The sequence below is a fragment of the Sceloporus occidentalis genome, unplaced genomic scaffold (assembly GCF_023333645.1).
Source record: "Sceloporus occidentalis isolate IW3139 unplaced genomic scaffold, rSceOcc1.0.p SCAF_8, whole genome shotgun sequence".
In the NCBI taxonomy this organism is placed as follows: domain Eukaryota; kingdom Metazoa; phylum Chordata; class Lepidosauria; order Squamata; family Phrynosomatidae; genus Sceloporus; species Sceloporus occidentalis.
This window is the reverse complement of record NW_028316988.1, coordinates 3,210,763-3,282,130: the sequence shown is the minus strand read 5'-3', so window position 1 is coordinate 3,282,130 and position 71,368 is coordinate 3,210,763. Positions and strand designations below refer to the sequence as shown.

The 71,368-nt window shown below is 45.0% G+C and overlaps 2 protein-coding genes and 1 pseudogene across 3 annotated transcripts; all 3 read left to right on the top strand.

The window, feature by feature from the left end:
• The first annotated feature begins 17,032 nt into the window (after positions 1-17,032).
• Positions 17,033-18,276, top strand: LOC149307672 (protein FAM8A1 pseudogene; annotated as a pseudogene).
• Positions 18,277-21,235: 2,959 nt separating this feature from the next.
• On the top strand, positions 21,236-38,627 carry SLC25A33 (solute carrier family 25 member 33). Its single transcript, XM_089534232.1, has 7 exons — positions 21,236-21,785; positions 29,000-29,179; positions 32,157-32,234; positions 32,948-33,048; positions 35,909-35,975; positions 36,652-36,935; positions 38,076-38,627. Exons 1-7 carry the CDS (start codon positions 21,727-21,729, stop codon positions 38,276-38,278), a joined length of 972 nt encoding a protein of 323 aa, XP_089390358.1. The 5' UTR covers positions 21,236-21,726; the 3' UTR covers positions 38,279-38,627.
• Positions 38,628-40,014: 1,387 nt separating this feature from the next.
• On the top strand, positions 40,015-66,648 carry LOC149307670 (transmembrane protein 201-like). Of its 2 annotated transcripts, none has more exons than XM_089534230.1 (11): positions 40,015-40,225; positions 44,653-44,773; positions 45,477-45,671; positions 47,126-47,302; positions 48,204-48,592; positions 49,904-50,107; positions 59,006-59,232; positions 60,197-60,268; positions 62,226-62,504; positions 63,410-63,541; positions 64,318-66,648. In XM_089534230.1, exons 1-11 carry the CDS (start codon positions 40,077-40,079, stop codon positions 64,413-64,415), a joined length of 2,043 nt encoding a protein of 680 aa, XP_089390356.1. In that variant the 5' UTR covers positions 40,015-40,076; the 3' UTR covers positions 64,416-66,648. The 2 variants fall into 2 exon arrangements, with proteins under 2 accessions (XP_089390356.1, XP_089390357.1); XM_089534231.1 differs by lacking the exon at positions 40,015-40,225 and adding an exon at positions 40,331-40,375.
• The last annotated feature ends 4,720 nt before the right edge of the window (positions 66,649-71,368 follow it).

The following is a 71,368-nucleotide window of genomic DNA, read 5'->3' as shown; positions in this document are numbered from 1 at the left end:
CATAGAGTTGTACTGAAGAACCTAGATGTTCCTAGAGACAACACTTCTCTAGGCATTTGTAGGTCCTCCAGCATGACTCTGTGGTCAACATCTGGCAGGTGTTGACCATAGAGTTGCATTGGAGGACTTGGAGATTCCTAGAGAGGTGTCCTCTTTGGTCAACCAATCGACAAACATCACAATAAACCATCATATTGTAAAAGTAGGTAATGGTTAAGATTTCACTTATAAAATTATATTAAAACGAAATAAATATGAAATTTTAAGAAGCCACCTTTGCTGTTGCACAAAAAACTGGCCACCTTTGTGTTCTCTTCAGTAAAAAGAATAGTGTTTCTTTATTTGCAGTTCTTCCACATTCATGGGGTCTTTCACCCCTAACTCCACTGAACATGAAAGGACCACTGTATTTTGCTGCATGGCCAGCAAGGCGATCTTTGAATATGTATCGAGATGGCTGCCTGGCCCCATACAGACAGGCCAAAATAAAGCTGCTTCGGTTCACTTTGGAGGTATGCTGTTTAAATGATGTGTGGGTCCTAAGAGTCCGGAAGTTGCACCAAAGCTGTGCTCCGATCCTTAGGACTGGATCGTGGCTTTGGTGCGGCTTCTGGACTGTTAGGACGCATGCATCATTTAAACAGCGTACCTCCAAAGTGACCCGAAGCAGCTTTATTTTGGCCTGTCTGTATGGGGCCCAAAGTTTGGGAAACCTAACAGGAGACCCTCGCCTTTTCTTTTGTAATGTGAAAGCCACCTGCGCTTCTTCGTATCCCTCCCTCCCTTTCTCCAAACCTTGAGAAAACGGATCGGGAAGTCATTTCTGCAGAAGACCACAGTGCAATATTTATATAACAAGGGTTTTTTGGTGTGTGTGTGTCTGGGTTTCTGTTCTCACCAGCTTCCACGCCTTTGTTTCCAGCAGGCCTCCTGTTGACTATTAGCACTGAACTCTGACATCTGATGTCCTGAGAACAGGGTGTTGTTGTGCGCTTTTGTGAGTCCTCTTTTTTGCCTCCTTTTTCCAGGAAGTGCCTTGGCCCCGATCCGAATGCTGCGGCTGCCTCCGAGAAACCTTACCCAACCGTCTCCCCCGAGAGAGAGAGAAAGAGAGAGATTGGACCGAAGCCTTTGAACAAAACACGCACATGGTAAAAGTTTTGCGCATATTTGGGAGGCATTCCAAAGCAAAGGGGGGAGTTTGCCTTTAAAAATAGAACGCTATTCGAAAGTGGAAGGCCCTTCCTTCTAAGATAAAGACATTTGCTAGAAATTATCCCGTTCTGTCCTGATATCTCCAACTATCTCAGTTTTGCAATTCAGATTAATCCTCTGTCATTCCACTTTCTGATCTGCTTTTGAAATGTCCCAGTTTCTCTCTCTTCCCACTTTACCAGCTTGACCTTTTTTTCCCTTTTGGACCACAGTTCCCAGAATCCCGTGACCAAGCTGACTGGGAGAAACTGGGAGTTACGGTCCAAACCAGAACATTTCCCAAACTCTGCCTCAGGTCAAACTCAGAACCAGATCCCAAAATGCAAACCTGATTCTTCAAGGAGAGTATTGCCCCGTCCGCGAAAAGCTGAACTCCTGCTCCAGAGTCTCTATGGTCCAAAACACACTGCAGAAACAATCCAGTTTGAGACCGCTTTAACTGCCCTGGCTCAGTGCTAGGGAATCCTGGGAATTGTAGTTTATTGTGGCACCAGAGCTCACAAAACTACAGTTTCCGGAATTTCCTAGCATTGAACTATGGCTGTTAAGGAGTTCTCAAACTGGATTGTTTCTGCAATGTGTTTTGGACCATAGAGAGTCAGCAGTTTTTGGGGATGAGGAAATACTCTCCTTGAAGAATCAGGTTTGCATTTTGGGATCTGGTTCTGATTTCGACATGTTATTGCATTGCAGAAATGGTTTTTATAGGCTGCTAACCATCCTAAGTAATGCGCAAGCATCCAAAAGGCAGGATATCAATCTTAATATACACCAAGAATATGGCTTCACCAAACCAAAGCGCTCTCTTGTCCAGCATTCATTTTGCACAGTGTCCAACCAAATATGTAGCCACACAACACAACTATTGCACTGAGAGGCTACTTTGCATTGTCCTGGTTCCATCCTATGGAAACCTGGGATTTGGAGTTTTCTGAGACACTTAGGCTCCTGCCGTACTGCAGAATTAATGCAGTTTGACGCTGCTTTAACTGCCCTGGCTCCATCCTATGGCATCCGGGGATTTGGAGTTGGTTGTGGCACCAGAGCTCTGTAACAGGGAAGGCTAAACATCTCACAAAACTACGCTTCCCAGAACTCCATAGCATTGAACTATGGCTATAAGTTGGAAACTACTTGGGGAGACACAACACAGAGACAGACACAGAGGGTTGCTTGATATGGATGAAGTCAGCTGCCTGTATTGTTGCTTTAACGTTCCTCGGATTGTCAAGACACAGAGGGGTGTGTGCCTGCTCTGCAAAAATGTTGCCGTTCCTCGACTGCGACGATGCGGTCATTTTGGGGTGGGAAGAAGTGGACCCCAGCCAGAAGCAAAGACATGGTGGGCGACCTTTGCAAGATTTCGTAAGTTTCATAATGGAACCAAACAAGAAAAGGCGAAGTGCTTCTTCCTGCAAGCAAGGCTGGAGATCTGGAGAAGGAAATCTTCCCCGTTTCTGGAACAAGGAAGGTTGAAGTTCAGACAGGGAGTCACTTTGCTACCGTTCCAGGCTATTGTTCTGAGCATGGCTCTTCCGCTGCCAGGTGCTACCTGGAGAATTCATAGACTTTCTTGCAACTGCTCGGCTCCCTTCTTCTCTTCTCCCTTGCTAGCACCTGCCAAAGCGATTCTTCTCCGCGCTTCTCCAGCTGCCAACGAAGGAGGGAAATTCTCGAGACGGCTGGGACCCATCCAGCTTCCTGGCTAGTCTTGGCCTCACCCTGCACCAGGCGATTCGACAAAACTCCCCCCAAAAAGAAGAACAATTGGGAACACTCCCATCTCCAGTCACCCTTCCTTTTTGCAAAGCAGCCAGGAAACTGGTGGAAGAAACACAGCCTGGGAAAAGAAGGAAAGACAGATGAGCAGAGGAGGAGAAGCAGCGCATTGTCATACAGAAGAAGGGTGGTCTTATAATCTGGACGCAAAACCGCCAACAACCCCCCAAGCAGCAGAACGGGGTTTATTAGATGTATTTGGATCTTCAACGGAAAGAGGCTGGGTATAGAATTAGACATAGTTGGCTCCATGTTGACCACTGTGCTGCACTGGCACCATCTACACTGTGGTGGGCAAGGTATGGCCTTTGGGCTGCATGCCAGGATCCCACTGTTACGGGATCAGCTTTAACCAAAAGTCACACTGAAGGACATAGAGATTCCTAGAGAGAACACTCCTCTAGACATTTGTAGATCCTCCAGCACAACTCTATGGTCAGCATCTGGCAGATGTTGACCACAGAGTTGCACTGGAGGACCTAGAGATTCCTAGAGAGGTGTTCTCTCAGGTTTTGTTATTTCCAGTTTTTCCACATTCACGGCGGTCCTAACCCCAGCAAATGTGGAGGGTTGAGTGTTTATATATTGGAGGGAAATGTCCCCCCAGAACCATAGAAAAGTTTGGCATATATTTTTTTAGCATTGCTAATGGATAACTACATGTTACTAATTGAATTATTCTTTATTTATTTGCTACATCTTTAAGCTGCCTCTCCCCCAAGTACTTCAGGACAGAGTACATGTCACACATATACATGCATGCGCACTGTTTTATCCGTATAACACAACCTGTCAGATAGCTTAGGCTGGCCCAGTCTCAGCGAAGTCAGCTTCTTGGGCAGATGGAGATTTCATCCCTTGTGAACCCAAACCTAGTCCAACACTCTTAACCCCCTACACCATTCTGCCTTATTATTATTACTATTGCGGTGGGTCCTTGTTATCCGCTGGGGTTTGGTTCCAGGATCCCCCATGGATAACAAAATCAGTGGATGCTCAAGTCCCATTAAATATAATGATATAGTGGGTCCTTGTTATCTGCTGGGATTAGGTTCCAGGATCCCCCATGGATAACAAAATCTGCTCAAGCCCCTTTAAATATAATGGCAGAGCAAAATGGTGCCTCTTATATAAAATGGAAAATCAAAGTTTGCTATTTAGAATTTATACTTTTTATCAATATTTTCAAGCCGGTAATGCTTGAATCCATGGGTAAAAAAATCCGTGGATAAGGTGGGCCAGCTGTATTAGCAACACAGCTGAGACATAGAGGTATAGAGTTGGAAGGGGTCCCAAGGACCATCAACTCCAACCCCCTGCCATGCAAAAGCTCTGCTGAGAGATGTCCATCCAAGCTTTGTTTAAAGGAGCTGTCAGACAACTCATATAGTCATAAAGTTCTTAATGTTTAGGTAGAAACTCTTTTCTTGGACTTGAACTCCACTCATTCATCCACTACTCTCTGGAAACGTACAACGATAAGTCGCAGCATAGTCTAACCTCCTACCAGGATTCCAGTTTGTGGGAGAGGGATTTTTCCTCTTTCAACCGGTCTTAACTTTAGGTGATGTTTTGGCCTGATGCGTCAAACAGGAACATGTTTGGCAGCAGCGGTTCCGCTGGGACCCAAGAGGGAAGCCTAGAAAGCCAGCTTCGGTCTAGGAATCAGTTTGGGGTGAAAAAGAGACACAGCGCAGACCAAATCCCTGATGCAGAGGATGCAGCTGTATCCTTTGGAGTGTCCAGCCTGTTGCGGAAAAGATCATTCCCATTCGCACACCGCTGGCTGGCTGCTTTCTCCAAAGATCTCAGCCAGGAGAATGAATATATGCTAGAAGCAATGGACAGAGAGTAATTTTGTTCCCCCAAAGGTCCCAGTGCCATGTTTAAATATTGGAAGAGATGTCATATTGAAGGTGGCGGGAAGGGTTTGCCTAGCAGCCGTAAGAAAAAGCTAAATTCGCAAAGAGGAGATGCTTGGGTCCAAGCCTGCAGGGAAGATCCTTGTCTGTTTCCTCTTTAAAACAAAAAACAAGAAGTCCTTGCTCAGCAGACAATGCTCGCTTTCAGTTTGGAACCGAATACAGTACTTTCAGTTTTTGGCAGAAGCTACTCAGAGCATTAAAGGCCTGGGTCACCTCCACAGAGTCTGTGACTAACTAAAGACTAACTATATGGCTGTACTACTAACAGTGGGGGAAAAGTGTCCGGTTAAATAGTTGTTTCTTTACATGTTGCTCCTTCATGTTATTTCCATTGTCTTGTTTGTGTCCAGACCTCATGTGCTGTCGTCTTCTGTGTATGCAGAGACAGTTGACATCTTGCAGCAGAGCACATCAGCTGGAGCGTGTCCAAAGGACGGTGACTAAAATGGTGATGGGTCTAGAAACCACGAACCCCTATGAGGAACGGAGCTGGGTATGTTTACCCTGGAGAAGAGACATTAAGGGGTGATATGATAGCTCTGTTTAAGTATTTGAAGGGGTGTCACATTGAGGATGGAGCAAGCTTGTTTTCTGCTGCTCCAGAGAATAGAACATGGAGCAATGGATGCAAACTAGAGGAAAAGAGATTCAATTTCAACATTGGGAGGAACTTCTTGACAGTAAAAGCTGTTCAAGAGTGGAATATACTCCCTCGGAGGGTGGTGGAGTCTCCTTCTTTGGAGGTTTTTAAACAGAGGCTGGATGGCCATCTGTCGGGGATGCTTTGATTGAGAGTTCCTGCATGGCAGAATGGGGTTGGACTGGATGTCCTGGTGGTTTGTTCCAACTCTTTATGATTCTATGTTTCTGATATTTCTCCAGCAATAGAATGATGCTTTCTTCACTACTTTTGCCCGGCTGAGTTTGTGGCAAAGCTGGGAAGCTGTGGCCCTTCTGGAATGAGAGCTGGCTGTCGGCGGCATGTGCTGGTGGGCAGGTGCCAAGGAAAAGCGGTCTTCCTAGTAGAGAAAGAGAGAGAGAGATTGAAGGAGTGCCTGCATCCGCTTGTTCAGATCAAAGGGTGACAACATTTGGAGCTAGCTATCGGATGGTGGTGAGTAATCCCTTCCCATTCCTGTTCAAATGAGGAAAACTCTCGGCTCTCATCTGTGCCGCCTGGCTGGTTCATCATCATTTGTTACGCAGTTGTTCTGGCTCAGCTGAAAAAGAGGCAAGGGATAAATAGTAAGTCCCACGGAGCCGACCCTACTTTTAGGCAAACCTGGGTGCATCTGCACTGCAGAAATAAAGCTGTTTGGCACCACTGTAACTCCAATGACATCTGAGGAAACAGCCTTCGAAAACTCATGCTGCCAACCTCTTTCTTTTTGTTAGTCTCGAAAGTGCTACAAGATCTTTCCCATGACTCTGTCCTCCAGAAATCTTGGGATTTGTAGTTTGGTGAGGTGCCAAACAGAGCGGAGTTGTGTGCCTTCAAGTTGTTTCCGATTTGCGGTGACTCTAAGGCAAGCTCATCAGAGGGTTTTCTCAGATTTGTTCAGCGATGGTTGCCATCGCCTTCCTCTGAGGCTGAGAGAGCGTGACTTGCCTGAGGTCGTTCAATGGGTTTCCATGGCCGAGAATCGAACCCTGGTCTCCAGAGCCATAACCCAATGCTCAAACCACTATGCCACAGTGACTCACATGGTATGGTATGTGCCTCGATATGCCTCTCTTGGACCACAAAGGGACGAACCGAAATAACGAAACCTTAAAAAGGACAAACCAAAACAATGAAGAGAGGTCAGGAAAACCAAAATGATCATTTCCCCCCTTCATCTCCATGTAGGAAAAAAGAGGCTGCAGCCCAAGGGTCATTCACACTACATTACAGAGCGTATCGCAAACCAGTTTCTAAGTGGACAATTCACACTGACGCCAGTTTTTGCACACCAGTTTGTGGCCGACCCATTTGGAACTGATGTTCTCCTCAGGTTCTTCTTGAGGTCGAAAGCAAGAGAGCGCCAGCTTGCTGTGGTTGTTTGAGCATTGGACTATGACTCTGGGAGACGAGGGTTCGAATCCCGGCTGGGCCACAGAAACCCACTGGGTGACCATGGGCAAGTCGGCTCCCTTAGCCTCAGAGGATGGCAATGGCAAACTCTGAAGACCCATGCCACGAAAACCCCAATATAGGGGTTTCATTAATCTCAAGTTTTCCTGCAATCTGAATTGATCTCCGGTGTTAGGGAAAAGCTATTTTATTTTTGCCAGGGAACACAACTCCATTCTAATTAGGTGATACAATTCCTTCAGTCGAAGCTGGGCTCTGAGGGGGATATTAGGTTTTACGGTGCCCTGTGTGCGAGGCGGTGTGTTTTGTGTATCTGGTCGCTTAGCGACGCCCAAAAACCCCGCATGGATGTGAGAGACTGTTTTATGAGGAGGCCGAGCTGTTCTTGGACGGCCGACAGCGAGCAGAGTTATTTCAGCCACGCCGGAGTCCCTGCCTTCGATGTGTGTTTTTGGGAAAGAGAATTTAAAAACCCACAAGTGTGTGAAAGCGATTAGGTTTGTCTTCCTCGCGGCGCATGGCCCGGCGCTGCCCCTTGGGCAGGGTCTACATTACGCCACGTCCAGGTGTGGGCCCAAGGGTGGCGTGTGAAAGTTGCGTGCATTTAACAACCTCCTTTCGCGTTTAAAAGAAACCTTGTTCTCGTCTTGCTGGGGGTGCGACAATTCGGATATTCTTGCTTTTGCAAGAAAGCCTCTTAAAAAAAGCATGCGTTCTTGTAGAATTGAAAGATATAGCCGCATTATTCTGTAGAATCAGTATGTTGAGAGATCTTGTAGCACCTTTGAGACTAAGGGGCTAAACAGACTGACCAAAAGGCCGGTGTCGGGGTGGATAGGGGCATGGCAGCCGCATTACGCATGCCCCGACTCCATCCCCAAACAGCCGTTACGCCACATGACCAACCACATGGCGAGCATGGCTACAGCACTCCTTTGGCACTTCACCCTTCTAAGGATGCTTGGGTATATCTTTAGATTTCACCATATTGATCGCACTTTTGATATCGCTGGGCCACACATGTCCCAGTTTTCAACTGTGCAGTGCAATGCAATGCAATGTAGAACTGCTCTTTTCAAAGTGCATTTCCATGGTTGAGCAGGGATTTGCATCCTGGTCTCCCAGAGTCTCAGCCCAGCACTCAAACCACTAACTTGCACTGGTTTTCTAGGATGAAGGTAGGCCAGTTTAGCAATATTTATATCGAACCCCATCAGTTAATGGGTTCTTAGCAGGAAGAGAGAAAGAGAGATTGGAGAGAGAATGGGTTTTCATTCCTGCACCTTTGCTGGAGCATCTTTGCCATAAATGATTCCCACAAGTTGTAGGGTTATCTCTCTTCCTACTTGGTGTTCACAAAGCCTTTTTTTCTTCCAGCCACCCACATGCTTCCCCCACTTTGCATGGTTCCTCTGCCTTTTGCACTTGGCCTCCAGAGACCGCAGCATCCTCCTTTTTGCAAGCGGCACAAGGCTTGGCAGCTTCCTGTCGGAAGCGCTGTCAGACGGCTTTGGTGGTTAATGCTTTGTGATGCTGGCACGCTGTCATAAAAAACCAAGGCAGACTGTGGCTTGCCGTTAGCGTTGCCCATCTGGTTTTGTGGAGAAGGGAGAACGGGCCGCAGCAAATCAGGACCACACTTCAGACAAGAGGGATGCAATGCATGGTCAGATTTGATACCAATTTCCTCTTAGGGCCTGGATAATAAGTTTGCTGTTATCACTTTCCCCAGTTTCGTGCCTCCAGAGTCAAGGGACTTCACCAGACATACCATTAATAGCGGATAAAGTTGGGCCCCCAAGTTGGTTTCTGTGACACCCCCCCAAGACCACCCAGGGAAATGCCCCTAAGATTGCATCTGCACTGCAGAATTAAAGCAGTTTGATACCACTTTAACTGCCATGGCTCAATGCTATGGAACTGCGAAGCTTGTAGATTTTGTGAGATATTTAGTGTCCTCTGTCTATGTCTATCCCACTCCCACAACTGTGATGACTGCATCTACACTGCAGGATTAATCCAGTTTGACACCACATTAACATCCGTGGCTCAGTGCTATGGATCTGTGTGCTTTGTTGATTTTGTGAGATGCTTAGCCTCCTCTGTCAGAGAGCACTGGTGCCACAGCAAACTACCAATCCCAGGATCCCATAACAGCGAGCCATGCCAGTTAAAGCAATATCAAGCTGTGTTGACCAGAATCCATCAGCTAGAGAACAGAAGCCAAAAAGTGATGGGGAAAATGGAGATTGATGCAAAATAGCGATGGGGGGAAGCCAGTTACCTCTTGCATCCCATTAGCCATAGAGAGACAAAGCCTACATCTGAAATGCTACAGGTCAGGGATTCTATGAGAACTATAAAACCGGGCAATGGATCCGCACAAAGCGTTCTGCTCAAGGGGAACCAATTAATATGCATATTTCATAGATGAGGAATATTGTTCCGGCAGATAGTCGGCTAGCACAAGGCCAACCACACATTAGATATTTTTGGCGATCATTAGAAGGCCTTGCCAATCTCCTGCACATCATCTAGAAATCTTAGCATTTGCCATCTTGTTTTAAAAAGCAACACATTTCTCTTAGCTGTGTTTTTGAAGACAGCCACTTTCAACTGCCAGAAGTTCTGGAAACAACTTGAAGGCATACAACAACAACAAGAGGTTGTTTTGACATCCTTCTGCTAAAAATGGGGTGGGATGCTCTAGTGTGCAGCAAAAATACCTTTGGGGACTGCAGTCGGTCCACCAGCCACCGTTTGCTGATCTCTGTTGTGGGTTGAAATGGCACGGGCCAGACAAAGCTTTTCCAGCTCATCCACTGTCTGTGTTCCTTAGTCTGGATTATGAGATCATTTCCACAAAGGGCTCACCGACTCCACATGCGTATGACTTACTACTGATTCGTCTCACCCATTATTGTCTGCTTTGGCCGGAAGTGGCTCTCCTATTGTCTTAGGCAAAGGAAATCTTTCCCCATTCCAACACCTGCTACCTGATCCTTTCCAGAAAACAACTGGAGATGGCTGAGTTTGAACCTGGCTGAAAATGGTGCAGCTCTGCCACGATGCTCTTATGGTCCTTCTGGCAGGCGTCCCAACCCCAGTAGAGTTAATCCACGGCAAATCCACCGCCAGTTTCCAGTAAATGCAAACCTCAGCGTCTCACACGTTGCAACCGAAACAGACAGACTGACTAACCAACCACGACCACAAGCTGCAACAGCTGTGCGGCAGCCTTGCTTGGACAGAGAAGGAACATCTGCCTTTGCTCTCCTTTGGAAGCAACATCCCTGCATGCATTCTTTGGGGCTCGGAAAAAGCTGTTGGGGACTACACATCCCAGAACTCTGTACTCTGAAAAAGCACAGCTCCTGAATCCCATGCATGATCTTGTTTTCTTTTTTGCCCCTTTGTAGAGCATCTGTACAAGGCTTTGGGAGGATGTGGCAAGCCGACAAAAACAGCAGCCACTACCACATGTTTGCAAAATGAAGCGGAGGAGGCCCGATGCCAAGGTCAGCTTGACCTACGATCTATATTTTGCGTAGTCATCTTTGAGATAATACAAATCCCAGAATCCCAACAGGTGTCCTGTCTAATCTGGCATCCTGTTTCCTGACTTGTGGGTGGGACCTGCTCCGTCATCCTTCGAGAATGAAGTAGCTGAGGTTTGCAGTGTCATGAAATAGGGGAAGATTTAAAGATACAGATGTGATAGTCTGTAGAAATAGTATGTAGAGAGATCTTGTAGCACCTTTGAGACTCACCAAAAGAAAGAAGTTGGCAGCATGAGCTTCCTTAGACTTAAGTCTGCTTCCTCAGATGCATTTCCACCAAATGCATTTGAAGAATTAGACCAAAGTCTGCAAAAGCTCATGCTGCTCACTACTTTCTTTAAGTTTGTCTGAAAGGTGCTGCAAGGTCTCTCTGCAACCAGGGAAGATTGTAGCCCTAATGTCTCTGCCTCTGGGCTTCCCATTTGGTCTCTCTGTGGGAATCAGGATGCTGGACCGGACAGGCCTTTGGTCTGATCCAGCTTCTCTTTCTCAGGATTGTCTCTTGGCCTCCCAAACCGGTCTCCTCCTGCGCTTCCTGTGGCAACCAGCCAGGGCATTGCAAGTGGAGGAAAGGTCTGCAGACCATCACCTGGACAATTGTTTTGTCCTCTTGGCATGGAGTGGAAAGGAAGAGAAGGTTCTGAGAAAGGGGAGGGAAGAGGAAGAGACAAGAGCTGGGAGGGATGCTCCCTTCCTGGACTGGAGAACTTTGGCTGACACATCGGCCGGCCATGAGTCACATACACACCCCACGGAGAGACACACAACCTCAGTGACACCAACCCTGTGGGCCTATTTATAGCTCACCTGACCACAATTCCCTTTGTCACGGAGCAAAGCAATGGCCAATGTCACCCAAGCAGACAGGAAAGGAGGAACCAAGGGACGTCTTTGTTCGTTCAAGGCAAGGCAGACTGGACAGGATGCTCAGGGGGGAAAAAGTTTAATTTAGTGATTGAAATATTTCCATCCCACACGCTTTCGAGAAATCCCAGCCTTCGATGAAATAAATCTAACAATGCAAAAGGATTCAAAGCCGTGTTAGTCTGTAGAAACAGTATTTAGAGAGATCTTGTAGCACCTTTGAGACGGATGCCTGCATGTTGTTTCTGTCCTTAGTAAAGATGTTACAGTGGGAGGACATATCTTTTGCAGGCAAAGTCCTCTTCCTTCTGGCCATGGGACCAAGAGGGAGATTTTCGAAGTCCAGGAAATTTAAAGTCCCTTTACATTTCAAGAGGGACCCCTCTTTTGCAATCCAATGTGTCTCCATTCCAGTGAGGGTCACAGGCCTCTTTGTAGGCAGAGAACAATGGTCTCATCAAGAAGTCTCCATGTTTTTGCATCAGGAACATTTTGGTGATGGAGAGGTAAAACAAGTAGAGGTAAAACATGCAGGAAATATACAGGGGTTGCTGTGTTGGCCATTGAGCAAATGAGGAGCAGCCAGCCTGCAAAATTTACCTTCTTCATACCATCCTAGGAGCTTCGAAGGCTTGCAACAAGTATATGGTGCATTTCGGTTGGCCAATAAAGGTACTGCTGTTTGATGGATTTTGGTTTGAATTTGCTAAATGGCCAACCTCTGCGCATCAGGATCAGTTGCAGGATCCATCCATCCCAGTCCAGGGCATGAAGGGATGCTTTAGTGCGTAGTGGAAGACATCGGCTAGCAAGCCAGCGAGGGAGAAATTCCAGAGATGTTTCACGTGCAAATGGATACTTCCTTTGAGAGCCTCTAGACTAAATAAGGCTTCTTGTGTCTGGAACTGGCGGCTTCTTCTCTCGCTTAATGAACCTCTACAGCTGTGCGAAGCAAGCAGCAAATCCAACAGGAGGGTGTCTGGGAATGCATCAGGGCCTGGTGCGCCATGCCTTCTCTCTGGCCTCTATCTCTCATTTTTATCATTTCGTTTCGGCATTAGGAGTGCAACATGGGCGTGCCTTGTTCTGTTTGTGAAAAGCAAGGATCAGAGGTGGGTTGGGAATGCTTGGAAAGGCTCTTTGCACATGCTTGACGGCACTCTTTGTTTCACTTTCTTGGATCAAGTGCATGTTGTCAAGGCTGTCTGCCGTCCATATCCACGGATTCTTCATCCGTGGATTCAACCATCCAGGGCTTGAACATATTAATAAAGCAGTTCAAAAAAGCAAGCCTTGGTGTTGCCATTTTATATATGGCGCAATACAGTCAGCCCTCCTTATCCACTGATTTTCTATCCACGGCTTCAAGAATCCACGGTTTGAAAACGCTTTAAAGATAGATAGATAGATAGATAGATAGATAGATAGATAGATAGATAGATTCCAGAAAGCAAACCTTGATTTTGCCATTTTATATATTTTCTATGCCATTGTATTGAATGGGACCTTGAGCATCCATGGATTTTGGTATCCGCAGAGGGTCCTGGAATCAAACCCCTGCGGATAACAAGGACCTATATTTGCCATTGCTTTCTCCTGAGGCTGAGAGAGTGTGACTTGCCCATGGCCACCATGTATATGTGGGTGTGTGGGTGTATTTATTTGTTGTTGTTGCATGCCTTCAAGTCCATTTTGACTTATGGTGACCCTAACAGAAACCTATCATGGAGTTTTCTTGGCAAGACTGGTTCAGAGGAGGTTTGCCATTGCCATTGCCTTCCCCTGAGACTGAGAGAGTGTGACTTGCCTAAGGTTACCCAGTGGGTTTCATGGCCGCGTTGGGAATTGAACCCTTGTCTCCAAAGTCCAACATTCAATGCATTACACCGCTCTGGCTCTCTCCTGAGTTTCTATGCTCTGTTCTGCAGTCATTGGGAATCTCTGATGGAAATCTGTCCTGGACCACGAAAGGCAAAGAGTGCGCCAAAGAGACTTTGCTGTGGATTCCCCTGATGCACGAGACTTGAACCCCCGTTGCTCAATGAAACGTTGGACACACAACAGGAAGGGATTTGGAGTCAGTTATTTCCTCTGGGCAGATTTCCCGGCCGTTCGCCTTGCAAGCGGCAGAGGATCTTCTAAGCAAAGGATGCCAGTGTCTCTTCTTTTGCAAGAAGGAGCCAGACAGAGCAGCAAAGCGGGGCTTCTCTCTTTCCCTGCTTTGCTTTCTCTCTCTTTGCGCACACACCTTTGAGCTTTCTGGTATCAAAGGTCCACCCTCGGCAAGTTTAGACACAGTCTAGACATATTCAGTGTATTTATAACCCTGATGTAAAAGCTGAATAGACCCCATTCAGAAGCAGTGCTTGTTTTAGACTCTGAAATGATGAACTTCAGGGGTCTTGTCTCACATTGCATGCCCTCCAGTACTTTGCAGATAAAAACTAGGAAATGTGTGGCCATGTAACATCAGAGCATGATAAAAATGGTAAAAGCAATGAATGAAGAAAGTCAGACAAGCTAAGAGAAGCTGCACCAGTTTGCTTTTGCCTCCGCTTACTGGGAAGGGCAGTATTCTTACTGGGAAGGGGATTGTTTCTCCTGTCTTCTCCCATGATAGGGTTTTTTGCCTTGTTGTTATGCGTCTTCTATGTTGTTTCTGACTTATGGCGGACCTATGACAAACCCATCGCAAGGTTTTCTGTCATATTGAGGCGGGAGAAAGCTTGTTTTCTGCTGCTCCATAGATTAGGAGACAGAGCAATGGAGGCAAGATACAGGAAAAGAGATTCCACCTAAACATTAGGAAGATCTTTTTGATGGCAGAATATGTTGCGGTGGTCTCTCCTCCTTTGGAGGTCTTTAAACCGAGGCTGGATGACCATCTGTTGGGGATGCTTTGATTGAGAGTTCCTGCATGGCAGAATGGGGTTGGAGTGGATGGCCCTTCTTGGGGTCTCTTCCAACTCCGTGATTGTATGGATTAAAGGCTCTTCCCTTCTGTTTTTGCTGTCCCCAGAAGGGTGGACCCCCCCAACCCTAGTGACCCCTTGGCACCCTCTTTCTCTCCCCTCCCTGCTTACAGATTATTTCATCCAAGTAATTCAGCGTTCCTGAATTTGTGCCATAGAGTGACTGCACACCATGCCAAATGTGCAAAGGCCAAAATGCCTCCCAACGGGGTGCGCCTGCAAGGGTGGGTCAACACTAGGCCTCCCAAAATCCTGCTGCCCCCTTGGCCTCCAAATCCCCCCTCCCCACCTTTAATACTTGTAATGCAAAAGGCATTCAAACCCTTTCCTGGCTGGAGGATGGGATTTGGAGTCAATGGTCTTCTGCTGCTCTCTTGTGGCTGCTGCAAGTAATACCGACACCAAAGCCCTCAATCCAGTTAACATCAGTAACTGAGAACCAAAACAGCAAAATGCAGATTGACATCTTCAATTTTTAACATCTTTGAAGCCGGTGGAGCTTTGAAAGCTTGCAATGTATACATGCAATAATAATAATATACTTATGTGATTCTTCTTTTCACTTTATCCTCCCAAGGTAGTTCAGGTTGAGAAAAAGAGTCTTACACTATAAGCGCCAACATGCAGAGCAGGTTTGCTCAGCTGGGCATCCTCCAGATCTGTCACACTCCAACCCCCATCATCCCCCACCAGCACAGCTGTCGGTTATAAAAGGCCAGATTCTTTTTCTCGCTTCTGTTTTCTCCATCCCTTTGCTTGCCCTCTTTTCGTTTCACTTTCTCCACGCCTCTCACATCCAAGCAAAGCCCCAGCCAATCCGATTTCCCTTCTCCCACTTGTTAAAATGTTATGTTGGGACTATACAAACCAGTTCAGTCCCAGAACTGCATAGAGGTTAGGTTATAAGTAATCCTTTGGCAACGCCTGCATCAAATGCTTAGGGCTTAGGCTTTAACGCTGATGGAAGATACCTCTGTCTTCCTCTGGTGTTTAAATCCAATGGTTATAAAAGAATCTTTGCAGAATCTGCCTTCTTTTTGAGCATTTTATTGACATGCACCAGGAAAGGCGGCATTGCAGCCTCTATTCCCACTCTTCTCTTCTTTTGCAGTAGTGAAACTTGTTGTTGTGTGCCTTCAAATCCTATTTATGGGGATCCTAAGATGAACCTCCTCCTCCTCCTCTTCTTCTTCTTATTATTATTACTGTATATACTCATATATAAGTTTAGAAATTTAGGTTAAACAATTGACCACTATGCCACACTGGTTCTACACACACACCATACTGTATTAGTCTAGATCAATGATGGCGAACTATGGCACGCATGCCAGAGGTGACACACAAAGCCTTCTCTGTAGGCACATGTGCCGTTGCCCCAGCACAGAGTCTGCCAGATTTTGTTACTAGAAAGCCATAGGGATATGGCACTTTGCAATACATAAGTGGGTTTTGGGTTGCAGTTTGGGCACTCGGCCTCTAAAAGGTTCACCATCACTGGTCTAGATAATGCATTCATTCATTCTGGAAAGTGCATACATATTAATATTATTTATTCTACTATTTTATACTATTTTTGCGTACTTAATTGTTGTGTTTTTTTGGTTTTTGCTTTGCTAGCCATCCTAGCATTCATCACCATTGGCTCAGCTGTCAAAAGCTGCTGGGACTTGCAGTCCAAAAACATCTATTCCAGCTCTGGGATAAAAGAAAGTCGCCTTGAGGATGATGGCAAAGTTGTCCATTGTGGAAGCAGAGGTTGCTACTGGGATAGAGGCGAAGGTTTTTATCATTTGAAGCGGAGGCTGTTTCTGTCCAGGTAAATATCCTGCAATATATATATATGCTCACATGATTATTAGACCTCCTGTGTGTGCAAACAAGACAAGCGATTTTTTACAAAGTAAATAAGGGTCAATGTTCTGATAGATATCCAAAGAGCACGAGGTGAACCTTGCACTTGGAATGGAGCAACCGGTCTCTGCTTTACCCTCTCGATTCGACAGCCTTCCTCATACTGTGAACTGCATTTCTCAAAAGAGAAATTTGTAAAGGGGAAGAAGAAACACCAACATCCTGTTGTTAAGCCCTAACAATTTACGGTCAACCTTTCAGATATCTGTGAGTTGTGCAAGACCAAAACCTGGCCAAAGACTGCATTGCTATGCTTTCTGTATGGCAATGAAGTGGCAAGTCCAATGTCAACTATGGTCTTTTGTGGACAAAGTAAGGGAAACTAGCCTTTCTGCATGGAAATGAAGTGGCAAGTTCTAGTTTCAACTATGGTCCTTTGTGGATAAAGTCACAGAAACTAGCCTTTCTCTATGGAAATGAAGTGGCAAGTCCAGTTCCAACTGTGGTCATTTGTGTTCAAAGTCACAGAAACTAGCCTTTGTGTACGGAAATGAAGTGGCAAGTCCAGTTTGGCAACTAGGATGCCCCCATGAAGATGGGATCAGTGTTGAAATGTGTGTAGTGTACCAGGAAGCCATCATCTTTGCTCAGTCCATTGCTGAGAGTCTGTAGCCTCCAATTCTGCTGTAAAGAGATCTTTTAGCACCTTTGAGACTCACTGGAAGACAGACGTTGGCAGCATGAGCTTTCATAGACTTCAGTCTCCTTCCTCAGATGCATTTGGTGGAGATGCATCTGAGGCAGTAGACCATGAAATGCTCATGCTGCCAACTTCTTTCTTCCAGCGAGTCTCAGAGGTGCTACAAGATCTCTCTACATACTGATTCTACAGACGAACACGGCTATGTCTTTGAGTGATCCAATCCTGCTGTTTCTCTTTCCAACCCGCCTTTGTAGTTCTTTTGTTCAAGGGCTGCTGTTCTGAGTTCTGAGATGGAATGCCCAAGGAGAGTGAAAATCTTCCGCAGGTAGCTTTTGTGTATTCTCATTCCTATGGCGACGACAGAGGCGCATATTATTACAGCAGCCCTTGCGCCTGCCTCCTCTTGGTGACCCCAACCGTCGCCTTCTTCCACGATGGACAACAGGCACCCAGACGGTTGTGAATATGTTATCCCATCCTTGGCTCGTAGATGTATAGCAGAGATGGTGGATGACTTTATCCTCCTCTTGATCAAGACGGTGATCCTTGTGAGCGTGGCGCACCTCATTGGAACCAAGTTCGGCTCCGTACCTCTACTGGAGCTCAGCGAAGCCAAGGACGTCTCCAGCTTTGCCAGGCGCTACCTTATTGAAGACCTGGAGGAACGCTTGGAGAAAACGATGGGCATGGCCATTGTCTACCAATTGCTCACCTTCTTCTATGAGATTATCTGTATCAGGGGAGCAGGTGGAGCAACCCCTGGGAAGTTTTTGCTCGGCCTTCAAGTTGTCACGTGCGACACATCTGTAATTGTGGCACCAAGCCGTGTGCGGGTGAGGCCATCTTCCAGGGTGACCATGGCGGCATCTTTCAAACGGGCTTTGTTCAAGAAGGTTTGTCTTTATTCCGTTTTTTCTTTGTTCGTCACCTGGCTGTTTCTTAAGGAGAACCGAACCGCCTACGATATTGTATCGGGGACAATTGTGGTGAAAAGACAATAGTGTCGGATGATAACCAAGAGAGGCTTGGGTCGACCGTTCTAACACACCAACAATGACTTGGATTTCTGAATTTCACTCTGAAGATGCTGAACTTATTTCCCTCCTTCCAGCCATGCTATCTTCTTCTTCGCTGCGTTACGTTTGAAATGCTCTTCGATCATATGAGTAATGTACTGCGTCCTAGTAACACGTTGTGTGTAACTTGCTCCTTTGCTTTGGAGGAAGATTTTGCAGTCCTGGGTTTGCAACCTTTGCATGAGTCGCCTCTCTGGAGATGGCACCTAGAAAGAGCCGTGGACTTTGGCTGTCGGTCAGAGTGATTAAACATTGCCTCCGTACCTATCTTTCGTCTGCGTCTTTGTAAATAAATGCAAAGATTACAATATAGATATAAAATCTTTGGGGACATCGGTGGAAAGAGGGATGGCCTACCTATCCCCAAGCCTTTGCAAACCCCTTGTTGTTGGTGGTTGGGTTATCATGATAACCATCCTTAATTTACAGTGGTCCCTCCACATTCGCCGGGGTTAGGGTTCAAGGACCCCCGTGAATGTGGGGAAACTGCAAATATATTCTTTTTATCTAAGCGAACACCTCTCTAGGGATCTCCAGGTCCTCCAGTGCAACTCTATGGTCAACATCTGCCAGATGCTGATCATAGAATCATGCTGGAGGACCTACAAATGCCTAGACAAGTGTTGTCTAGGTACGTCTAGGTTCGCCAGTACAACTCTATGGTCACTTTCAAAGCCTTAAACGTGGAGGGCCAACTGTATTTATAGCCTAGCTCTTTCCCAGTTCAGGAAAATCCAGACTAAGTGGTAAGAGTGGTCATCATGCCACCTTTCAGATGTAATTGGATTGCAGCACCCAGCATTCCTTGCCTTTGGCTCTTCTGGATAAGGCTATCAGGAGACGTAGTCCAACATACCTATACAACCGTTTAATTACACCCCTGCTTTATGGTCTTTGCCCTGGTTCCAGGTTTAGCCTTTGAGTAAACTAGTATTAGAACCAGTGTGGCATAGTGTCTTGAGCGTTGATTCAGGGTTCAAATCCCCACTCTAGCTTAAAAACCCACTGGGCGACCCTGGGCAAGTCACACTCTCTCAGCCTTAGAGGATGGCAATGGGAAACCACTTCTGAAGAAACTTGCCAAGAAAACTCCATGAGGGTCGCCAGAAGTCAAACAAATCATGCAACTCTAGGGTGCATCTACACTGTAGAAATAATGGAGTTTGACACCATTTAAAGTACTGCAGTTCAATCCTATGAAACATTGGGATGTGTAGCCTTACGTAGTCTTTAGCCTTCTCTGCTGGTGCCTCACCAAACTAGAAACCCCAGGGATTCTGGAGGATGGAGCCATGGCCGTCAAAGTGGTGTCAAGCTGCGTTATCTCTGCGGTGTAGATGCACCTGAAGTCCTCCAAGGCTGCCTCCACACTGCAGAAATAATCCAGTTTGACACCACTTTTAACTGACACGTCTCAATGCTATTCTGGGAAGTGTAGCATTGGGAGGCATTGAGCCTTCTCTGTCAGAGGGCAATGGTGCCACCACAAACAACAATTCCCATTATTCCTTAATATTGAGCCATGGCAGTGTGTTAAACTGGACTATTCCTGCAGTGCGGATGCAGCCCAACAGAAGGGAAATAGCCCAAGGGTTAATGTAGGACCGATCCTCCATAATCTTTTACTCTGATTTTTCTATCCCTGATACAAGCTTTTCTCAGCTATGACCAGGTCTCTGGATCTTGTAAACCTTCCAAGCTTGGCCTTTGCCCGGCACACTTGGCCCCTCTCCTTGCAAATGTCACCTTCCAAAATTATCCCCGGGGGACATTGCCGGTATCCCATGACTGACAGCTGACTCTTCTGACGCGGATCCCATGAAAGGAGCCCTTCAAGGGGGTGTGTTTGTTGCTCCAGGGTTGGCAAAAACAGGCTTAGCTGCAAAAGGGCACCTAAGTCACCTTTGGGTCACAGCTGCCTTGTGACCCAAGGGCTATGCATTTCCCATTGAGACAGAGGAAAGGGAAGCTGGTTCATAATGAAGGAACATTATATCTATCTATCTATATACATTTGCTGGGGTTAGGGGCACAGGACCCCCGTGAATGTGGACCAACCACAAAATAGCAAAAACACTACGTTTTCCCCTGAGAGAACACCTCTCTAGGCATCTCTAGGTCCTCCAGTGTAACTCTATGGTCAGCATTTGCCAGGCATTGACCATAGATTTGCACCGGAAGAGTTCCAAACACCTAACAGTGCTCTCTCTAGGCATCTCTAGGTCCTCCAGTGTAACTCTATGGTCAGCATTTGCCAGGCATTGACCATAGAGTTGCACCGGAAGAGTTCCAAACACCTAACAGTGCTCTCTCTAGGCATCTCTAGGTCCTCCAGTGCAACTCTATGGTCAACATCTGCCAGGCATTGACCATAGAGTTGCACCGGAAGAGTTCCAAACACCTAACAGTGCTCTCTCTAGGCATCTCTAGGTCCTCCAGTGCAACTCTATGGTCAACATCTGCCAGGCATTGACCATAGAGTTGCACCGGAAGAGTTCCAAACACCTAACAGTGCTCTCTCTAGGCATCTCTAGGTCCTCCAGTGCAACTCTATGGTCAGCATTTGCCAGGCATTGACCATAGAGTTGCACCGGAAGAGTTCCAAACACCTAACAGTGCTCTCTCTAGGCATCTCTAGGTCCTCCAGTGCAACTCTATGGTCAACCTCTGCCAGACATTGACCATAGAGTTGCAGCGGAAGAGTTACAAATGCCTAACAGTGTTCTCTCTAGGCAACTCTAGGTCCTCCAGTGCAACTCTATGGTCACCATGCCAAACATTGACCATAGATTGTGTGATAGTGGCCAATATTTCCCTAATTTGACTTAAATTGGAAGTCAGGGCTCTTTAGCTTTGCTTCCTTTCTTTATTATTTTCCCCTATTATTTATTGTTTATTCACTTGTCTCGCCTTTGTCGCCTCTTTGGCTTTACTTTCTGCCCCATTCCCATTTTGTATTCTTTGTATATACTTAATTTGTGGGCTTGAACATTGGGTTTGCTCATTTCTTTCACGTTGCTGTGGAGAACTTTAAAATCCTGAGGTAAAAGTTGCCTGAAACGCGACAAAAATGTATAAATCGGTGCGTTGTGAAAGCTACAAAGGGGGCAAAATCACCTCAGAGAGGTTTAAATAATGATAATTATTATTATTATGAATGTATATATACATATTTAATACATATTATATATATATTATATTATATCCTGCATTTCTCCCAACATAGGGATTTGGGGCAGTTAAGTGGTACCAAAGCGCTTTAATTCTGCAGTGTGGATAACACTCCATTCATAAAAAAAGACAACTGCCCTGACTGACATGCACCTCAGCCCCGCCCCTAGCAACGCCAGCAACGCCCCTTAGCAACGCCAAGTTTCTTTTTTTTTTTTTTTCCCCTTTCTGAAGTCATCGCTGAACGCGTCGCGCCAGCCACAGCCCTCGACACGCCCCCTACCCTGAGCCTCGGCGAGCCAATGAGGACGCGGGAGACACACCTCCCTCGTGGGGGGCCACGCCCCTTTCCTTTCCATCTACTTCCCTGCCGGCTTCAGTGGTTGGCCAGTCCGGCGCCGCGTGACCCGCCGGCAGTGCGCAGGCGCAGTTCAGTCGTGTCCTTCTCGGCGTGAGGAGAGGACGCTCGGAGAGGAGGCTCCGGTGGAAGGGTCTGAGGGAGCCAGGCAGGCGGCGGAGGGAGAGGCATTGGCATGGCCGGGGCTCCGCAGGAGGAGAAGAAGAGCACCCTGCTCCACCTCTTCGCCGGAGGGTGAGCCCCACTCCTTCCCCGGCCTTTCAGTTCCCCCTGAAACAGTTATTTTTCAGCCTAAAATACATACATTCGTATATGTGTGGTACATATATACATACATTTTCCCTCTAAATTTCTTTTTGCCTTCCTTTTCCTTTCCCTCCATCCTTCTCTTCCTTTTCCCTTCCTTCTCTTCCTGTTTTCCCTCCCTCTTTCATTCATTCCTATCCCAAGGCTTTCCACCTTTTCTCCCCAAGGGTTTCTTTTTAAAAGGAAAAGGGAGATCTGCGGTTTATTGTTATATATTATAATTATAACATGTTATTATATATATATATATATACACACACACACACACACAAAAACCCGTGTGTGGTTTATTTTATTATTATTATAATTTATTATATTATAATATATATTGTAATAATATTAATAATATATATGTGTGTGTGGTTTATTTTATTATTATTATTAGTAGTAGTATTTATATTATAATATATATTATAATTATAATATATTATATAATAATATTAATATGTGTGTGTGTGGTTTATTTTATTATTATTATTTATAATATTATAATATATATTATAATTATAATATATTATATGATTTTATATATATATATATATATATATATATATTTGGTATGGCTTTGAAGTGGTTTTTATATGCTATTTTTACGTGTGTTTTTAAATTATATTTTAATATTTTAATATTTTTTTTTAATTTTTTAGTAATTATCCTTTTTAAATTGTTGTAAGGCATCTTGAATCCCATTTGAGGAGAAAGGCAGGATATAAAACCAATAATACAGATGTAGATGTTGGTATTTATTGCATTTATATTATGCTAACACACACACACACACACACATATATATAACATGTATTAGTATGATATATACACACTATATATATATACACACACACACACACACACATATATATAATATATATACACACATATATAATATATATAATATATATATATATATATACACACATATATAATATACACATATATAATATATATAATACAGTATGTGTGTGTGTGTGTGTATTACATACCAAATATATGTATATTCAGTAGGTAGGTAGGTAGATAGATAGATGTATTGCCTTTATAGCCTGCTAATAGATAGATACAGATATAGATATAGCTTTTCTTGGATGCATATCCTGCTAATAGATATAATAGAGATATAGCCATTATTTGAGTCATATCCTGCTAATAGATTGTTGCAGATATTGTTGGATTCATATCCTGCTAATAGATCGATATAAAGAGCAATATTATTAAATTTATAGCCTGCTAATAGATAGATATAGATATTATTGGATTTATGTCGTGCTGATATATACACACATGCATACGCACATACGTTATTGGATTTATACGTTGACCATAGAGTTGAACCAGAGAAGCTACAAATGCCTAGCGGAGTGTTCTCTCTAGGAATCTCTGGATCCTTCAGTGTACCTTTTGGTTAAAGTTGACCATAGAGTTGCACTGGAGGACCTAGATATTCCTAGAGAGAACTTATTAATCAAATCTGTGAATAACCAAATCCGCGAAAGTCAAAGCCGCAAGCGTGGAGGGACGCGTGTACTTTCAAGCAGTTTGTGCCATCCGGTGGAGATCCGTTCTAAGGTGCAATCCTAGTTATTTTAGCCTCTTCGTTCTACTTTGGATCCTGTTCCCTGATGCAACCGATAAACAGATTTGCTTTATCATCTATAGGCGAAGATGCTTGAGATATTTGAGGACTGTTACACTCTGTCTTATCTCTCTTCCAGGCTTAAAACGCCCAACCCATCCAACTTCAGACTTGATCTTCAGTCCTTCCACTGTCTTCATCCCCTTTTTGTTAACAAACTCTCTTCCTCCATCATTTCCTCTTGTTCATTACATCCCTCTTTTCCCAAGAGCTGTCTTGAGCCTCAGTTTTGGGACAATGTGAGTGATAATAATAACAGTAACAACAACAACTACTTACCTCATTGGATTGTTGTGGTGTGTGTGTATATAAATAGGAAGGAGGAGAACCATGTGTACCATCCTGAACTCTAGAGTGGGGTATGAATGTAGTAATCCAAGAACAGAGGCAGACTGCTTTCTCTGTGTCCCGTGAATGAACACTCTTGGAAGCAACATGCTGAACGCGATGGACCTTTGAACTGACCCCATGGGCTGCCCTTGTGTCCTTTCCTCCATGCACTTGGGGCGCGCATGCAGAAGCACGCACAAGCCTTCTTGATTTAGTTATGGAGCGCCCTGCCAATAGCAACACGTTGCGTTGAATGTTGTCCTTTAGCACTCCAGATGCGTTTCACGTGGAGATCTTGCATCATGGTCAGAGCAAGGCTGGGCAGCCTGGTATGCGCCAGATGTATTAGACTGCGGAGGCCATGCTCTTTGACCATTGACTATGCTAACTCGGGTTTGTGGGCACTGTAGTCCGAAGAATTTGGATGGCATGCCACATTGGCTGCCTTCTGGGTTAGTGTGTCACTCGGACTGGTGAGACCTAATGTCAGATCAATTATATATATATATATGTATGTGTATGTGTGTGTGTGTGTGTGAGTGTGTGTGTGTGTATAGTATAATTTATTGTGGCACCATTGCTTTCTGACAGAGAAGGCTAAATGTCTCACAAAACTACAGTTCCCAGAATTCCCCAGCACTGAGCCAAGGCAGTTAAAGCGGTCTCAAGCAGGATTATTTCTGCAGTATGTTTTGGACCTTAGTCTCCTTCCTCAGATGCATGGAGTGAAATGTTGCCTAGGAAGGATTTCCTTCAGTCCTTTAGGGGAACTAGAATTCCCAGAACCCTCCGGTCAGAACGGCCAGCATCCTTTTTAGCTCGGGAATTCTGGGAACTCTAACCCCAAAAGGTAACTTTTCTGACTTCCAAAAACAGAAGGCTGGGGCTGTTTCAAATTTGGTGGAGTGGAGGGCAAACTCCCCCAAATTGAAGTATGTCCACCTCTTTCAATGAAGTTCACTTAATGGAGTATCAAGTCCTGATTCTGTATTGGGCTACAACTGCCAGCATGGATGATAGGGGTTGCAGTCCAACACATCTGGAGGCCACCAGGTTGTGGGAGTTATAGTCCATATATAATACAGTCGGCCCTTCTTATACACGGATTTTTTACACACGGATTCAAGCATACACGGTTTGAAAATGTTCCAAAAAAGTATAAATTTACCTTGATGTTCCATTTTTTATTAGGGACACCATTTTGCTACGTCATTATACTTAATGGGACTTGAGCATACACGGATTTTGTTATACACGGGGGATCTGGGAACCAAACCCCAGCGTATAACAAGGGTCCACTGTATAGAATTATATTCATATAGTTGGCGTTGTTGGATCTGTGGAGCAGGGCAAACTCAAGAGAATTTGCGCAGTCCTCGGCTGTACAACTCTCCTCTCTTTGCTGGCTGCGTAGCATATAACCTGAATAGGAAAACAGAGCTGCTTTCTGTTTAGGGAAACCTTTGTTCTGTTCACGGAGCTCATATTCCCAAGAGGAGCGGGCTGCTGCGAATCCTTCCCTCTTGCTTTTATAAATAGATAGTTTTGGGAACGCAAAGAGCCCTAAATGATGTCAGCCCTGTTCTTTCCTTTCTCAGTCCGGTGCGTTCCCTTGCTTTTTCATGATCGGCCAAAGAGCGCACGGCTCATTTTATCCTCATTTTACTCCTAGCTGGCTGCCTTTGGCTCCCTCACCTCCATCCGCTGAATAATTGTATTCTAAACTGTTGCTTCTTTGGCTTTGACTCCCCAATTTTGTCCCGCTTTGCCAGGCAAACAGGACACAAAGCATATCACTTTTGATCTTTGCATCATGCACAACTGCAGAGAGGGAGAAGATTTCTGGTTTTGAAGGCAGTGTGTTGTGTAGTTGGAGGAGGGTGGAAGTATACTCGTCCCCCCACATTCGCTGGGGTTAGATGCACAGGACCCCTGCGAATGTGGAAGAACCGCAAGCGACAAAAACAGTACGGAGTTTATCACACTGGGGCTGGTTTCAGCTAAAGCGCATTTAAAGCATCCCACAAATGAAGCGGAAATGGCAAGTAATTGTGCAAATGATTGTCACACCCAATTGCGCAAAATGAAGCAATACCAGAAATGCATTGGCACTGAAATCCTGCAAGTGAAAAGATGTGCATTAATGCTTCTTTGTGACCACTTTAAGGGCAGGTTTGGTGCGACGTCGTGTGAAACCGTTACGCGTAATTACGCGATTTGAGCAACAGAACAATACACAGATTAACATGGGCATCACTCCTCCCTACACAGGGTCACACTATTATACACACACATACATACACACCCCACTTTCTTCCATGCTGGCATTCTCTGAAGATGCCAGCCGCAGATGCTGGCGAAACGTCAGGAATAAACTCTTCTAGAACATGGCCACAGAGCCCAAAAGACCCACAAAAAACTCTAGTTCCACTTTCTCTTGTGCACCTGTCTCCACCTTTGTATCCATCTCTAGATGCTGCATCCCTCTGCCTTCCCACTTCCACCACAATGTATAATGCTTTATTTTATGGGTGATAGCTATGGCTGATTCCTCTTCCCTTCTAAAAACACTCTCTGTATCCCAGTTCTTCCCCTCTCTGTAATTTTGACACATCTCACCTGGCCATTTTTACCTGGGGAAGTGACCTGGAAGTGGATGACCAGAATCCAAGGCTTCCTGTTGGAGAATAATGCCTCTCCTGCGACCAAAGAGAACCAAAAATGTGATGGAATTGCCCTTCATGCCCCATGGAAATGATTTATTCTTTCCAAGTTGGGGGTCCCCTGGGAAGCCAGCGTGTGCCCTGTCAAACACCAGCAGTTGCCCACCCTAGTTTTTGGCCTTTCCTTGCTTCATCCGCTTGCCTCAGCTGCTGAGACGACCAGGTTGTGTCGTCGTAATGCTGCAGGAGCTTCCTTCCCAGCTTAGTGCCCGCTTTGCAGTAGCTGTTCTGGATGAATGCAAGGCAAGAGCACAATGCAACACTCCCCCCCCTTCCCTCCCAGTGCATGGGAGGTCGATGCAAAAATGAGCCAAAGGATAATTAATGATATTGCCGAACCGGTTTGCGCAGGCTGCTCCCAGGGCTCTGATGAGCGTGGGCATTAGGCTGGACACGGCTTTGTGGAAACCCACGCCAACATCTGTGAGCGGGCGAGTGCTGACAGGGCGGCTATCAAAGGCTGTCTGCATGTTCTGGAAAGCTCTCCTGGCCTCATTGCTCCCTGGGGGTCAGTAACATCAGGACGGATGCTGAGTGGGATTGACCTTCAGCTCACCAGGAGGCTGTTTGCCACATGGCCCTCAGCTGAACCACTGTTGCCTTGGCCTTACTATTGGGCACAGTGGGGTGGTTGCCTCAGGCGGAAATACGAGGTTTGAGAAAGAAGATCTGAGGATGATGCACCTTGTCCTGGATCCCCCAAACCTCTTACCTTCAGAGGTAACAGGGAGATGGTCTCCCATTTCCAACCCAGCTTGTTATCACATTGGTTTTTGCTTGGGGATGCAGTGGCCATCTCAGGCTCAGGCAGCAAAGTTTGGTGGGTGAGCCCCACTCAGCAACCTGTATTGCAGTACAGTCAGCCTTCCACATTTGTGTCTTTGCTTATTTGAGGCTTTGATGATTTGTGGTTTTGATTCAGATGTTCTCTCCAGGAATAGGTCCTCCAGCGCAACTCTGCCAGACGTTGACCATAGAGTTGTGCTGAAGACCCTAGGGAAAATACTTGTCTAGACACTTGTTGGTCCTCCAGCATAATTCTATGATTAACATCTGGTAGGTCTTGACCATAGAGTTTCATCGGAGGACCTGAAGGTTCCTAGAGAGGTGTTCCCTCAGGTAAAAAGAACAGGGTTTTTTATTTGTGTGCCATCGATGGGAACATCTCTGCAACGCAACCGGTTACTACAAAGGGTCGTCATTAGCCCACAAGCCAACCTCTTGGGGTCTTCTAGCTCTCCTCCTTCCTTCCCTTTTTGGTGCCTTATTTTCACATGACCCCGGTGGCCTTGCTTGGCAGCATGCATCGCTGCTGAGGATCTCTATAAAAAGCCAGCTGAGGAAGAGCTTAGTCACGAAAGCATCTTTGTGGCTCTTTGTTACGTAGATAATCTTGCAGCCGGGACAATGACGGGGCGGCCGGGTTGGAACCAGTTCTCAAAAGGGAGCTTATGTAACTTGCTGTTCTGAGGGTTCACTTGTGGGCTCAATGGATCAAGGGTTGGACTCTGTGTGAGTGTGTGTGTGATATATATATATATATATATATATACACACACACACACACACACACACAGATATGCCATCACACCGCCTTTTAACATGGTGACCCCCTGAATTTCATGATGCTTTCTTTAGGCAAGGAAACCTCAAAGAGGTGTGTTGCCATTGTCTTCCTCTGAAATCTAAGCATACCTCAGTGAACAAATCCTCAGAGGTGGGAATATTTTCAAGCTATGGATGGTTGATTCTGTGGATGCTGAATTGGGCCGGCTGTAAAACATCCCTTATTTTGGAGTGTCAGCCCTTCATAAAGGGAGAAGTGTCTTCGTTGTGCAATTTTATGAATGAGGACAATGTGTTAATTTTATGTAGCAACACATGGCTAAGTTAACTGGAATCTGTTCATTGTGTGGTTTATGAATGAGGGCAATGTTAATTTGACGTCGAAACACATAGCTATGTTAACTGCAGATAACTTGGTATTTACACAGACTTGTTCATAGCTAATTCCTACCTGTCAGCCTGACATGTCATGACTGTTGACTGTCCCTTTTTGCTATTTTGAAAACCTGGCACCACTACTGTGTAGTAAAAATCACATGGCCTGGGATACCAATGACACTTTTCCTTTCTTCTCCACGAAGGCCAGGTCTTTTGTAAGGCTGATGGGTTTTGCCAACTCAAGACCACCCTAAAATATGTTGGATAACAACAAGGATGGCTTAGAACAGTGTGTTGTTGTTGGGAGAATCCATTTCCCCTCCAAGTTGGTATGGAAATTGCAGTACAAATGAAAGCGAACACGGGAGTTCAGTAAGGGTGACAGATAATCTCAGAGCCCCTGCGGCTTCAACCCTGGGAGCCCTAGTTCCTTTACACCTTGACTGGAAGGTTGGTTTTAGGGCTTTTTAATTCCATGATCTCTAAGTGTTGTTTTTGTATGTTGGCCTTCCCAGGTGCGGTGGGACAGTCGGTGCCATCTTTACGTGCCCTTTGGAAGTCATCAAAACAAGGCTCCAGTCTTCGAAGTTGGCCTTCCGAGCCCTCTACTACCCACAAGTCCAACTGGGGACCATCAGCGGCGAAGGAATGGTCCGCCCCACATCCTTATCTCCAGGCCTCATTCGGGTTCTTAAGTGAGTATGACTCCCTTGAAAGGCAGAAGGTCTGAATCCTCTTGTTGGTTCCAACTGGACCAGATCCATGACTTACCTTTTTGGTTGTGAGGTGCCATGAATCTGAAGGAGCTGCGGGAGAAAGGCAGGATATGGATTAAATACAAGCAGCATCCAAAGACCCTCATAATCCCCACTCCTGTTCTAATGCAGCTGAGTGCATCCAGTGGTTCCCAAACTTTGATTCTGCAGGTGTTTTGGACTTCAGCTCCCAGAAGCCCCAGCTAGGCTGGCCAACTAGGTATTCTGAGAGCTGACGTCCAAACCATTTGGAGGACCAAAGTTTGGGGATCACTGATCTACACTGTAAAAACAAGGCAGTTTGACGCCCCTTTAACTTCCATGGCTCCATCTTACAGAATCTTGGTGTCTGTAGTTTTGTGCACTCTAGCAGAGAAGGCTTTGTAAAACTACAAATCCCAGTATTCCCTAGGCTGGAGCCACAGCGCTTAAGTGATGTTAAACTACCTTATTTCTACAGTATAGCAGCACCTCCAGTCTCTTGACTCAGCGCTTCTATCGCTTTTGGCTTCCTCCTAAGTGTATCTGTGAGAGAGCAGAACTGAGCAGAAAATGCGGTTCCTTTTACACTCAGTCGTCTGCTTCCTTTTTTCCCCCCTCGGTCTTCCCTTGTTTGCCCTAAAGGAGGTCCTATGCCAGGCAAAACAGCTTGGTTAAGGTTTTTAAAAATAAACACGACAACAGAGCCAACTGCTTTGGCAGGCAGCCTGCTGAATTGGTACAAATTATGTAAGAGTCAAGTTGGCTGCATTGCGTTGTTGCAGGGCTTGGTTGAGAGACGGCAGAGTTCAAACCTGGTTTGGCCCACTTGAAACACAGGAAAGCAATAACAGCAGAGCTCAAGAGAGACAATTCTTATTGCTGTTGTTGTGTGCCTTCAGATTGTTTCCGACTTACAGCAACGCTAAGGCAAACCTATTTCCTTGGCTGGTTTCTTCAGAGGGGGTTTGCCATTGCCATCCTCTGAGGCCAAGAGAGTGTGACTTGCCCATGGTGAAGTCGGTGGGCCGACGCGGTGAATCGAACCCTGTTCCCCAGTTGTAGTCCACATCTCAAACCACTACAAGCTATTTAAAAGTGGAATTGAGGCTTCAGGAGAAGCAGTTAACGTTCCTCTTTTTATGCCCAGTAGGCTGGCCCATGCCACCTGGAAGGTCTAAGGCAGCAATGTCCAAACTCTGGCTGTCCAGGTGTTTTGGGACTTCAGCTCCCAGAAGCCTCAGCTACCTTGGCCAATGGTCTGGGATGCAGGGAGTTGAAGTCCAAAACACCTGGAGGGCCAGAGTTTGGACATCACTGGTCTAAGGGCTTCAAAAGGCAAAAACAAGAAAATCTCAGCCTGAGTAGAGGTCTCATACAACCCCAGTCCCGAACTTTGCCCACCTCCAAAGAACATGGCTGGTTCTCAAAAAGACAATTGTGTAGCTGGCACTCCCCCTGCTTAGGATGCTGAGGAGTCCTCCTTGGCCGACATCCATGGTCATTAGCTGTTTTTAAATGACCCAGTTGCCCAGGAGACTTGGCCTGAAGCGGACCCAGAAATGGCTTAACTTTGATTTCCGGACACGCACACTTGCAGCTTAACTCGGCCTCGGCTGTGCCTTCGGACTTGTATGGATCTCCTGCTTGTCTTTAGCACCTGCACTATTAATGGCCTGAGAAGGAGGTGTGTGTGTGGGGGGGGGGGTGTCACTATTTTTATTATTACAGGTTGAGTCTCTCTTATCCGGAAATCTGAAATGTTCCAAAATTCAAAACGTTTTCACGGGTGGCTGAGATCACATTTCCATTCCGATAGTTCGGTACCCACCAACATTGTTCCATGCGCAGAATTATTTTACAATATTGTGTATAAAATTACCTTCAGACTATGTTAATAATGTGTGTATGAATTCCATGTTTAGATTTGGAATCCCATCTCCAAGGGCGCATCTACATTTACAAACAATGCTGTTGGACACCCCTTTAAGTGCTGTAGCTCCGTCTTATGGAATTCTAGGATTTGTGGTTTTACAAGGTCTTTAGCTTTCTCTGCCAAAGAGTGCAGGTTCCTCACAAAACTACACACCCCAAGATTCTGTAGAATGGAGCCATGGCACTCAAAGTGGTGCCAAGCTGCATTATTTCCACAGTGTAGATGCATCCCAAGATACCTTGTTCTGTTCTGGCAGTAAGAAGAAGTTCCTTAGCTCAAAACATGCTCAGAGGCAACCTTTTCTTTAATACTACATGTGCATCTTTAGCACCTGGCCCTGTCTAGTGGATCTTAGGGGTTTCTCTTGGTATTTCGTCCCAAAGGACTTATAGGTTTGGAGAGTCTGGAAACTGTAGTCCAAAGAAGATTCTTCCCCCACACCTCTTGATCCTTTTAATCTATATAGTTTGGGATGTAGGACTTTGGACATATCATGAGATGATGTGACTCACTAGAAAAGAGGATAATGCTTGGTAAAGTAGAAAGCAGTAGGAAAAGGGGAGACTACATTACAGGTGGATTGATGCAGTCAAGGAAGCAATATCTGCCTTACGTTTGCAAGACCTGAACAGGACAGTTGATGACCAGTGTATCCACACTGTAGAAATAGTGGTTTGACACCACTTTAACTGCCGTGACACTATTCTACAGAATCATAGGATTTGTCATTGGGTGAGGCACCAGACCTCTCTTGACAAGACCAGGCTGAAGACCTCACCAAATTACAAATCCTAGGATTACACAGGATGGAGCTAAAGTGGTATCAAACTACTTTATTTCTGTAGCGTGGACGAGCCACTGGTATCTTGGAGGGCTTCCAGTCATAAAGTCACCTTATGTTGATGCCGACCTGATGGCAAATAACAATGTGAAGAGGCCCATCAAGAGTGTTTGCTTAACATTTCTCCATCTTATGTTTTTCCCTTGATTTTTTCCTTGCAGATCCATTTTGGAAAAAGAGGGTCCAAGATCACTATTCCGGGGACTGGGGCCAAACCTGGTTGGTGTCGCTCCATCAAGGTATAAATCTTGAACAAGGTGTTCTTTTATTTAGTTACGTTTGAAAAGGCTTAATGTATTCTGAGAATGCTGGCCCAACGTTTGATCCTCCAGGTGTTTTGGACTTCAATTCCCAGAAGGTCCAGTGGGAGGTGAAGTCCAGAACATCCGAAGGACCAATGTTTGGGTGCCACTGGTTTGGAGACTATTTAAACATTAATTAAAAGACTGGGATATAATAAAACAAATACACCCTTTAAAGCCCATTGCAGTCAGTTCCTAAAAGCCTGTTAGTTAAAGAACAATTGTAAACAACTTTTTAAAGAACAGGTATTATTTAACCTAGTGGCCATAACATCCGAATTGCATGTTGCTACTTTATTTTCAGATTTGATCCTGAAACATGCAGAAATACTTGCCTACACCCCTAAAAGGCAGTCCAGAACCCTGTAGTACCCCCAAGAACCTCTATTTTCCTCTTCATCACAATGGTGACATGGCATGGGTTTGCTAATGCAGAGGGCTCTTGTAGCACCTTTGAGACTAACAGAAATAAAGACGTTGGCAGCATGAGCTTTCGGAGACTTCAGTCTGCTTCCTCAGATTACTGATCTTTTATTAGCGGACAAAATAAAGGCTCTTTCCTGGGATTCCCATCGAATTGCCGCAGACGTGCCGCTCCCCTGCCAATGTATGAGTCGAACTCAGAGCGTTTCCTCTTCTTTCTCACGCAGGGCGGTCTACTTTGCCTGTTACTCCAAAGCCAAGGAGCAGTTCAATCGCGTATTCGTGCCAAACAGTAACATCGTCCACATCTGCTCGGCGGGATCGGCAGGTTTGTAAGCAGAATCGGATGCCATGGGGGTTGGTCTGCTTCACCTTTTGTGGATGCATTGAGCTAAAAGGAACAGTTGCCTATGGTTTAGGGTTACTCAGAGTATAGACCATTGGTTCCCAACCTTCCTAAAGCCGCAACCCTTTAATACAGTTCCTCATGTTGTGGTGACCCAAACCCATGAAATTATTTTCATTGCTACTTCATAACTGTAATTAAATAGGTGTTTTCCAATGGTCTTAGGCGACCCCCATGAAAGGGTCATTCGATCCCCAAATGGGTCCCGACCCACAGGTTGGGAACCACTAGTATAGACGATTTGGCATGCTGGAGAACGGCTTGGCAACTGTACGGGGGCCGGGGGCCAATTCCTCCTCCCCATGGGCTAACCCTCCTATACATAAATTCCAGGTCCAAATACATACCTTTCTTCTCCAGCCACTCTCAGAATGAAGGTGTATCACTTCCTGCCACCATTTTGAGAGTGACTGGAGAAGAAAACAGAGGTACGGATCTCATTCTGAAATGCTCCAAAATCCACAAGGCTGAGATAGTGACACCTTTGCTTTCTGACGGTTCAATGTACACAAACCTTGTCGCATGCACAAAATTATTTATGTATAGAATTATCTTCAGGCAAGGTGTATAAGGTGTATATGAATCGTAAATGAATTTTATCTTTAGACTCGGTTCCCATCTCCAAGAGATCTCATTATATGTATATGGAAATATTTCAGAATCCAAACAACAAAGTCTACAACACTTCTGGTCCCAAGCATTTCCAGTAAGGGAGACTCAACATGTATTTGATTTTAGTACAACATTCTGGGGTGCTTATGTGGGCAGGGGGCATTTTTGCATACTTTCATACATTTGGGGATAGGTTCTGTGAGATTTTAGGTCAAAAAGAGATCTTGGGGATCTCTTTCTAACTGGGAAGAGCTCACCCATGCCAGCTTCCATATAACATTTCATCTTTTGCACTGAATCAAAAGAGGCACCTCCAGTCCTGGGGCGACTTCAGTTCTCAGCCGCTCTCCAGTTACACAAGCTGCTGCCTCTCTCAAGGCAGAGAGCAGCTTGTAATAAACAAGTGTTACGCTAGCCTTTTATGTAACTTGGCAGTAGGAGACGTATCCCTTTTCAGAAAGCTACCGGGGGAAAGTGGGTTACGTTTGGGAAGGCGATATTGAGACAAGGAGTCACCCATGGAATTTTCCGGTGGGCCATAATTGAGGAAATTTAGCTGGTAGGCAAAGACAGCTACTAAATTCTGGATTTGGGGTTTGTTTTCTTTAAAGCTGGACAAGGATAATTTAGAGCCGGCATAATGTAGTAGTTTGAGTGGTGGACTGAGATTCCAGGACTTGATTTTCACTCAGCCAAGGAAAACCCACAAATCCCACTCTCTCACCCAAAGAGGAAGGCGATGGCAAACGTCTTCTGAATAAATCTTGCCAAGAAAACCCTATAGGGCCACCATAAGCTGAAGGCATAAGTGAGCCAGCACAACATTGTAGTTTGAGCATTGGACTAGAACTCTGGGAGATCAGGGTTTGAATCCCTGCTCAGTCACAGAAACCCACTCAGTCCTTTTTTTTTACCCTTTTTTCCTTCTTTCTTTTTCTCGTGAAGAATACCTTTATCTTATCTGTCCGATCTTCCCTTTTCCTTAATATTTTCAATCCTTTGCTCGTGTTTCTCCTTCAGTGCTTGTCTATCTAACATTTGGCCCTCCCCTTGATTCATTTCCTTTTCTTCAACACGTGCTTCACATTTTGAAATGAAGGAAAATACTCATCCATCCACGCATTTCTGGCGCATTCATCAGTGCCCCCTAGAGTCTTTCATGGATGGCACATGGTTGTTTGCAAAGAGATTCCCTTTCCTTGCAGTTTTTAAGCACAGTCTAATGTTTGGTTCATTTAAAAAATGGGCAGAGCTTTAGCTTGCTGAAATTGACCGGTATTTTTTAGCATTTAAGGCTGGCAAATACACACATGTTGTTAACTGGCTGCAATATGTGGTCCAAGTGAGAGCAGCATGGTGTGAGTGTTGGACCGGAGACCAAGTAAAGGAAGCCATAATACCGCTCTATTCTCCTTTGGTCAGACCTCCCGTGGAATAGTGCATAAAGTTTTGGGCACCAGAGTTGAACACTATTGACAAGCTAGAATAGCTGGTCATCCAGGTAGAATTTAACACTATAGCCATGTTCATATAAATAATCAGTATACAGAGAGATCTTGTAGCACCTTTGAGACTAAACAAAAAAAATGGCACCATGAGCTTTTGTAGACTTCAGTCTACTTCATCAGATGCTTTTGGTGGAGTGGAAACCATTCTCACATACCTATGACATATATATGTCTGTCCCTGGCTTCCACTCCACCAAAAGCATCTGAGGAAAGAGACTGAGGTCTACGAAAGCTCTTGCTGCCAACTTCTTTCTTTCCGTTAGTCTCAAAGGTGCTGCAAGATCTCTCTGCTTTGGTCATCCAGGTGTTTTGGACTTCAGCTCCCAGAACTTCCAGCCAGTTTGGCCAATGGTCAGGAGTTCTGGGAGCTGAAGTCCAAAACGTCTGGAGAACCAAAGTTCGAGGACCACTGAACTAAAACATATCCAGAGGAAGGTGACCAAAATGGTCAAAGGCCTGGAAACTAAGCATTATGAGGAAGAGCTGGGTATGGTCAGCTTGGAGAAGAGACTAGAGAGAGGTGACATGATCAGACATCTTTAAATACTGACCTGTCATCCTTTCCTGTGGTTTCTTTTGGAAACTTTGGTATCTCTTTTCGCTTTCACAAACTGACCAATGTCCTTTTCTCCCCTTCCTCTAATGTTTTGTTGTTGTTGCAGCATTTATCACAAATTCGCTGATGAACCCCATCTGGATGGTAAAAACTAGAATGCAGTTGGAAAGGAGGTAAGGTAAAAGTCTTACACTATAAAACAGTGTTGGTTAAATACTTTGATGAGTTATTACTGTTGCAGTTCATATCATTATCTGTTGCTGCATTATTATTATTGTTGTTGTTGTTGTTGCTCTGATTGTGACTAGCTATTATCTAATCCGATTAGCACATTATATATTGTTATATATTATCACCACTGCTACTATTACAGTTGTGGTTGCTATCAGTATTTCTTTTTGTCACGTCACGCCTATTGCCATTTTGAGAGGGGCTGAAGAGGAACATTTGAGGGTTTGAGTGCAAATGCCCCAAAATCATGCTGAAAATGATGGGGGGTTTGAGGGGCATCTGGGCCACAAAAGGGAGTTTAGGGGGGCTGAACATATGGGTCTGTTACAGACTGCCAAAATAAAGCTGCTTCGGGTCTCTTTGGAGGTATGCTGTTTAAATGATGCATGCATCCAAAGAATCCGGAAGCTGCACCAAAGCTGCACTCCAGTCTTAGGAATGGAGTGTGGCTTTGGCGCGACCTCCGGACTCTTAGGACCCATGCATCATTTAAATAGCATACCTCTAAAGTGACCCGAAGCAGCTTTATTTTGGCCTGTCTGTAACAGGCCATAGACTGCACCATGCTCTTCTCCCTCAAGCCTTTCATCCTTTTTGCCCCCTTCTACTTCCTTCCAGGGTCAGAGGTTCGAAGCAGATGAACACTCTGCAGTGCGCCAAGTACGTTTACCGGACGGAAGGTGTCCGGGGCTTCTACCGTGGCCTCACCGCCTCCTACGCCGGCATCTCCGAGACCATCATCTGTTTTGCTATTTACGAGAGTCTCAAGAAGCACATCACCGACGTCCCGCTGGGGCCTTCTCCCACCAATGGGCCGGAGAGGAACTCCACCAACTTCTTTGGACTGATGATGGCTGCCGCCGTTTCTAAAGGCTGCGCATCGTGTATCGCTTACCCACATGGTATGTCGCCCCTTTGCTGGGTTCCCTGCTGGACCCTGACCCAGGTTCAGGGTTACCTTCCAGAGTGGTGTGGGTTGAACCCCTTCAAGATCATGGATGAGACCTTTTATTGGGGGGAGGTTATACATAGTATTTATCTGACACCTTTTTTTAGACCCTTCTTTTCACCCCAAAGGCTGCCAGAGTGGCTTAACAGGATGGGAAATAAAATGGCCCCTGCTAGCAGGGGAAGGGAGCAAGACATCTATATTCCTTCCCCTGTGTGTAGCTTCCATGCCAGTGGGATGACAAATACATAGTGGGTTTTAGTAAAGGAGCTTTCTATGGTACTGAATTTTATGTGGAGTGATGTGGTTCAACTTTGGGGTTAAGACATTGGGACAAGGCTGCTTTGAGACGTCTAGGGCTTTGCAAGGTCTCTGGTGCTTTGGCTACAAGGCTGCTGTCAGCAGGGACACTTTGGGGCAAGCAAGATGTTTGCAAGATCTCCAGTGCTCTGGGTGCAAGGTGCTTGCAAGACCTCTGCTGTTTTGGCCACATGGCTGCTGGCAAGAGGGGCACTTTTGGTGCAAGCTATATGTAAGACCTCAATTGTTTGCCAGACCTTTGGCGCTCTGGGTGCAAGGCACTTGCAAGACCTCTGATGAATTGGCTCCAAGGCTGCTAGCAAGATGGATATTTTGGATGGAAGGCAGTTTTAAGACCTCTGGGTGCCAGGTGCTTGCAAGACCTCTGGTGCTTGTAAGATCTCTGGCGATTTAGCTGCAAGGCTGCTGCCAAGAAGAATATTTTGGGTGCAAGGCACCTGTAAGACCTCTGGGTGCAAAGCATTTTAAGACCTCCAGCACTCTTGGTGCAAGGTGCGTGCAAGACCTCTGGCCACAAGGCTGTTGGCAAGAGTTTTAAGACCGCTGGGTACCAGGTGCTTGCTTCTGGTGATTTGGGTGTGAGGCTACTGGCAAGAGGGATATTTTGGGTGGAAGGCACTTGCAAGACCTCTGGGTCAAGGCACTTTAAGGCCTCCGTTGCTCTTGCTGCAAGGTGCTTGCAAGACTTCTGGCCACAAGGCTGTTGGCAAGAGCAACGTTTGGGTCGCAAGATTGACACTCCTCCTCTCTCTCTCTCCTCTTCCCGCCGCAGAGGTCATACGGACCCGGCTACGCGAAGAAGGCACCAAGTACAAGACGTTCGTCCAGACGACGCGCCTGGTCTTCCGGGAAGAAGGCTACCTTGCTTTTTACAGAGGACTCTTTGCCCAGCTCATGAGGCAGATCCCCAACACGGCCATCGTCTTGTCTACCTACGAGTTGATAGTGTACCTGCTAGAAGACCGGATCAAATAGCAGACCGAGACTTGGATTTAAAAAGTACGCACAGATGCACGCGGGATAAAAAGACCGAAAAACTGTTGAAACTCTGCAGGCCAGTTTCTTCTCGGAGAGCAAGGACATGGGACATGGCGCATTGCTCCCTTGCCCTGTGGGCTCTGCTCTTCTGCCCTCCGCCCCAACGTCAATCCCTCCCTTTTATTCTTATTTTAGTTCCCTTTATCCTTACGTCTCTCTCTCTCTCTGTGTCTTCTTCCTTCTAGCTTGAACGATGTTGCCGTTACTGTTAATTATTAATTATTATTAACTCTTTTTTTTTAACTTAAAGATGAGGTTCAGGAATTAAAACGACAACTAAATTAAAAAGTCACTATTTAACGTACGGGTTTCTCTCTCGGGTCATCTCTAACTACCCAACCCTGGTGCCTTTTCTGGTCCACGCTTCTGGGGACCCCAAAGACGTAGAGACGTTATGTTCATACCCTGCCTTTACTTTCTGCAAGCTTGGGGGTGGTATACATGCTTGTCCTGCTTCCCTTGTTTTTATCCTCACAACAACCCAGGGAGGTAGGCCAGCCTGCTTGGCACAACACAGTGAGTTTCACAGCTTAGAACTCGGTTGGAAAACATGTAGGGTTCCCCACATTGGCCATGCAAGGAGCCAGCATGGAGTAGTGGTTTGAGTATTGGACTATGGCTTTGGAGATCAGAGTTCGGTGCTGAAACCCACTAGGTGACCTTTGGGTAAGTCACACTCTCTCAGCCTCAGGGGAAGGCAACGACAAAACCGTCTCTGAACAAATCTTGCAGAGAAAACCCCATGATAGGGTTTCCTTAGGGTTGCCATAACTCGAAATGACTTGGAGGCACATACCACCGACACACTGATCATGCGTCAAAACACTACAAGATCCAAAATACAGTGGGCCCTTGGTAAATGCTGGGGTTTGGTTGAAGGACCCCCAGTGGATACCAAAATCCGTGGATGCTCACATATATATATGTGTGTGTATATGTATGTATGTGTGTGCGTGTATATATATAGATATAAACTACTGTATATTATATATGTGTGTATATGTATATATATAATATATGCCTATATATACACACACACACACACTGTATATTATATATGTGTGGGTATATATATGTGTGTGTATAATGTAAAAGTGTGTGTGTGTATCCTTATTGTCGTGTGCCTTCATACATAATACTACACACACGGATATATACACACACACACATAATATACAGTTACATTGTGTGTGTGTATATATATATATATATATATATATACTTGTAAAAACGGGGGGTCTTGGAGGACACTTCCCATCATCCTCACAAGGCACAGCATGTGGGGGGGATGGAGGAAGACACTTCCCATCATCCCCAGACCATGCAGAGGTTGGGGGAGGTCTCCCGGCTGCAGCCTGTCTGCGCCCGTGGCCCCCTCCAGCTCCTTTGTGGAAACTCCCCCCTCCAGGGCCATGGCCCTGTGGGTTTGTTGGGGGGATGATGGGAGTTGTAGTCCAAAGCTAAGGAGTCCCTGAAGCAACTCAAGGCGCCCCCATTCTTCTTCCCAATGGTTGCCCTGGGGCGCCCTCTAGCGGCAGCAGAAAGGGCGAGCGGCTCTTCGAGGGTTCCCCTGGCGCTCTCTCTCGGGCGCCCCCTTGTGGCTAATACAGCAGAGGACTGTATGCTAATAAGGGAAAGGAGAGAGGGAGGGAAGAGGGAGGGAGGCGGATCCCGAGCAGCAGCCGCCGCCGCCGCCGCGAGGACTAGAGAAGGCAGAGCAGCGGAGTTGGGCGGCATGGAGGCCGTGGCCGGAGCCTTGAGGGCCGGCTCCCCTTCAGACGGGTTCCCCGGAGGCCTCGGAGGAGCCTCCCTCTGCGCCGCCGCCGCCACAGCCGCAGCCGCCGCCGGAGGGATGTGGCTCTACAGAATGGCCCTCGGCAGCAGGTAACCTCCGAACAGGGGCCTCGCTCGTCCTCGGCCGCGGAGGGCTCAGAGTCAGCGGCGCCCGAGGCATCATGGGAGATGTAGTCTTGGCGGCGCGGCTCTTTCCCGCCTCTTCCCCTCAAGGCTCCAGAATAATCATCCTATATATTAGTATGATTATGTTAGATCATATTCGTTTCCCGCAGTGTACAGCATGTTTAATAATAATAATAATAATAATAATAATAATAATACATTTATTTATTTAATAATTATTATTTTTAATAATTTATTTTAATATTTAATATAATAATTATTATTTACTATTATATATCATTATTTATTATTAATAATAAATTATTGTAATAATAAATTATTAATAATAAGTAACAATATATAATAATAAGTAATTATTATATTAAATATAATGATTTAATAATAATAAAATAATTTATTTAATGATGATAATAATAATAAATTTCTTTCCTGCCTCTTATTTATTTATTTATTATTAATTTATTTATTTCAAGATAAAGAGTGCAACGTGTTTAAAACTATTATTGTGCTTATTATTAATGCTATTAATTTCTTTCCTGCCTCTCCTCAGGGCTTGAGGTGGGGCACAACATGTCAGTAATAATAATAATTAATGATGATGATGATGATGATGATGATTATATTTTATTTATTTCCTTCTCTCCTCAGGGCTCCAGGTGAAATACATGTTAAAATAATAATCAATTTTAATACATTTTATTTCTTTCCCTCCTCTCTTCAAGGCTTGAGGTGGAGTATAATATGTCAATAATAATAATATTTAATAATAATAATATTTTTATTTCTTTCCTGCCTCTCCTCAAAGTGGGATACATCATTTTTTAAATAATATTGAATTTTAATACATTTCATTTCTTTCCCGCTTCTCCTCAGGGATCCAGGCAGAATACGACAACGTTGTTATTATTATTATTATTATTATTATTATTTAAGGAGTACATCATAAATAATAAGATAATATATCTGAAGATGCCCATAGCCACAGATGCAGGCGAAACGTCATGAATAAACTCTCTTAGAACGTGGCCACAGAGCCTGCAAATCCCACCAAAAACTATGGATGCTGGCCATGAAAGCCTTCGACTTCACATAAATAATAAGAAATCTTAATGCATTTTATTTCTTTCCCACCAGAAATTCACCCAACTTTAGCCCCCGACTTTCTTCAAGGCTCCAGGTAGAGTGCAATGTTAAAATCCAAAACACAGTTTAAAAAGAACCAACAGTCAAAATACCATACCATATAAAACCATTAAAATACACTCATGCAATACATTCTTTTACACATACCAGTTTGAACCCAGGTCTCAAAAAGAGTCGTAGTCCAACAACGCTCAAACCAAGTAAATACACACACACACAAACACACACACACATATAGGATTGCATTTCCAAAATCGAAACCCATTTTGTATTCCCCGCCTGGAGCAAAAGACATTCTGGTTGGACTTGAATATAGCAATTTTGAACCTTGGATTAACTTTATCCCCAGGCGAAGGGTTTGCATTTCTCTTGTTCCGTGAGCGAGAAAGATTGGATAAAGCAGAGAGGGAGGAAGGACAAAGTTAAAATTAAAAATGAGGAGTTGTTGTCGTTGTTATTGTTATTATTATTTATCCTTGCAGGCAAAGGATTTAAGTCTGGCTAGTTCTGTCCGATGTGGAATCTCAAGAATGCACTCCAAGATTTTCTTGTTGGACAGCCTTTCCCTGTATTTCCTGACCATTTGGGTATTTCCACACTGCAGAAATAATCCGGTTTGATACCGCTTTAATTGCCGTGGCTCAGTGCTGTGGACTTATGGGAATTGTAGTTCGTTGCGGCACCGGAGTGCTCTGACAGAGAAGGCTATAAATGTCTCACAAAACTACATAGAAGTAATATTTGCCAACCTAGCTTTTCAGGATGATGGGAGACGCAGTGCATCGAGGAGCTCAGATTCTGGGCAGAAGGATGGGGTCTTTCAGATATCCCGGCTCTAAGTTATGTAGGGCTTTGCAGCTTAATGCGATGTAGTGGTTTGTGTCTTGGACTAGGACTCTGAAGGCTGGGGTTCGAATCCCTGCTCACCATTGGGTTGCCTTGGGCAAGCCACACTCTCTCAGCCTCTGAGCAAAAGGGAAAGCCCTCTGAAGAAGTCTTGCAAAGAAGATCCGCTTTAGGGTGGCCATAAGTCAGAAATGGCTTGAGGTTGCACAACAGAAACACACACAAGGCCAACAGTTGTGGTGCAAAAAGGCCCTTGGGCAGAGGTTGCGTGGAAACAGGTGGCAAAGGGTCTGAGAGTGGGCTTTACGCTTTGGACAGCTGGCTTTGACATATAAAGGATCTTTGTGTCTTCACCAGTACCTTGTACTGGGATTTGTAGTTCAGGAACTGGAGCTCTCTGGTTGAGAATTTGTTTTTGGTGCCTTCAAGGTTTTTCTAGCTTACACTTATGGCAGGTCTAAGGCTGCAACCACACTGCAGAAATAATCCACTTTGAGATCCCTTTAACTGCCCTGGCTCCATGCTGTGGAAGTCTAAGAACTGTAGTTTTGTGAGACATTTGGCTCTTGCTGTCAGAGAGAGCTCTGGGCCCACAGTAAACTACAATTCCCAGGATTCCTTAGCACTGAGACAAGGCAGTTAAAGCAGTCTCAGACTGGGTTATTTCTGCAATGTGTTTTGGACCTGTGTTTTGCTCCTCTGCGGCAACGGACTGTGTCTTAAGGTTGTTCCCTGCTCTTTTTAAACATACAAATAAATCTTGTGTGCCAAAGGATCAAGACCATGCGCCACTTGTCTGGTGCGCAAGTGTTCATTCCAGAACATGGCTATGCCCCCTCTCCGTTGAATGCTCTTTTCTTCTCAGTTGAAACCCTTCGGTCTCCCCCAAAAAGAATGCAAAAGCTGTATCACAACTTGGGATGACAACTGCTGGGAACAACTGTCCTCTTCCTTGGCACGGCGCCTGTTTTATTTTGTTGTTGTGGCACCAAAGCTCTCTCGGACAGAGAAGGCTGGATGTCTCACAGAACGACAGTTCCCAGAATTCCCTTGCATCGTGTCTTCTGTGCATTTGGATACCATTAGAGGTATCCCCGCTTTGTGGATTTGGGGTGTTACTGTTCTTTGCTATGCGTCCGACACGGCTACCCCTCGATATGCGTGAAAGAAGTGGTAGCGTAAGCTTTCCAAGACTAGGTCTCCTTCCTCAGATATGTAGCGCTTGTGGGAAAGAAGATGCTGGTCTAGGTAGGCTTTTGGTATACAGATTTTGGCATTCCAGAAAAGGGAGACTCAACCTGTAGAATGTACTTATTAATACATTTTGGATCCATTTATGTAACGCCTGACAGCCAAAAATCTGGGAGGCAGCCCTGTAATAACGTCACTTACAGTAAGTACTGTGGCTTTGTAATAATAGTTGACGGTCAAAGAGAGATGTAATTTGGTTTTAATGAAAGGAGAAACCGGGGAGAGAAGGAAAGGAAGCGAGTTCGGGAACCAAAACATCCCTGCTGTTATATAATGGAGGTACATAACCACCAGACGGTTTCTCCAACTAAAAGGGACAAGGGAAGGGAGAGAAAAGGTTGGTATTTTGCCCTGCTCAACCTGGTTTTGCTTGTGGATCCTCTTTCAGATGTTACAGATTGCCTGTTTGTCCGCCTTTCCGATGTTCTTGGTCTGCAAGTTCCATTAGCCCTAGCTGATCTAGTCACTTTGTGGGATGATGGGATTTGCAGTCCCGTAACAGCACTGGACGATAGGGAGTCTTGGAGGTCTCATCCACAGGGTCACCTTGAGTCAGAGCCGACTCAAAGGTACCTAAAAACAACAGCGTGGTGTATTGGTTTGAGTGTTGGATTACGACTCCAGAGACCAGGTTTGATTGCCATGAAACCCACTGGCAAGTCACACTCTCTCAGCCTTCGGGGAAGGTGATGGCAAAATGCTTCTGAACAAATCATGCCAAGAAAAACCCATGATATGATATGATATGATATGGCCTTATGGTCGCCATAACTTGGACTTGAAGGCACACAACAACAACATCAAACATCAGTTTTGCTTACTTTCTATTTCCCAGGGTTTTTCACACTACTACACGTTTATGGCACTGAGTTATAGAATCATAGTTTTAGGGACACCCCCAAAGGTCATCCAGTCCAACCCACTTTTGCCATGCAGGAATACACAAAGTACCCCACAAATGGCCGCCAGCCTCTGTTTAAAAACCTCCAAAGAAGGAGACCCCACCACTCTCCATGACAGCAGCATCTTCCCCTGTTGAACAGCTCTTACCATCAGGAAATCTTCCTAATGTTTAGGTGGAATCTCTTTTTGTGAATAGTTTGAACTCGTGGCTACGGAGGGCTGACTGTATCTTTCTTCTCTCCTCGCAGGAAGAAACCCACCCACATGACGGTGAATTGTTGGTTCTGCAACCAGGACACGCTGGTGCCCTATGGAAACCGCAACTGTTGGGATTGTCCAAACTGCGAGCAGTACAACGGCTTCCAAGAGGTGAGTTGCCTTTCTATCCCACTACTTTTCCACCAGGTGTAAGGTGGTACCTACACTGCCACCAAACTTGAGGTCTTCCAGCAACCTTACTCAAGTTTCCAAGAATGAGGGCTTTCCCCTTTATCCCCACCTCAGCCACCAATGTAAGGACTTCTGCCTGTCCCACCTATATGACCACCAACTTTGGGGTCATTCTAGATGCATGGGATATTATGCAGCCTTTATCCCCACTGGGGACTTTGTAAAAAGGCACTTCGCCGTCAAAGGCTTTGCTAACTGAGGTATGCCTATATTGACATTCCTGTGGAATTAGGGGTTCCCAACCTTTGGGCCTCCATTGGTTTTGGATGTCAGCTCCCAGAAACCCCAACAGTTGGACTAGGACACGGGGAGACCAGGGTTCGAATTCCAGCCCTGCCATGAAACCCACTGACTGACCTTGGGCAAGTCACGATCTCTCAACCTCAGAGAATGACCATGGCAAACCCCCTCTGAAGGAACTTGCTGAGATAGATTTGCCTTAGGGTCGCCATAACTTGAATATGAAGGCACGCAACAACAAATAGAGTTGGACAAGACCACAAGGGTCATGTAGCCTAACCCCCTGCCATGCAAGATGGTAGGTCAAGCCATACCAGGAAGGTTAGTGAAAAATGAATGGCTGTCCTCTCAATTCCTTTTGGCTTCTGTTTTGTCTTTGCAGAATGGAGATTATAACAAGCCCATCCCGGCTCAGTACATGGAGCATCTAAACCACGTTGTCTCTGGCGCTGGAGCCTTCTACGATCCCACCAGGCCACAGCAGTGGGTGAGCAGCCAGGTTCTTCTCTGTAGGAAATGCAACAACCATCAGACCCTGAAGATTAAGCAGTTGGCATCCTTCACACCCAGGGAAGAGGTACGGACTAGCATGCAGTTCTGTGGTCAGCGTCTGGCAGATGTTGACTATAATGTTGTATTGGAGGACCTAAAAATTCCTAGAGAGGTATTTTTAAGTTTAAAAAATTGTGGTTTTTTTATTTGCAATTTTTCCACTTTCATAGGGGTCTATTTCCCCTAAACTTAGTGAATGTCGAGAGCCCACTGTACTGCTTTTCTGGGTCAGTTTCAAACTTCTCCAGTCTTTCTTCTTGCAGCCCTGCGGCTAATATCCCCTTCCTCCTCCTGTCCTCCTTGCTTATGTCAATTTCTCCCCCTTTTCTTTCTTTGTCTCCTTGCTCTCAGGCCAGAAAATGCCCAGCAGGCATCTTCCTGTTTGAAAGGCCTGCTCCACATTTTGGGCACCATGGCAACCATCACGGTGGTGCAGACGAGGGCATGCTGGCCCTACCCCACGTGCGACACAAGAAGCTTTGTGTCCAGTAGGTCCCGAGGGAGGGAAGGCTCACGTGGACAAACATGTGGAACCTTTCTCCCTGGGGTCGAGTTTCCGGGGGAAGAGTAATTGAAACGGACATGAAATCTCCGCTTGGTAGTTCTTTGTTTCTCTGCGAATATAACTACAGTCAGCCTTCCACATTTGCAGCTTTATTTTTTGCAGGTTTGATTATTCATGGATTTGATTAATAGGCTCTCTCTAGGAGTCTCTAGGTCCTCCAGCACAACTCTGTGGTCAACCTGTGCCAAAAATCACACTGGAAGAGCAAGGGATTCCTAGAGAAAATACTTCTCTAGGCTCTTGTATCTCCTCCAGCGCAATTCTGTGGTCAGCATCTGGCAGATGTTGACTACAGGGTTGCACTGGAGGACCTAGAGATTCCTAGAGAGGCGTTCTCTCAGGTTAAAAATAAAGTGGGTTTTTTTATTTGCAGTTCTTCCACATTGATGGGGGTTTTGTCCTCCTAACCCCACTGAGTGTGGAGGGCCCACTGTACATTACATAGTCCGTAGTAGCCTGATGCCACTTCAGTTGGGGGTGTTGGGACTTTTAGTTCAACACAGCTGGAGAGGTCTAGGTCAAGGAATGGTCTAGCCTAAAAGAATGGGGCACAGAAATTTTTCGGTTGGCACCTATAAGGTGTCCATATTGGCATCCAAGAAACCTTGCTGTGAGTTTGTTTCTGAGACCATTCTCTCAATAACAAGGAGGGAAGAGCCTTTCCAAATATGGAGTTTGCACTCAGGGTAGTTTGGGTATGGGATGTGGGGCACCAGCATTTCTCTTTTCCTAATGTGCCAGTGACTGGCGCTGTAATTGCACCCATTTGCTTTTTTCCTGAAAACTTTGCACAGACTAGCAGCTGATGGCTTGTGGACTGTCACTGATCCGTTGATCACCCCTTTGAATCGCCGTGCCTTAAGGCCTATGTTTCCCAGCTTCATTATGACTTTTCTGTCCCTTCTTCTCGATAGGGCAAATATGATGAGGAAATTGAGGTCTACAAGCACCACCTGGAGCAGACCTACAAGCTGTGCCGCCCTTGTCAGGCAGCAGTGGAATATTACATCAAACACCAGAACCGCCAACTCCGGGCTCTCCTTCTCCGGCATCATTTTAGCCACCGGAAGACTGACAAAACCTACATGCAGGTAAGGAATGTTCCCTGTTCCAGTAGCTACCAGTTTCCTCTGGGATAGGAAGCAGGAGCTTTTAATTCTGGGCATGAACCTGGTGACAAAATGGAGAGGCAGCAGACAGTGGCCACACCTGCACTGCAGAATTAATTCATTTTGGTTACAGACTATGGAATAGTGGGATTTGTAGTTTTATGAGATATTTAGACTTCTCTTGCAGAGAACTCTGGGGCCACAGCAATTTACAAATCTCAGGACTTCATAGGTTGGAGCCATGGCAGTTAAAGCAGTGTCAAACTGCATTAGTCCCGCAGTGTAGATGTAGCCACAGTCTGCTGTCTCTCCATTTTGTAACCATGGACTTTCCAGCCCATGTTCCCTTTGATATTTTGTCAAAAGTAGAACATTGTTTTCCTTCTTTTTGCCTGGGATGAAGCTAGGGAGAAGGAAGCATCCTGCAGTTGCACACAAAGGGCTGTGTGTTCAATTCACTTCTGGGTCAGGTAGCAAATTTTCCCAGGAATATACAAGAATTGCCACAACACACTTTTCCCCTCCAGTGCAGTGTAATGGTTTGAGCATTAGACTAGGACTCTGGAGACCAACGTTTGAATCCCTGCTTGGCCATGGCAACCCACTGGGTGACCTGAGCAAGTTACATTCTCTCATCCTCTGAAGACACTTGCCAAGAAAACCCTATGATAGGTTCACCTTAGGGTTGCCACAAGTCAGAAACGACTTGAAGGCACACAACACATACAACCGTTGCTTATTGTGAAAGAGCCACTTTATTCAGATGCCCAAAGACCAGCATAAAAGACAAATGTTTCGTCTCAGATGTTCCCCAGAGAATCTGTAGTCCATCCTGCATACACAGGAGCTGTTATCCTGACCCAGTGCTCCTTCTTTTGTGCAGAGTTTTTATGCTGCAGCTTCCTCCTCAACCACCACGCCGGTTCAGGTGATTGCTCTCCGCTTCCTGGCCTTCCTCAGCTGCGCCATCCTTGTCACCATGGCATTGTATGGATCGGGCAACCCATTCTCCCCTGCACCAGTGACCACTCCTGCTTCGCCGAGCCCAGGGTTGGCGAAGAACGGGACCGGGCCGAACACGACAGCCATACCCTCTGGCAATGGCACTCTGCTGGAGTTCCTCAGCTGGCAAGAAGTGATCCGGTTGTTGCCAGATGGAGTGGTGGAGATGCTCAACGCCGCTTGGTCCTACGGGAAGAGCCATCAGATAGCGGTGGTGGTCTTGGGTCTCCTGACATGCATCTTAGCCATGCTGTTGGCAGGACGGATCAGGTAGGGGCACCCTGAGACTGTTTTTCAGATGAGCAGAGCTCAGCATTGGATTGTTAGTTGATATGGCCACTTTCAGGGACTTGGGCTGGGGAGGGCAAATTTAGTCATCAGCACCATATTTATGTATGTACAGAGGCCCTCCACATTTGCTGGGGTTAGGGGCATAGGACCCCCTTGAAAGTGGAAAATCCACAAATGGAACACTATTTTTTTTAACCTGGAAAGACATCCCTCTAGGAATGTCTAGGTCCTCCAGGGCAACTCTGTAGCCAATGTCCACCTTAGAATCATGCTGGAGGACTTACAAATGCTTAGAGGAGTGTTTTCTCTAGGTCCTCAATTACAACTCTGTAGTCAACTTCCAACAGAGTTGCACTGGAGGACCTAGAAATTCCTAGAGAGAACATATTACTAAAATCCATTATATTCAAAGCTGCAAAAGTCAAAGCTGCAAATGTGAGGGGCTTACTGTACTGCCTTTTTCCCAGCATGGTAGCCAAGACAGCTAATAGCACTTAAAACAAGCATACCATCGTCCCTCCCTGACTACGAATTAACCATCCATAGCTTGAAAATACATCGTACCCTCCACATTCCCTGGCGTTAGGGATATAGGACTCCCTTGAAAGTGAGAAAACCCCCAATAAAAAACCCACTGGTTTTAACTTAAGAAAACACGTTTCTCAGTCCTCCAACACTACTCTATGGTAAACATCCACCAGAAGTTGACCATAGAAGTGCACTGGAGGGCCTAGAGACATGTTTTCTCTAGGAATCTCTAGGTCCTCCAGCACAATTCTGTGGTCAACATCTGCTGGACGTTGACCATAGAATCACAATGGAGGATCTACAAATGCCTAGACAAGTGGAATTGCTGGATCCGCCAATGTGACATTTGGAGGACACTGACCATAAAGTCACACTGGAGGACCTAGAGATTCCTAGATAGAACATAATTAAATCTGCAAATAGTCAAAGCCATAAGAGTCAAAGCCATAAATGTGGAGGGCCGATTGTATTAAAAAATACTGTCTATATACAGTGGACCCTTGTTATACGCTGGGGTTTGGTTCCAAGATCCCCCGTGTATAACAAAATCCATGTATGCTCAAGTCCCGTTAAATATAATGACATAGCAAAATGGTGTCCCTAATAAAAAATGGAACATCAAGGTAAATGTATAAAAAATCCGTGTATAAGAAGGGCTGACTGTATATAAATTCCAAAAAGTGAAACCTTAATTTTGCCATTTTTGTGTAAGGGAAGAAGAAGCTGGCTCTTACCTGTCTCACCTTCCACCCTCTTCTGCAGGCTTCGTAGGATTGACGCCTTTGCCTCCGTCCTCTGGCTCCTGGTGATGGGCTTCCATCTGGCGGAGAACTACCTGCAAACAGACACCCCTAGCTGGCTGGACACCGCCAAGTTCGGAACCACCTCCCTCTGCTGCCTGGTGGGCTTCGCGGCAGCTGTGGCCACCCGGAAACCGATGGGCCAGCGGAAACCCCGGCCACGAAGGTCAGAGCCCGAACAATGACTTTAGTGGGGGACAGATAATCCTGGAAAACAAAATCCAACCCTTCCAAAACTCTCTTGCTGATGCTTCTCTGTCCTTCCTCCTTCCCACCTTTTAAATTTTTGTTTTTGTCCTCTCTGACGTTTTCTGTAGCTTTTAGAAAATTGTGAAGGAATCTTTTTTCTCCGTCTAGCCATAAGTTGGGGTGCCTGAAGTTGGGGTACCCAGTGTTGCTGGTGCGGTTCCCCTTCACGCTCCGTCCATTCCCTAAAATGCTTCTGCTGCATCTTCATTCCCCGAGAATTCACTACATAGCTGCTCTCTGATGCATCTCATCCATCGTGATCCTGCTCCTTTTGTGGTCCAACAGTTTGAATTTGGGGGCAGCGATTCCTTCTGTTCACTCTTTGTTATTGCAGAGCTCTGTGGTTTCTTCCACACCACACAATTTGAGCGTTTTGACCCACACTTTAACTTCCTGCGGTATCCTGGGATCTGTACTTTGATGAGAGCTCTAGTGCCTCCCCCGCAGACTCCAAATCCCAGGACTCCCTAAGGTGAAGCCATGGGAGTTAAAGTGGAATCAAAGCGGTACGATTGTCTACTGCAGCAAAGACTTGTGGGTTTAAACACTAAACACTAAAAGGACATTGATTTTTGCCTTCCTGGACAAGAATGTTTGGTGCCACGGAAAGTAGTCTGAAACTAGTTTAAAAGCAAACTCTCAAACTGGTTTCATAGTAGCACCTTCTCTCAAAAAATCCCAAAGTGTGTGTGTGTGTTTTAATTCTTTAATTATTAATTATTATTATTATCATTATTATTATTTATCCTTTACTCTGCCCTCGAGGGCTGAAATGTTGTGGCTGATGAACGTCAGCCATAAAAAGGGAACATATCTTCCCAGACAGTTGTCGTCGTTAAAACTTGATTAGAACTGGTTTAAATGCACAATGTAGATGTTCCCTGGGGGGGATGCCTTTCTTCTTATTAATTTGTGTGTTTTGAGTGCAGTGGGGTGATTGGTTTGCTTGGAGTGTCCCTTATACTGACACGCAAGATGAAGGTTGTACCATTTTTATAATAGATCAATAATGCAATGGAGGTAACTAAGAAATAATCTTTTTCCCCCTCCAGTCTTCCTTGCTCTTAATTGCTTTTCTTTAATTAACATCATGCAGCCGCTTGTGTGTTCTTTTAACATGGGTTTCTGATACAAGAAGGATAATGCTTTTGCGTGTGTCGGGCTTAATGTACAAAAATCCCTTGATTTCCATCACAGTTGTGTAGCTGGGCTTAACCTCTCTCTTTGCATTGACATTTGTTCTGCGTTCCAAAGCTTAGCCTACAAACTGATCCTTGTTGATTTCAGAGAAGAAGGCAGCCATAAAGCCATAGAGATCCAGGAGCTGATGCTCTGCCCCAAGGGTGAGAAATGGGTCAGAGATCAATTTCCCCCCAACCCTGCCATAGACTACCACTCTCCCCATCCACAGTGCCAATACCTCTGCTTATATCCCTCTCAAAATGGCGTCCAGAAGCGATGGCTTTCTGTCGCCATTTTGAGGGAGACTGGAGAGAAAAACAGAGGTATTTGGGGATAGTAGGAAATTCTGGAATAAAGTGGTGATGCTTTTGCACATCTTCACACACTTGTGTGGATGGGTTTGTGTTGTTTTCAGACCAAAAGTGGTTGCTTGTATTTGTTTTTAATTTGAAATAAAATCTCATTTTCAACACAAAATCACACTGTTATCCTACTCATGCATAGGATCGATAGCCTCTCATCCCAAAGATTGATCCAACCTGTATGCAAAGATTATAAATTTAGAGGGTTTTGTTTTTGTTTTGAGGTAGTTCCCAGAATGTGCAGAAGCTACACCAAAATGGCATCAGTCTTGGTTCTTTGTTTCCCTTCTGTTATCACATAGGATCCGGAAGTGACACCTCCTGTCCCAGTCTTGTAAGGAAGCATGGGGTCATAGGGCTGTATTACTAGTGCAGCTGGGGGAAAGTGTGGCCGAATTGCAGGTCCCATCATCCCTCACTATGGATTGTGCTGGCTCGGGTAGATGGGAGTTTGATCTGGAGGGACTACACATTCCTCATCACTTTTCTAGGATGCTCTTCGGAGAAGCCTTCCAGGTTTCCAATGAAAACGGTGTGTAGATTCCTTGCAGTCTCGACCCCAGGGGCTCCCAGAAACTCAGGCGGCATTGATAGTCGGGGTGGCCTTGCCGCCTTCCTTTCTTCTGCATGACCCAAACCTTCTTGCATTTATGTGGGAGCCATGTAAGGGCCGCACCATCATGGGCCCTGTCTTCCCAACACAAGAAGGCTGGCTCTTCTGGAGGGAGAAAGATGTCAAGTTGTGACAACTGTGGTGTGACTTGTATTTTTATTTTTAAAAGCTGAACAACATAGATAGGACTTTCCCTCTTATCTTCTTCTTATAAAAATCTATGCATACCCCTTAATTCCCCCCCCCCCCATATATGTGTGTGTGGCGTGTTGCGGTTGCATTTTACTCTTGCTTTGGCACCTTTATCCTCTTTTATTTCCCTCCATCCTTTTTGTTGCTTTGGATGTGTGTATGTGTGTTTATCTCTGACTGCACTGAACTGAGTAACCTGCCTGTTTTGGTTTCTTTTCAAATGAGTTTTCTATCTGTGTGTGTGTGCGTGTGTGTTTGTGTTTTAAATTGTGCCGACCTAAGGGTCAGCGAAAGCATTTAGTCTCCTTAACCAATGCACAGGCACTAACAGAAGTGGGATTATTTATATTATTATTATTATTATTATTATTATTATTATTATTATTATTGGGCCTGTGTAACAGAAGCAGAGAGCTTCACCTTTTTTCTTTCTTTCGTACAAGTCAAAGATGGGGCAAAGGGGATGATGGGACAGCCAATTTTTACCTGGTTCAATATACAGTAAGTGCGCTGTAGGTTTAGTTCTCCGCAGATAGCCATCTGTTGAGAGTGCTTGGATTGAGTCTTCCTGCAAGGAAGGGTTGGATTGCATGACCCTTTGGGGTCTCTTCTAACTCTATGATCCATACACCCTGATTTTAAAAAGGGGGAATGTTTCTAGCAAAAGTTGTACTTTGAAGGAACAGAGTCTAGTTTCGAAATGTGGAAATATCCTCTCTTCTGCGGGCAAAACTTTGCATCCTTTCTAATGAAAAGTACATTACCCCTATCTACAGGGGTAATAGTGGCCTATGCATCACTGGTGTTTTCATTCAGGCTAACCACAAACTACAGTTAGCCCCCCGCATTTGCAGTTTTGACATTTGTGGATTAGATTATTTGTGGGTTTGATTCATGTGTCCTTTCTAGGAATCCTCTAGCGCAACTCTCCCAGACGTTGACCATAGAGTTGTGCTGGAGAACCTAGAACCTCCTAGAGAAAACCCTTCTCTAGGTATTTGTAGGTCCTCCAAGATGATTCTGTGATCAACGTCTGGCACCTAACCCCAGCGAATGTGGAGGGACGCCTGTATCTCAAGATGGCATCAGCCCCTTGGATTGCTCATTTAAAGTTTCTCGTGGCACCAGAGCATTGGACAGAGAAGACTAAACATCCCACCGAATTATAAATCCCCCAATTCCATAACATTGAGCCATGGCAGTTAAAGCGGTGTCAGACTGCATTAATTCTGCAGTGTAGATGCAGCCAGCATGAGGACAATAGCAGCTTCAGGGGGACATAATATGTGACCTATATAAGGCTGCATCTGCACTGCAGAAATAATGCAGTTTGACACCACTGTCACTCCTATGGCTCCTTTAGCCTTCTCTGTCAGCAAACCACAACTCCCAGGATCCCCTAGAATCAAGCCGTGGCAATTGAAGCTGTGTCAAAGTGGATTAATTCTGCAGTGCGGATGGCAGCCTTATATCAGTAAGTAGTGGAATGGGGGCAGGATTAATCCAGCAAGACCCCGAAAACGAACAAACCATGATCTAACGCTGTGAATGAACCTTTTTCCTTCCTTCCTTCCTTCTCTTTGCTAACCTATCAAAAGAGTTGAAGGAAAGATACTTAATTTTTGCAGATCGGGGAGTTTTGCTCCCTGTTTTCATTGTAAGCTTGATTCCTCTCCTTCCCCGAAACGAAATCCCGATTTGCAAGCGCTTAACCAATGTTTCCGCGCTGTACTCTGATGTGTGTCTTTATTTATGACTATAATATTATTATAATTAATATGCCTTTTTAAGAAAAAGAAACACCTCATATTTTATAGAGCGTGAATTGTGCCTGACTGTCTAGTTATAACACACTCTTTAACTGTTGTAAACACTACTCGAGTTGCCAAGGTTTTGACAATAAAGGGCTCCTTAGCCGTACCTCTTTTCCAAATGTGGGTTTTTTTTGACTCACTGACATTTTTTGGTTCTTCGTTGGTTGTCGTCGTTCACTTTCCCATTACATCCTTTCGCCATTCGTTGCTGGGCTGCAGGTCCCATCATCCCTCGCTATTGATTCTCAGAAACGTTTGGAAAGAGCTTTCCCAGTTTTTGAACTGTCTTCTCTCTGTTGTCGTTTTTTTCTGGCAGGCGTTTAGTGTGGCAATGAAATATAACACATGCGTACCCCAAAATTTTACCTTCTTTGCTCAGAGGCATAAAGTAAAGCTGTTTTTGTTCTTTTCTTAAGCGCAGAAGAAGAGGAGAATACGCACATCATCCTTTGCACACCATCTCCCATATATTTGCCTTTATCGAATTCTGCTCACCTGTGGCCACCGTTGTTGTCGTTGTGTTGTTTCTGACCTATGGCACCCCTAAGATGAACCTATCCTGGGGTTTTCTCGGCAAGATTTGTCCAGAGGAGGTTTGCCGTTTCCTTCCCCTGAGGCTGAGAGAGTGTGACTTGCCCAAGGGCACCCAATGGGTTTCATGGCTGAGCATGGATTCGAACTCTGGTCTCCAAAATCCTAGTCCAACACTCAAACCATTCTGCAGAGAGACTAGCAGTCTTTGGCTTGTTCTTAGAGGACTCCAGCTCCCATAATCCCGGAACACTGACTGTGTTGGGAATTAGTGTCATCCTACATCCACTAAAAGGCAACACACACACACATTGTGCACACTTCACTTAGAAATAATCCAATGTCACCATAGTTTTTTTCCCTCCCATACCCACAGATTTGGGGCTGGTACAACAACCCAGGCCGAAATTTACTAAGGCATCAGATCCCTTCTGATCCTGGAAGCCAAGCAGGCTCAGCCCTGGATGGTACTTGGATGGGAGTCCGCCAACAAATCCCAGGTGTGCTGTAGGCTCTTATTTCAGAGGAAGGAACCAGCAAAACCACCTCTGTGTATTTGCCGAAGGAAACCCTACAAAATTCATGAGGTCATCCAAGTCAACACACAAGTTGACTTTTGTGCTGAGGTTGCTCCCAACTTTTCCCCTGGAGATGCCAAGAGTTGAACTTGGGACCTTCCCACTTGCCAAGTGGATGATCCTGAAAATACTACTTTTTGGGATTGCAGCTCCCAGAATCCCCTAGCTAGCATGAATCCCCAGGAGAGGCAGGGGACATTCAGCAAGTTTAAAGGAACCGTTTGCAAGCCCTTGTTCTGGGGTCTTTTCTGCAAAATGAGAACTGGCCGAAAATTATGACGGTTCTCCAAACTTTAATGCATTCTTTGATCCATTAATCCATCCGTATCGGTATTTTGACCACTCTCCAAAATGCTACACACAGGTCTTTCTCCATCATCCGTTGCATGAGTTCCTTTTTTATGGGACAGTCAAACTTAGGATTTGTATTATTTTTAATGCAAAGTGGTAGCCTCTCTCGGATCATTGCAAAATGTGCTTTTTTAATACCCTTCGTATCCACTTTCCTTCAAATGCCTTTCTTTGGGATGAAGCACCTGCTTTTGTTGATAACCGAGGCTGAACTGGCAGGACAAACCTATATTTTTTAACATGCATTGTGTATCTATTATTATTATTATTGATCACAATTGCATCTTGCCTCTTTAAGGAGAATTACAAGACGGATTCCAACTAAAAGAGATTCCACCTATATATTAGAAAGATATAAAAGGGGTTCGATGGACAGTGGGATAGATGGACTTTCCTCCTTTGGAGGTCTTTAAACAGATGTGCGTCTTTTGGAAGTGCTGAATTGTGAGGTCCTGCATGGCAGAAGGGGGTTGGATTGGATGACCCCTGTGGTCCCTTCCAACCCTAAGACTCTATGATTCCTTCACTGGACTCAAAGCAACGTACCTAGCTCTACTCCCTACTTTCTCCTCACAACAACCCTGTGAGGTGGGCTCAGAGAGGAGGGAATAGCCCCAGGTCAGCAAATGAGTTTTGTGGGTCAGTGAGGATTCAAATGCAGCTCTCCCAAGGGTCACTCTAGTGCCCTAACCACTGTACCATATCACCTATCAATGTACATACCTGCGTAAGCCGTAGGACAGTGCCTTTTAAACTGCATACAAGGTGATAATGGGGTAAAAATCCATGTCTATTTACCTACCTAGCTACCTACCTGTCATATCTATATATATAATGATGGATTTATATAGATCATCAACAGATGATGATGATGATGAACTAAATATATATATTGGCCCGCCTCTCCCTAATTATATCCTTTACTTGACATTGTATCCCTATCATCTTCCTGTTAAAGTAATATACATACACACACATATATATATATATAATCAGATTTTATATATATATATATATATATATATATATATAATTTTATATTACAGAATAGAATCTTGCAGTCATAAGACCAACACAAATATATATATTTATAAATATTTAATTTATATATATTATATTACTTTTGCTGCATATTTTCAACACAAGATGCAGAAAACGGAGCCGCGTTCCACATATATAATATATATGTGTGTGTATATATATATATATATATAATTTATTTGTAATATAATAATACATACAGTATATATAAAATAATATTTATATTATTTTTGCTGCATTTTTTCAGCACCAAATGCAGAAAACGGAGCCGTGTTCCCAGAGAGCGCAAACTCTAAATGTGTCAAGATCAGGTCGCAATCAAAAATAATTCAAATTTGGGATTTACAATCCTTATATAGAAATGTGGTGCTGCCTTTTTCCTTTATGGATTTGTTTGTAATGCGATGCTGGCCAGGCTTTTGCAACGCATGACATCCCACATCGAGCAGCACTTGCCTTGAGCAAGGTGCTGCTTTCCTTGTATTTTTACAAAGGAGAAATGGAAGAAATACAAAATTTCATTTGCAATTTGATCTGGCCAGGAGCATCTTTCTCGCATGCCGGAGCAGAAAGCGGGGGACGGTCCCCTTCCTCTCTTTTCCCAGATGCTCTTAGCCAATAGGAACATGGCATTGAGATTAACCTGAGCAAGCAGCCTATCAGGACGCTGGGATCAGAATGCCAAGCATTCCGTTGGCGAGTCTTAAGATTCCCATAAAGGCCTGCAGGAAATGTCTATTATTTTGGTCCCAGTCTCACATTCCTTAAAGTTGCAAAAATATGACTTTGATCCCTCTTTTCCTCTGCGTCTCTTTCTCTGTTTTAAGGTCCTAATAAGATCAAGCTCTCATCTCCAGTAATCTGCCGGAGCCTGATTTTGCAAGAGCTTGGGACAATTATGTGTTGTTAAAAACTGCAGTGCCCAATAATCCCCAGCCAACAGGAGTAGAGGATTCTGAGAATTGTAGTCATGCAGGTTCCCCATCGCTACTGTGCATGAGGCCGGCTAATCTTTTACAAATGTGCTCGAAAGCAAACCTTGGGTAACAAGGCTTAACTCTTAAACATGGTGACTGCGTCTGCACTGCGGAATTAATCCAGTTTGACACCGCTTGAACTGCCATGGCTCCATCCTATGGGAATCCTGGGATTTGTAGCTTGCTGTGGCACCAGTGCTTTCTGACAGAGAAGGCTAAATGCCTCATAAAACTACAGATCCCTGAATTTTATTGTATTGGCCATGGCAGTAAAAGTGGTGCGAAACTGGATTATTTCTGCAGTGCAGATGTAGCCTGGGACGCAGCTTTGCACACCCAAGCTGCTGGTGTTTTTCAGCTGGTGTTCAAAAGCATATTGTATAGACTTATCCCTATTAAATGGGGTGGCTGTACTTAGCTTTCCTTTGGCTAGCGGTGCAATTGTGACAACCCCAACAAAGAAAAGGTAGGTAACTCACAGTGGATAGCAATGCAATTTCTGTTGCCAAATTAGGATTTCTGCATTGGGGAGACTGTCGAAGTGACCAGGTGCTTTGGATGACTTCACAGAGAATAATCTAATGCAAAAACCATTGCCGAAATAGGAATTCTGACAGTAAATCTGGATTCATATGTTCTCTCTAGGAATCTGTAGGTCCTCCAACATGATTCTATGGTCAAATTCCACTGGGAGTATCAAGTCACAGTGATCTCTTTCACTAGGGTTGGCCCTCCACATTTGCAGATTTGACGTTTGAGGATTTGATTATTCGCGGATGTGATTAATATGTTCTCCCTAGGAATCTGTAGGGTCCTCCAGACGACTCTTGTGTTCAAATTCTGCGAAAAATCGCACTGGAGGACCTGGAGATTCCTAGAGAGAACACTTCTCAAGGCATTTGTAAGTCCTTCTGCATGATTCTATAGTCAACATCTGGCAGAATTTTACCATAGAGTTGCGTTGGAGGGCCTGGAAGTTCCTAGAGAGGCATTCTCAAAAAAAGAGAGTAGGTTTTTATTTGTGCTTTTTCCACTTTCGCAGGGGTCCTGTGCCCATAACCCTAGTGAATATGGGAAGGCCCATTGTACTCTCTGAAGGTGATTTTGGAGAACCCAGAGCCTGCCCGTAACAAAGCATCCGCTCTAATTCCTCTCTCGTGCTTCTCGTTCGCAGGTACCTCTCCGGAGATTCAGTCCCCATCTCCCACAACGGTGGGGCAGAGATCAGCTTCTCCTACCTTCCCGACGCTTCATCTGTTTTTGTCCCAACCCCTCCCAGTTTGCTCCCATTTACCCACCAGCAGCTCTTCCGTTCCCCGCGACGGACGTCCTCATGTTCTCTTCCTGGACGACTCAACCGGGCCCTTTCATTGGGCACCATTCCTTCGTTGGCACGGACAGGTAAGACATTGGCACACATTCATTGCTATCCCTCTGGATCTCATTGAGGACTGCACATTATGGGCTAAAACACACTGCAGAAATAATCCAGTTTGAGACCGCTTTAACTCTCCTGGCTCAATGCTAGGGGATCCTGGGAAGTGTAGTTTTGGGAGACATTTAGCCTTCCCTGTTAAAGATCTCTGGTGCCACCACAAACTACAATTACTAGCACTGAGCCAGGGCAGTTCAACTGGATTATTTCTGCAATGTGTTTGGGCCCTATGCCTTTTCAAGATCCCTTCCAAAATGAACCTCTATGGGGTGTGGAGGGTATTTCTACCACATTTGGAGGAAGGAGGAAGTATTGTTTTCAAAGGGCATTTTGGGACCTATTTTGAGCAGACTTTCTAAAGATTGTGTGCATCACCTTTCTTAAGAATCCTAAGGTTTATATTTTTTAAAAGCACAGGTTAAATCTCCTTTATCAGAAATGCTTGGGACCAGAAGTGTTTGGGATTTTGGTTTCTAAAAGTTTGCATGGTGTCACTGCAGATCAAACCTTGGAGATGGGACCCAAGTCTAAACATGAAATGTAGGCCCCATACAGACTGCCAAAATAAAGCTGCTTCGGGTCACTTTGGAGGTATGCTGTTTAAATGATGCCTGCGTCCTAAGAGTACGAAAGCTGCGCCAAAGCTGCACTCCAGTCCTTAGGACTGGATCGTGGCTTCCGGACTCTTAGGACGCGTGCGTCATTCAAATAGCATACCTCCAAAGTGACCCGAAGCAGCTTTATTATGGGGCCACAGCTATGTTTCATACACATATAGCCTGAAGATGGGTTTTTTTGTTTCCCAAAAGGCTCTCAGAGTCATATAAATAAGTTTTTTATAAAGACGTTTGACATTTAGCATCCTCTGAGCAATATTGTCTGTGTAGCCATTGTTGCTGAATTGGTGTCTCCTTTTGATTTCTTTTAAAGATTCGGGGTATTTGTTCAGCGGCAGTCGCCCACCTTCTCAGATGTCTTTCTCCAAGGAGTCGTCCGCATCAGGTAAGAGGAGAGCATTTTATTCTTCAGGGCTCAAAAATGTCAGTGTGGAAGCAGGAATTTAACTAGCATCAATTTCCTTGAGAGGCTAGTTTTCTCATGCAGGGAATGTTGTTGGTTTGCTTGCTCCATTTACCATAGAGCAAGGCAGAAAAATGCAACACGCAACTGAGAAATACTCTGATCTTAGATGATTTCAGAATGCCGTGCTGTGCATGCTTAGTTGAATAAGATGGAAATGATGTTTGTAAGTTGAAAGGGATTTTTAATTGAATATATTTTAACTGAATATGTTTTAACATTGTTTCCAAATAAAACATGGGCACGATTGCACAGTTAAGTCATTCTTAACTGAATGTAATGGAGTCTATATTTAATACTTGTGGTTGCAGTATGGAGAAATAATTCTAGTTTGCAAGGTATGGCCTTTTGCAAAGTCTGTAAATCTGAGAAAGAAATTTAGGCATAATTCCAGTTGCAAAGAAACATTTAGGCATAATTCCAGTTGCAAATTTCAGGCTTGAGTGTTTTATGCCCAGAGATACAAAGTTAACTGCTAACTTCTCTCTAGATTTTGCCTCTGTAGCAATTTGGTCTTCAAATGTTATTTATCTGTTTTTCTCATGCAAGTGATTGATTAGTCTGTTGCCCTTTTAACCCTGTCTGGAAGGCACAGGAGCCCTCTCTGGTTTCCACTTTGGCAACCCTGAGAGACGCAGATCAAGCCAAGCCATTATGTCATGTCAACAGCGTTTGGAGCTCATTTGTTGCCAGAGATATGGGGCAGAAGATATTCTGCAGGTTTTCCAAAACAAAAAATGTTCCAAAAGGTTTTCCAATGGAAATCTGCTGAGTGACCGTAGTCTAGTCACACTCTCTCAGCCTCAGAGAGGGGCAAAAGCAAGCCCCCTCTGAACAAACCTTGCCAAGAAAACCCCATGATAAGTCACCTTAGGGTTGCCATAAGTCAGAAATGACTTGAAGGTAAATAACAACAACAACAACAGCTAGGCTAAAGACATTTTAGACTACGATTGTCCAGAAAGTAAATGGTCAGATCTAGTGGTATGTCACTCCTGGGTGGCTTGCACCAAATCTGATTTCCATTACTTTTGACAGGTGATAAAATGGCAGCCAAATAGCTGATGTTGCATTACTGGTCTCGTGGTTTCCATGTAAACTCACCTGTAAAATGTGATTATTAACAGGTCAGGACTTAGTGCAATTGCTATGGCCAATCTCAGTTTCCTAGTCTGCAATAACCTGGATGTGTGTGTATACATACATACATACATACATACATACATACATACAATATTGTTGTGTGCCTTTCCAATCATTTCCAATTTATGGTAAATCTATCACAGGGGCCTGTTACAGACTACCAAAATAAAGCTGCTTCAGGTCTCTTTGGAGGTATGCTATTTAAGTGATGCATGGGTCCTAAGAGTCTGGAGGTCGCGCCAAAGCCACACTCCATTCCTAAGCACTGGAGAGCAGCTTTGGTGCAGCTTCCGGATTCTTAGGATGCATGCATCATTTAAATAGCATACATCCAAAGAGACCCAAAGCAGCTTTATTTTGGCAGTCTGTAACAGGCCAGGGTTTTCTTGGCAAGATTTGTTCAGAAGGGGTTTGCAATTGCCATCCTCCGAGGCTGAGTCTCTGAGGTTTGTCTAGGGTCACACAATGAGTTTCCAGAGTCCTATTCCAATGCTCAAACTATTACACCACACTGACTCTCTCACATGTGTGTGTGTGTGTGTGTGTGTGTGTGTGTTAGTCTGGTATTAATATTTTGTTGATACATGTTGAACTCCCTTGTGGCCTTTAGCACCTTCTGATGAGGAAGAACGCAGTGAATTGTAATAAAATTGTGATAAGCCAAAATACTAAAAACTTCCTTGCAAATACTGAACCTGAATGCTTTCTCTTTCTCCTTGCTAACTCCATTTCCCAGACTATTTCTCCCTTTTCTCTGGAAGCTGCGTCTCCTCCCTGGTGCCATCCTCAGCCGCATCTGTGGCCGGTTCGGTGGCCTCAAGTTCAGGATCCCTGCGCTACCGCCGGCCGCTCATCAGCCCGGCACGGCTCAACCTGAAGGGCCAGCGACTGATGCTCTTCTCGGCCCAGAGCGAGGGCCACCACAGCGAAGACCTGGCCCCCTCGGAAAACAACATCTTTGCCTCGGAGCTGCCCACTTTCCCCAAAAGGAACCTCAGTGAGAGGGGAATGCATGGTAAATACCAATGGTTCATACTGGTAACCTCCTGGTCAGAGCTTGGTAACATTACCCTGTTTTTCTTTTAGACAACAGCTCCCAGAATCCCCTAGCATGGTAGATGCAGGGCCTTAAGAGTTGTGGCCCCAAAATGCAACTTTTAAAATGTGAATATATCTAGTTTTGGTTTTTTGCAAAAATCCAGCCCATGTGGGAGTGCAGGTCATTGGTGTCCCACACTTGAATTGTGAACTCACGACAACATGGTTGAGAAAAACAGTCTCGCACCCTTGGGTGTTGCTGTCCATATGGTTTTACCATATTTTCCTATGATCATATAGGTTTATCAGTTTGATAGAGTCATATAGGAGACAGTGGTAGTATTGTAGTTGGATTAGAACTTGGTCTGGGAGACTGGTTCGAATCCCTGCTTGACCATGGAAACCCACTGGGTGACTTTGGGCAAGTCACACTCTCTCAGCTTCAAGGAAGGCAGTGACAAACCCTGTCTGAATAAATCTTGTCAAGAAAATCCCACCGTATGGCCTTAAGGTTGCCATAAGTCAGAAAAAGACACAGATGCTTCAGGCACCAAAATGGCTCTGTCCTTCCCTGTTGACCCTGTTTGTGTGGGGTTTTCACTGAGACAAACTGAGGTTTAATTTAGAGCTGGTGTAAGCAGCATGGTGTCCACTCCACCCTTGTGGACTATAGCTCCCATCAAACCTGGCCACTGTAGTGATCGATCAGGGATTGTGGGAGTTGTAATCCAAAACGTGGGGTAAGGGCCCCAGGTTGCCATCTCCTTGGCCTCGCTTGTGTAGGGGGCGGCATTAGAAGACACTTGTGTGCATGTTTTGGGGAGACAACAAAACCCGCAGATGGCGGAAGGTGTGTCCCTGAAAACCCTTGTCTGTCCGCAGATATGAGAGCTGCGGCTGAGGCAAACAGCGTCTGCAGCGATGAATCCATTAAGAAGGGGGACAACTCGTCACACTCCTCAAGTTGCGTGGTGGACACCACAACGAAAGGGGAGGATCTCGCCGGATGGAGGGGTGAGTGTCAGTGGACACTTGGCTCCATCTGTGATCTGTGCAACCCATACTTTGTGATGAAAGCATGGTCATGAGCATGTTGCAGAGGGACTGTAGCTCTGGGGTGGGAATCTCATAGCTGTTGGACTGCAACCTGCAGCAATGACTATTTTGACTAGGGCTGCTGGGAGTTGCAATCCAACAACATAAGGAGGGCCATCTTATTCTCACTGTAGCTGCAGCTGGATGCTTTGCAGAAGCAGACAAACCTTCCTCCAAACCTTCAGTTCTGCCTCCTCTGTTTTTGTACAGACCAGCTTCAACGCTTTTCATCACCACCCCATGACTCCCCAAGCTACTTAGACTGATAGAACATACAGTATATTTACTTGATTAAAATCCTTGAGCAAGAAAACCTTCCTAAATCCTTATGAAATATACAGCAAGCCAGGCACTTAATAGTACGCTTTTTTACTTGAAAATCAGAGTCAGGATGTTTTTGCCTGTTCCCACCAAAATTGTTGATGCCTTCAACTCCACAGCCCTCTGCAAACGGTCTACAGTCCCAAGGGGAGGGGTATACATTTAATAAATGAATTGGATATGTTTAATGGATTTCTGATAAGAATGTTATTTACTTTGATTAGAGAGAGAGAGAGAGATTTTGTAAAACTATGCCTACTATCTCATTTGATGCCTGGAATATAAACAGCACTCTTAATAGTACACTCTTAATACCATTTATTCTCTTTCTCTCTTTTTCCCGTTTCCAATTTTGGATCGTCCTTGTCCCAAAGGTCACTTTGGCCGCTGGTCACTCCGAGGGCTCCTCGCCATGAGCCTGACTATCAACGCCATCTTCACCTCGGCCTACCTCTACCAACATTTCCGGTGAGCTACAATTGGGCAGCGGCGGAGCCTGCAACCTTCTTCTTCCTTACCCTTGGTGCCACGTTTTGTTCGAGGAAGAGAGAAAAAGACTGTCCGGGGCAGGCAGGAGTCCACCGACCGCGCTTCTGTGTTGTTGGCGCCAAAGTCTTGCACTGCTTTTTGGCAGCCATTTTCTCCGGGCACTGGCTGTCCATGGGCAACGCCAACCTCTCGCTGCTGCCCTTTGCCCACCACCTCTGGGGAAAATGACAAATACGAAAAGGAACTGGGATGAGGAAAGAGGTGATGGAGCCAACATTGGACTGCCAGGCATCTCCGGTTACGGCACCTTTCTTTGTACAGAACCATTTGACTGGGAGGGACTCAAAGGAGCCGCTTTTCTGGGGGACATTTGATGGACCCAAAACGAGGGACTCTTTGCCACCTTGCTGTGCCACTTCGCCACCCTTGAGGGCATCACCCCACTTTGAATTCTTTTTTTTTGGAAAGAACTTGGACCCTAAGGGGTCTGTGTTTCATTCCACTCTTAGTTTTCTTAACCCCATCCGCATCCAGTCAGTTTCCGGTGCTGAAGTTTGTTCGTTTTAAATCCAAAATTTGTTTGCCATGGGATTTTTTTCCTTACTCAGTCGTGTTGGGATTTAAAAAAGAGAACCCAACATTGCAGCCCAGTTCTGCCTTACAAAGGGCCACCGCTTCTACTGTAATTATGCACCATGGCTCCCAACAGCCGGCATTTTTGGGCTAAGCCTGGGTAGCTTTCTGAAATGGGTTCTCTCCATGCGCTGTTGTACTGGAAATGCTGCAACTGGTGGAAGGGAGGCGGCATCATCTGTTGCTTCAGTGGGCAAAAAAAAGCCCTCCTTGTTTGAATATTTGGATGGTGTCCACCATCCTCAGGATGGGAATTTGACTCCTTGAAATCTCCCTCCTTTCCATCTGTCTCAGGCTGCCCCAACCCAAGTTAATTTTGCTATTAAGCAGCGGAATAACTGGTGCTAAACAGGGAACTTGGCTCCCCTGTCCTCTTCCAGAACATAAATTCAGATTATTTTGCCATCAGGTTGTTAGAAACCTTGCCAGACCTGGATTACCATTCCAGGTGATACTAGACCCCTGTTTAGACTTCACCTGGTGCTAAGCATTTTTCTCATATTACAGTCATAAAAGGGGAATAAATGAAATGTCTCCCCTCCTAGACAACATGGTGCTGAAATTCAGAATATTCCATTTTTTGGTCAACCCCACAATATAACTGCTATCCTATATCCCCAGTGTATAAGTCCCTTGCTTTCTTTTCCGATCACAACTGATTCTTCCCTTCCTGCGCAAACTCACGTTCTCCTCCAATTTTGTTTTTCCCCACAATGAACTCCACTCACTTTATGCAAAATCAAGCATTTTGGCAGTGGAGATCATTGCTTTTCACCCCATGTAAAGCAAAACCCGGATTAGGGCATCATTTTAGGAGAGTCAAAAATTATTTGTATCTTGTGCAGTGTCTAAATCCTATTTCTGGACACACCTGAGCAAACAGGTCTAGTAGGTTTTTGTAAGCCGTATCCAGACCTGTTGTAGTGTGTTCAACACAAGTGGCTTTCTCTCTTCCGAACTGCCTTTGACTTTTGGCAGGAGCGAGCAAAACAACCACAACTTTTGGTGCCCTCTAGCCTACAAAATAAAAGAAGCGTGCTTTTCAATAACGGTGCTAGCGCACACACACTCGGTTGTGCAAATGGTTTCCCTTAAATCAGAAACGTCAAACTGGGTGGATTGAAAGTGGCGAACTTGCATGTCTTCTTTCTGCCTTAATGCTGTTTTTTACGCACCGCTCATATCTTGTCGCTGTTGGGTTGCGGTTGCTGTTGTGTTAAAACCCAACGCGAGGAAGAATTCGGCGATGAAGCCAATTTTGCTTTTTCTCAGCGTTTAAACGACTGCCGATTCTAAAGCGGAATCGATCTCTGTTTAAGACGGTCACGCTTTTGGTAGGGAAAAAATAACCTTGCACCCCACTCAGCCTCACAATTTCTTGAGAAGGTGTACACTACGTATTGACGATTTGGACACTTAAAAATGGGACTTTCCCCCTCATGCCAGTGGGATAAATCTTGTCCTCAAATGGCTATAGTTTGCCTCTGAGAACTTGCACCTTGCTGAATGTACAAGCAACTGCCTTCGGGAATTACTCTTCTATCAGAAACAATACACTGTGTCCTGCGAGGCTTGAATTTTAGGGTGGGTGGGTGGGCAAAATCACATTCATTTTTGGGGTCATGGAGGGGGAAATAATCTTCATTTTCCCTCTCCGCAGGGAATGTTGTACATTTCATACATTACGACTGTGGACTTCTTAAGGGTAGGAGAACCCAACCCTATACAGTTGACAATTCTTGTGTTTTGGGGAGGTGGGGAATTATTATTATCCTTTTTCGTTTACTCTCCTCTCTATGTTCTCCAAAAGGTTTATGTTCTGTGTTCTGAGAGATTATTTTTCATTATAAAAAAATCAGAATAAATGTGTAGTTGGAAACCTCAAGCACTTTCTTCCATCGCTTTGAATGTTGGGGAGAAGGTATTGGAAAATAGTGGTTTATTCATTTGTTTTATTTACTTCCAGGATTTATATATATCCTGCCTTTCTCCCACAGTGGGATTCAAATTCAGATTTTAACAATGTCAGATCAGGGAGCAGTTGAGATGGATGGATGGGTGAGTGCACTTCAGCAACCTTTCATGGATCATTTTCAGATAGTTACATAGTTTTAGTGACCCGTCTACGAACCTCAACCAAGAAAGGTCCCCTCCAAGGCAAAGTGTGGGAAGGTACAATGGGTGGGAGGGTATTAAGGAGCCTGACACAGGTGGCAGAATTGGCATTCGGGTCTGGAAGAGAGGAAAGGCATTGAGGGAAAGGTAGCCCAAGCATTGCACACTGCTGGAGTGTTGGAGTGCCTTCACTAGGGCACCTTGGAAGCGCCAAACTCTCTCCATCCAAAAGGATTTGTTAAAGTACATATATGTGTGTGAATCATTAGATCCCGGTGGACATTTGGACAAGGAGATCTCCTGAGATCTGTCTGGGATCACCCACAAGCCAAAGGTTTGCAGCCCTGTTTGAATTCTTGGCAGATTGACTTGGAAAAGACTTCTAGGCCTTTGGAGAGGTAAGGCGTACGCTGGGTTTTTGGGGCACCTTTTGGGTGGGAAATACGTATATTGTTTTGGAACTTGGTTATTATATCTCTTTGGGTCTGACTTCTGGGGACTGTTCTTGACTTGCTTTCTTGGGAGCACCTTTTAAGGAGATTTATATTGTTTTCTTCCTCCAAAATAAGTTTTAAATGGATTAAACTTTTTCTTTAGACAATAAAAATCTAGCATTGTAGCAGCTGACTCTCCTATCAAGGAGTTTGCTTGGAAGGATCTGTTTGGAGTGGGTTTGTTCTTGCCTTCCCCCTGAGAATAAATATAATAGGATAGGATAGAATAGAATAGCAGAATAGAAAAGAATACAATAGAATATGGTCATAGACCAGCACACCCCTGAGGCCGAGAGAGTGTGACTTGCCTAATGCCCCTTTTGTTGTTGTTGCAGGTGTGGGAAAACCATGGAACAAGACCCCAATGCCGAGGCGACTGCTGCCGTGGAGCAGCAAGGGTCCTCCGAGGCTCAGGGCTCAGAGGGTACCACAAAACCCCTCACCAAAGGCATCAGACCGCCCTTCACCTACACGGCCCTGATCGCGTTGGCCCTGCGGGAGAGCCCCGAAGGCCGGCTCCCTTTGTGCGCCATCTACCGCACCATCACCAGGCGCTTCCCTTACTACCGCTTGGAGGAGAAAGGCTGGCAGAACTGCGTGCGACACAATCTCAGCCTCAATGAGTGCTTCCTCAAGGTGCCCATGCCAAGGGGTGAGGGCAAAAGGGGCAACCTGTGGAGCATCCACCCGGCTTTCCAAGGCGCCTTTGAGAGGGGCAACTACCGGGGATGGAGGAGACGTACCCATGTACCCCAAGTACCCCCTCCACCACCTCCTTTTCCTTACTACTTCCGTTACCAGCCTCCTAGCCCTCCTCCACCCACCGGATACCTGCTCCCTGCCCCTGTCACACTTCCCCAGCCCTACTCCATTGATGGGTACAGGGCTCACCCTCCACTCTTTCCCGGTGGAGTGGAAACCTTCAACCCCTTGCCTCCTTTCCCTCCTTCTCCTATCTCTCCCCATGGCTGGGTTTGGCAAGAGGGGCCCTACACCCAGGTGGACCTTTGAGCCTCACCTCAAAAAAGCAAGGGCCCATCAGGACCAAGTTGTAAGTGATGCTTCTAGTCCTGTGCAGGGAAAAGGATTCAGAAATGTTCTATACCAGAGAGAACAAGGAAGCTTCTTTTTCTTGATTTGGATCACCAGTTCTTTCCAAGGCTTGCACCTACATTATTCATGCATTTGGATACTGCTTTATCTGCCCTGGCTCCATGTAATGGGATTTGTAGTTTGGGGAGATGTTTCTCCTCTATCAAAAAGCACTGGGTCCATTACAAATCCCAACCTTCCAAAGGATGGAGCCATGGTAGTTAAAACTGCATCCAACAGCATTCATTTTGCAATGTGGTCGCAGGACTTGAAAACCAAGGTCCATGTTTCCTTGAGAACGGAGTTGACAAGTGTTTTGGTCAGCCCCGCTCCTCTGCTCTCTGTGTACAAGTTCATGTTGCTGTTGTTATTGTTGTTTTAGAAGGTGACATTATTTGTCTATACCTGGAGATCTCAGGATGGAAGGAGGACCATTGAAAAAGAACAATCCAGAGGACAGAACCAGTGCTACACAAAAACCTCACAATCCTATACAGAGCACATCGTTTCTGTCCATTGTCGCAAAAGCCACCGGTAGAGGAGCAGCACAGGTTAAGCTACATTTCAGCAGTTGGCAACGGCACCTGGACTGCCTTTGTTTCCTTTGGAAATGTCTCTCTGGAGGAACCATGCGGTCGTCTTTCACATGAAATCCAAGGAGGAAGATCTCAAGAATTTTGGACCTAGACTTGATTATGGACTGGTTCTGGTTTTGTGCCACCACAGCGTTGCCAACTTTTCGATCAGACCTCGCTACTATGCCTCTAATACTGGGAGTAGGGAGCGTTTTGCCTCCTTCCAGCTGTTGTTGGACTGCAACTCCTAGCATCCCTCAACATCATAGATGGTGGCAGAACAACAGCAGAGGATGTTTGCAAAGTTGGTAACCATATATCCAGAGAAAAATCAAAGATACCCTATCCTATTTGGAACAAACCTCCAGTACAGTTCAATTTAAATATACAACCAACTAATACTGCTTTTCTCTAGTACAATACAATACTACAATAGGGAGTTTGACCTGTTGAATTTCTTCCCATTCTTTTGCTGCATAGGAGCACAAGGGCAAAATAAGAGAAGTGGATTAAAATAGGTAACTTGGCAATAGTGCCTTAGTTGCTTCCTAAGCCATTGTGCCTGACTTTGTTAGAACAACCCTAACTGATCCTAAATAAGTATTGTTTTCAGGTGATATACCATGCTTTGAATTAAGAGGATCACATCCTTTGGAGGAAAGTGTTATGGGAAACATATTCAATGTGAGTTTTATACTATTTTGTCTATTGACTGGGAGCTAAGCGAGTCTAAAAATAAGGGAATTAGGTCTGTGAAAAGCAGCTTGTGAAAGGAACTGCACAATTTGTGTGTGTTTTGTACAAAGTTTGGAAGAGCCATTGTGGCTGGTGTTTGGAGCGGGGCCTTTAATTCTGGCTTTAGCTATTTCTTTGCAGTTTCAATTGTGTTGAGTTTTATATATGTAATTACACACACATACAGAGAAAGAGAAAGACATACAATATATATATATATATATAATTCCCCTTTGTATGAAACTTTGGACAGATAAAATATTTGCTTGGTGCCATTGCAGCTTAAGTTGTTCCCTTGACATTTTTTGGCTTTTGCAATGTTGAAAGGGAAGGGATAAGAGAGAATTTCATGTTCAAATAAATCTGAGAATCCCAAGGATTGATTGGAAAATAAAATATGAATTGCCAACTTATTAACCTGGATTCTGTGCCATTGCCTTTAACCAAAATCTGTTTTATTTACATCAGCAAAGGTGTCTTCTCTGATTCTTATCTTAAAACGAAGTAGATAATATTGCTGGGAGGAATTAAATGTTTGTAGCGTTACATATATGACTATATGTTCTTATGCATTTTGAACTTTACCGGTTGCGCCACATTTGTGGCTCTGGTTTTTTTATGGTTACTGGAAAAATAAATTGGTTTTTTAAAACAACTGCTGCCATTTTGACTCTCCATTGGTGGATATAGATCTTTTTCTCCCTGAACCATAATGGTATTATTTATTTCCTATCTGTTGGTTGCATGTATATCCAGTGAAATCAAGGCCATATACATTTCTAAGTCCTGACAACAACCCTGTGAGGTAGGTCCTGGTGGAAAGAGGCAGAAATCAGACTGACTTTGTGTGCGTTTGCTTTCAGTTCAATTGGCTTTATTTATTTGATTTCTTTATTTCAAGGATTGATATCCCCACCTTTCTCTCAATGCGGGGGTCAAGGCGGGTTACAATAATAGAGCTAAAGCATTGATCGCAACAGTTAAAATATATATATAATTAAATATTGCTGATATTGAAAGGTAGGTTGCAAACAGCATAGTTAATAAAACTTGAAATGTCTGGTGACCCCATGAATTTCACAAGGTTTTCTCAGGCAAGGGATACTCAGAGGTGGTTTTTGCCACATCCTTCATCTGAAATATATAATCCGACAACCTCTAGTTGTTCCTCGGTGGTCTCCCATCCAAGTACCAACCAGGCCTGGCCCAGCTTAGCTTCTGAGATCAGCTGGAATCTGATGCTTTTGGAAGCATTTAGGTCCCATAAATGTCTTGTTGTGCTTTTTGTAGCC

Bases quoted from the DNA above. Each gene is read 5' to 3' on its own strand.
- LOC149307670 (XM_089534230.1), top strand. From the start codon at position 40,077: ATGGAGGCCGTGGCCGGAGCCTTGAGGGCCGGCTCCCCTTCAGACGGG. The intron at 44,774-45,476 runs GTGAGTTGCCTT...TTGTCTTTGCAG, and splicing joins AGTACAACGGCTTCCAAGAG to AATGGAGATTATAACAAGCC. The intron at 47,303-48,203 runs GTAAGGAATGTT...TCTTTTGTGCAG, and splicing joins CTGACAAAACCTACATGCAG to AGTTTTTATGCTGCAGCTTC.
- SLC25A33 (XM_089534232.1), top strand. From the start codon at position 21,727: ATGGCCGGGGCTCCGCAGGAGGAGAAGAAGAGCACCCTGCTCCACCTC. The intron at 29,180-32,156 runs GTGAGTATGACT...TTTTCCTTGCAG, and splicing joins GGCCTCATTCGGGTTCTTAA to ATCCATTTTGGAAAAAGAGG. The intron at 36,936-38,075 runs GTATGTCGCCCC...TTCCCGCCGCAG, and splicing joins GTGTATCGCTTACCCACATG to AGGTCATACGGACCCGGCTA.